The 72,089-nt window shown below is 45.0% G+C and overlaps 1 protein-coding gene across 1 annotated transcript; it reads right to left on the bottom strand.

Annotated features, from left to right (window-relative positions):
- Positions 1 to 19,301: 19,301 nt before the first annotated feature.
- On the bottom strand, positions 19,302 to 63,786 carry TRUB1 (TruB pseudouridine synthase family member 1). Its single transcript, XM_030568861.1, has 8 exons — positions 63,123 to 63,786; positions 60,884 to 60,979; positions 53,493 to 53,548; positions 31,896 to 31,977; positions 25,769 to 25,841; positions 22,350 to 22,489; positions 21,080 to 21,136; positions 19,302 to 20,121 (listed from the first exon to the last, which is right to left on the bottom strand). Exons 1-8 carry the CDS (start codon positions 63,784 to 63,786, stop codon positions 19,907 to 19,909), a joined length of 1,383 nt encoding a protein of 460 aa, XP_030424721.1. The 3' UTR covers positions 19,302 to 19,906.
- Positions 63,787 to 72,089: the final 8,303 nt, after the last annotated feature.

The raw sequence follows: 72,089 nt of genomic DNA, 5'->3' as shown, positions 1-72,089 counted from the left end.
GGACAGCTGGGGCCCAAACTAAAGAGGACCTGCTTGACCTATTCATCCTGGAGCACCTGTACGAGCAGTGCCCGTCCGACCTGAGGCTGTGGTTGATGGACCAGAAGCCGGAGAACCCACAGCACACAGGCCAGCTGGTCGACCAATTTGTGGACAGTCGGGCAGGGGATGGCAGGGAGGAGTCTCGAAGGAGCAGGCCTGCCTCAACGCGGAGAGAGAGTCATCATGGGACCTCCCAAAGGGGGCCTATGGAGAACCCACCCCAAAAAGGGAACATCCAGTGTCAGGTCCCTCCGACCCACTCAAGGGGACCCACGAGACATGGGCTGCTATCGTTATGGCCAACGAGGTCACATACGGGCACAGTGCCCCAAGCTCAGGGACAGACCAAGCAGACCCAACCCGCAGAGGGTGGACTGGGTAAAAACCCAATCGGAGGAGGGGCTACATTCCCAGGAAAGGGGGGCTGGCAACATACCACCTGTGGATGCTCCAGGCTCCGGGTTTTTGGTTTACCGGGTGGGCACGGGGCTGCCCCTCCGGAAAGAGTGCATTGTTTCCCTGGAAGTAGATGGGAGGAAGGTCACTGGGTACTGGGACACTGGCGCAAAGGTGACGCTGGCCCGGCCCGAGGTGGTGACCTCACATCGGATGGTGCCCGACACCTACCTGACCCTGATGGGTGTGGGCGGGACCCCATTCAAGGTGCCCATGGAAAGGGTACACCTGAAATGGGGGGCCAAGGAGGGCCCGAAGGATGTGGGGATACACCGATATTTGCCCATTGACGTGTTAATGGGAGGGGACCTCGAGGACTGGCCTAGTAACACCCAGAGTGCCCTGGTCGTGACTCGTAGTCAGAGTTGGCAAAGGGCACTGCACCCCGACAACGGGGAAGGTACTCGACCCGAGGTGCAGGACCCTAACCGAGAGAGCGGGGAACGCCCAGGGGCACGATTCAGAGAGGCTGCAGCCTCAGACCCAGCCAGCAAGAGAGAGCCGTTCCCCATCTCTGTCCCAGCTGCGGAGTTCCAGGCCGAGTTGCAAAAAGATCCCTCCTTGCGGAAGCACAGGGACCAGGCTGACCTTAGTGCGGTACAGACCATGAGGAGAGGTTGCAAGGAGAGGTTCCTGTGGGAGAAGGGGTTCCTGTACTGAGAATGGGCTCCCCCAGGGGAAGTAGAGTCATGGGGGATCAGGAGGCAGCTGGTGGTTCCCCAGAAGTTTCGTCACAAGCTGTTGTACCTGGCCCATGACATCCCTCTTGCAGGGCACCAGGGAATCCGGCGCACCAGGCAGACGCTGCTACAGAACTTTTACTGGCCTGGGGTCTTTACCCACATCCAACAATACTGCCAATCCTGTGACCCCTGCCAGAGGGTGGGGAAGGCCCGGGACAAGGGGAAAGTGGCTTTGAGGCCATCATAGAAGAACCTTTCCAGAAGGTGGCCATGGACATAGTGGGACCCCTCAGCAAGACGACCCGGTCAGGGAAGAAATACATCCTGGTGGTGGTGGATTTTGCCACTCGCTACTCCGAGGCGGTGGCCTTGTCCTCTATCGAAGCAGACACAGTGGCAGATGCGCTGTTGACAATTTTAAGCCCGGTGGGGTTCCCCAAGGAGGTCTTAACGGATCAGGGGTCCAACTTCATGTCGGCCCTGCTCCGGTCCTTATGGCAGAAATGTGGAGTCCAGCAAAACTGGGCCTCAGCGTATCACCCCCAGTCCAATGGGCTGGTAGAAAGGTTCAACGGGACGCTGAAGATGATGCTAAAAACATTTATGAACCAGCACCCGCAGGATTGGGACAAGTACTTACCTTACCTGCTGTTCGCGTACAGGGAGGTACCTCAGGAATCTACTGGGTTTTCACCTTTTGAACTGTTGTATGGAAGGCGGGTAAGGGGGCCCCTAGACCTGATGAGGGACGAATGGGAGGGGAAGGCAGCTCCCGAGGGAGAGTCAGTGGTGGAGTATGTCCTGACCTTCCGGGAAAGACTGGCCGAGCTCATGGGCCTGGCCAGGGAGAATCTGGCCCGAGCCCAGAGGAGGCAGAAGGTCTGGTATGACCGCACGGCACGGGCCCGTGCCTTCGCCACCGGGGATCAGGTGATGGTTCTCATCCCCGTGAGGAGAAACAAACTCCAGGCCGCCTGGGAAGGGCCCTTCAGGGTTATCAAGCAACTGAATGAGGTAAACTATGTGGTGGAACTGTCAAACCGGGCACATCACTGTCGGGTGTACCATGTGAACATGATGAAACCATACTATGACAGGGGGAATGTGGTGTTGGCCGTGTGTGGACATTGGGAGGGGCAGGGAGATGACCCCTTAGTAGATCTATTCCCTGGGACAAAAGCTGGTTCCCCCCTGGAGGCGATTCCCCTCTCTGATCAACTGACCCCGGGCCAGCATGCTGAGATCAGGGGGGTGCTGCATCTATACCGACAGCTGTTTTCCAACCAGCCTGGACGCACTAATTTGACTGTCCACCGGGTGGAGACCGGGTCACATCCCCCTATAAGATGCTCCCCTTTTCAGGTCACTGATAAAACTGCCCAGGATCTTGAAAGAGAGGTCAGGGACATGCTGGCTTTGGGAGTGATCCAGCCGTCTTCCAGCCCTTGGGCCTCGCCAGTGGTGCTGGTTCCCAAGAAGGATGGGTCAATCCGGTTCTGTGTGGACTATCGAAAGCTCAATGCCATCACCGTATCTGATGCCTACCCTATGCCCAGGCCTGACGAGCTCCTAGACAAGCTGGGAGGTGCTCGGTACCTCACCACTATGGATCTTACCAAAGGCTACTGGCAAGTGCCGCTGGACACAGATGCCAGGCTGAAATCGGCCTTTATCATCCCTCTGGGGCTCTATGAGTTTCTGACCCTGCCCTTCGGCCTCAAGGGAGCACCGGCCACCTTCCAGCGCCTGGTGGATCAGCTACTGAGGGGGATGGAGAGTTTTGCCGTGGCGTATATTGACGACATCTGCGTCTTCAGCCAGACCTGGGAGGACCACATGTCCCAGGTTAAACAAGTCCTGGACCGACTCCGAAAGGCTGGGCTAACAGTAAAGGCTGAGAAGTGCAAGGTGGGGATGGCTGAAGTATCTTACCTGGGCCATTGGGTGGGGAGCGGCTGCCTGAAGCCGGAACCAGCCAAGGTGGAGGTGATCAGAGACTGGCCTGCTCCCCAAACCAAAAAGCAGGTCCAGGCCTTTATTGGAATGGCGGGGTACTATCGAAGGTTCGTGCCCCGCTTTAGTGCTATAGCCGGCCCCATCACTGAACTGTGCAAAAAGGGGAACCCAGACAAGGTGATCTGGACTGAGCAGTGCCAGGAGGCTTTCCAGGCGCTGAAGGAGGCTCTGGTTAGTGGCCCAGTTCTGGCAAACCCAGATTTTGACAAACCCTTTATGGTGTTCATCGATGCCTCAGACACGGGACTGGGGGCGGTAATGCAGAAGGATGAAAAGGGGGAGAGACACCCCATCGTGTACCTGAGTAAGAAGCTGCTACCCCGGGAACAAAGCTAAGCGGCCATCGAGAAGGAATGCCTGGCCATGGTGTGGGCCCTTAAGAAGCTAGAGCCATATCTCTTTGGGTGACACTTCACCGTGTACACCGACCACTCTCCCCTGACCTGGCTGCACCAGATGAAAGGAGCCAATGCCAAGCTCCTGAGGTGGAGCCTGCTCCTGCAGGACTATGACATGGACATGGTCCATGTGAAGGGAAGTGCCAACCTGACAGTGGATGCATTGTCCCGGAGGGGGGGCCCTGAACTTCCCCTGGTCACTGGGCAGAGTGACCCTGCTCAGTTCAGTCTCGAAGGGGGGAGAGATGTGATGCAGTAGGGACTGTCTATGTGGGGAATGGGCTAGCAGGGGAGGATTTTCGAGGATGGACCACACCAGAGCTGTAACCTGAGCTAGGTAAGGGAGGGGAAAGGTCAACACCTTTGCCCGGGAAGGGGACAAAGAAAGGGAGTGGCAGGAGGGAAGCAGTTTGAGTTTGGACTTGGGGCTATGTGGGCGGAATTCAGGATATCCTAGCTAGGATCCAAGCACCCTGAAAGCCCAGAAGGACTCGGTGGAGGGGTCCTGACTGTGCCTGCAAGCTCTGCTGTAACCTGTGTTCCTGTTGTCCAATAAACCTTCTGTTTTACTGGCTGGCTAAGAGTCACTATGGGTCCCAGGAAGAGGGGTGCAGGACCGGACTCCCCCGCACTCCGTGACACCATGTAAGTTAGCAGGCAGTGAGGTCTTGTGGATACAGCACTGGCTTACATGCAGAGACGTAACAAGGAATTTTTGCACCTGAGGCAAGGGCTGGCTCCAGGCTCTTTGGCGGCAGGTTCCTAGGTCCCTCTCGTAGGGAAGGACCTGCCGCCGAATTGCCACTTCATTTATTCTTAGGTAGCAAATCGGCGATGGGTCCCTGAGTCCCTCTCAGAGAGAAGGACTGGCCACCGAAGAATAAATGAAGCAGCGGTGGCAATTCGGTGGTAGGTCTCAGGGACCCGCCGCCGAATTGCTGCCGAAGAAGCGGCAGCGGTAGAGCTGCCGCCAAAGCACTGCCGATAGCAGTAGACCTGCGCCCCTCTGCTTTGCACGCCTGAGGTAAGTGCCTCATTCACCTCGCCCTTGTTATGGCACTGCTTACATGTCAGGAATCCTGGGTTCTATTCCTAACTCGCCACTGACCAGCTGTGTGACCTCAGGTAAGTCACAACCTCAATGTACCTCCGTTTCCTCTTCTACCATGTCTGTCTTGCTATTTAGAATGTAAGCTCTTTGCAACAGGGATCACTTCCTACTATGTATTTGTACAGTCATCCTCTGGGGGGAATTCTGTACCAAAAATTAAAAATTCAGCGCACAATATTTTCAAGTTCTGCAAAATTCTGTACAGTGTCAAAACACAATATAACCACACCAGCTTAAATTATTTTGGTCAGCAACTATGTCTAACAATACAGACGACAAAAAAGATTCAGGAAATGTTTTTTGACAAATAGATTTCTTACTAGGCACATTAATACAGAGCTTTGAGTAACTATTCATTTCAATTACAATACAGAAATTTATTTCCTGCACCCCTAAGAAGCAGTGCAAAGACTTGAGGGAGTCAGGGGTTCTGGAGGAGCTGAAGAAGAGGGAAGTAAGTGCTGGGAATGAGCCAGGGAGTGAACCTGGAGAGTTGCTGGGTGTGGGTGGGAGAAGTATGGAACAGGGGTGGGGGTGGGTTGGGGGGAGGTGTGTAAGCGAGTTTGGGAGCCTCCCCCAAGCAGACCCTGGCTGACCCCTAGCCTTTCCCATTCAGTCAGGCACATCTGCCCTGTCCCCAGGTGTCCCTGCACCCCCACTCCTATTCAGCACCTGGTTCAATGCTGTCTCCCCACTAGCTCCCATGCTGTCATAAACAGATTGTTAAGGGTTAATGTCTCTTCTACCTGTAAAGGGTTACAAGCAGGGAACTGGACACCTGACCAGAAGACCAATCAGAAGACAAGATACTTTTAAATTTGGGTGGAGGGAAGCTTTTGTGTGTGTTCTTTGTCCGTTATGTGTTCTTCTCTCGGAGGGTCTGAGAGAGACCAGACATTACTACAGGGTCTCTAAGTTTCTTTTCAAATAGTAAGTAAAAACAGGCGGTTTAGGCTTTTTGATTGTTTTACTCTCTTTTCAATTGTAGATCTGGCTGGTTAACTCTTATATGTGTAGTTGCTGGGAATATTTTGATTTGTATTGGTACTGGGTGGAAAGTCTCTTTCTGGTGTCTGTAAGCTATAGGACCCTGTAATATTTACATCTTGAAGTTACAGACATAATTCTTTACTTTTTCCTTTCTTTTATTAAAAGATTTCTTTCAGAGAACCTGATTGATTTTTTTTCTTGTTTCCCTTGTTTTATTCCAGGGGATTGGGATAACTCACCAGGACGGGTGGGGGAGATGGGAGGGGGGAGAGAGAGAATCTCTCTCTGTTTTCCTTGAATCTGTTTGCCTCTTTGTGGAAGGGAAGGGAGATGCTTCTCTGTATGGTGAATTAAGAGGTTGGATCAGTATCTCTCAGGATAGCCCAGGGAGGGAAATTCTGGAAGGGGGAAAGGTGGGGGAATGGTTTATTTCTCCGTGTTTTAAGAACCCAAGAGATCTGGGTTCTTGGGGTCCCCAGGGAAGGTGGGGGAGGTCAGAGTGCCACAAAACACTATATTTTTGGGTGGTGGCAGTGCTATCAGATCTAAGCTGGTAATTAAGCTTAGAGGATTCAGGTGCTAGTATCTCATTTTCTGAACTCTAAGGTTCAGATCTGAGAGGGAAAGCTATGACACATGCCCCTGCCCCAATCTGTCCCCCCATTAGCCTTTCTGAACCTGTCTGTGCGACACCCCCCAGCAGCTCCATCTGTCCTCTCCATATCCCATATCTCCCTCGCCTCACCAGATCCTGTGAGCAGGACACTGTGAAGAAGACAGCCTCTCCCCTCTCCCACTCTGTGGTTGGCTGTTCTGGCCCATGAGCCTGCTTCGCTCTCTGGTGCCATCTAGTGGGGAAAAAGGTGTAATTGCAGCTTCCCTTCACCTCTCCATCAGAATCAATTATTCTGCAAGAGGGAAAAAAATCTGCAGGGGACATTAATTCTGCACTTGTACAGTGGCACAGAATTTCCCTAGGAGTAACTCACATGAGAGATGCTACTCAAGTACGCTGTGTTATACAACAATAGCCCTTTATGTCTTAGCCACCATTAGCAAAGACAAAGAGGCAGGCTGGTGGTAGGAATATGTTAAGGAATATTTTGTTCTCTTGGTAGATGGTTTTCTTTCTATTGAAGGGGTGGCGGAAAAACTTGACTGATTTTAAAATTTCTTCTGGAGTTGTAAGGAGAAACATTTTCATATCAGAAATGACACTGAGCTGGAGCACTTTAACAATACCAGTGCATTGCAATTTAAACCTTGCCATCTCTGAAAACAGACAGAGGTCAGGACTGGTTATATTAGCATAGTGGTCAATGAAGTGCAGGAATCAATGACAGAGACAGCTTTGCAAAAGACGCTATATATTTAAACCCTATCCTTTGATATGCTTTTATATGTATAAGATTTATTTAACGGGATTGCACAAAATGTATCTCTCTGAGTTTCATTGGCAACATCCACACCTGAGAATAGACTGATTTAATGTATCTCTCGCCAACAAGCTGCAGAAAATAGTCAGTCGCTAGAAAGATGGTCCTGGAGGCTCATGACTTCCTTTTTGAAGTAATTCTGAAGTGACAACTAATGGGGTACTTTCCAACATTCTGCAGCTATAACAAGGTGTAACAGGAGAACAGCCTGTCTTAAGGGAAATTCAATTTTAGCATCATTTTTTAAACTTCATTAGTGGATGTCTTTGTGATTCAAAATTCTCTGTGCCAAAATGCTGCTTTCAGTTACACCACTGTAAGTCTGAAAGAATGTCACTATACTCCGTGGAGATACTCTGAATTTACACTTATCTGAGGCCAGAATTGGCCCATGCTCATAGTTTAACTATGTGCTGCTGTTGATAAATACAAACACAAATATCACAGCTATTTTGTATTCAGTTAAATGCATAAGACAGTATGATACTCTGTAACTTGGAGGGACAACTTGCACCCCCATGTTCATCCTTATGATAGGATTGTGTGGTATCCAATGCAAAGTTTGTCATCTCGGGTATCTTCGGAAGGCTTGTGATGCATTGAGCATTGTTGTTATAGTAATGTTATAGGTTGTAATTTCATGTATATAGTTATGAGGCTGAAAATGTGTCCTCAAGGCTTAAAATAGACCCAGGCAAAAACTCTCCAGGAGCAGAAGGGAGTTCACACCTCATCAGGGCATGTATGGGACAAAAGCAACCCAGCCCAGCCTCACAGGAACAAAGGACATTGGCATAGGCAGCAACAAAGGATCTGTTGGACTCTCGAGTGAGTCACCCCCCTTCCCTTGGTCAGTTTGGGACTACGATGAGGTAATGCTCACCTGACTCTGAAGGGGTTTGGGGGGACAAAGCCAAGCGGGAAGAAAGAACACGATAAAAGGAAGCGACATTTGCCATGTGCTCTCTCGCTCTCTCTCCCACCTCCATCTACAGACACCATCACCAAGTGACTTAAACGCTGATCAAAGGGGAGAGCCTGGCTGAAGGGCAACCAGCCTGCCTGTGGTGAGAAGCATCTAAGTTTGTAAGGGCATGAAAGTGTTAAGATCAGCTTAGAATATGTTTTGGTTTCATTTCATTTGACCAAATCTGACTTCTTGTGCTTTGACCTATAATCACTTAAAACCTATCTTTTGTAGTTAATAAACTTGTTTGTTTATTCTACCTGAAGCAGTGTATTTGGTTTGCAGTGTGTCAGAGACTTCCCTTGGGATAACAAGCCTGGTACATAACAATTTCTTTGTTAAACTGACAAACTCTTATAAGCTTGCAGCATCCAGCAGCATTAACTGGACACTGCAAGATGGAGGTTCCAAGGGTTGTGTCTAGGACCAGAGATATTGGCTAGTGTCATTTGGTTGCACAATCCAAGCAACGGCTGGCCAAAAGTACTCACTCACATAGCTGAGAGCAGCTTACATGCTAGAGGCTGTGCGTGAACAGCCCAGGAGCGGGGGTTCTCTGAGCGGCGCTTGTACTCACCTGGCGGCAGTCCGCATCTTCAGTGGCATTTCAGCGGCCTGGGGCCCTTCAGTCGCTCTGTGTTTTCAGCAGCACTGAAGGGCACCCCGCCACCGAAATGCCGCCGAAGACCCGGGTTGCCACCAGGCCAAGGCTCACGGGGCCCTGTGGGGCCCAGGGCCTGGGGCAAATTGCCCCACTTGCGCCCCCCCCCCCCGGGCAGCCCTGCAATTCTCTGGCATCAGAAGGCACTTGGCTTTCAGCCTTCTCACCTCAAAGGCAAGAATTTGGTATAACTGCAACAGTTTGTGTGATATTGCTTATATATTAGGGACCACATCCAACTCCCACTGAAGTCAGTGGAAATCCTTGCCTTGTAGACTGATACTGGCAGAGGTGAAAGTAAACTGGTACGGTCCAGTATGGCGTACCAGCAAGAGCCAGCACACCATACTGGACCAGACTAGCTTCCCCAGGCTGGCGATTTAAAAGGCCCAGGGCTCCGGACGCTGCGGGGAGCTCGTCCCTTTAAAATCACTGCCGGAACCCTGCCGCCACTTCCCTGTGGTCTGGCAGCAGGGCTTGGGCAGCACTTTAAAGGGCTTGGGGCTCCCACAGGGATTTAAAGGGCATGGGGCTCTGCTGTAGTACTGGTGGCTGGAGCCTGGAAGCTCCAGGGGTTATTTAAAGGCCTTGGGGCTCCCAGCTGGAGCCGGAGTCCCTGGGCCTTTAAATCTTGATTTAAAGGGCCTGAGTATTTAAAGGGCCTGGGTATTTAAAGGCCCCGCCTCTTCCAGATGAGGCCACGCCCCTTCTCAGGACTCTGTCATACCGGTAAGTCCTGTAAGTTACTCTCACACCTGGATACAGGAGATAAGGCAGTAGAGCCCCTCGTTATTTGTGCAGGGATGTTGGATGGCAGTAAACTGGTCCCCTATGGATAAATTCCTAGCAAACTATGCAAGCTATGTGCAGTCTGAGCTTCTTGTCCCCTGCATGGGTGATCTCAGAGAAGGGGAAAATGTGGCCCAAAGTTTCTTCCATTGTAGACACATTTCAGAAACTTTGCTCACTCAAAATGAGGGATTTTGGAGCACAGGAAACTAAGAACTTTCCCTGTCTACAGCAGCTCATTACTGGTCTCTGTGGATCAGAGTAAGTTTCCACAACTAAAAAGCAAACACTCTACTTGACCTATAGATAACTTACCCTTGTCCTTACCTCAGACTAAACATTAAGGCCATTTCAAGATTTAAACATGCTGACAATAAAAGTCTTGAAATATTATTTTTGCAACAGTGCTATATTTCCTGGCTAAAGTATCCTTTTCATCTTGGGAAATTATCCTAAAGTCACAAAAACAGTCAATTTTCCTTAGAAGTCAGATCTTTTTTAAAAAAAAAAAAAACCCCAACAGTATTTCAGACAGCTCTTCTTGGCACATCACAAAACATTTTAAGTCCAGATTCTGCTATAAGATCCCCACAGTTGGCTTTTTGTACCTGCCTGCATAAAGCACGATTAAAGATAACAGGGCATTATATGGCTACAAGGGGCCGTCTGCTAGGATGTCATTGAAGGAGTAAGGACCTTGGCAAATTGCACTAAAAAATGTAAGCAGAATATTTATTTGCATACATTTGAATTTAAACTTTACTCATTTCCCACTACATTTTATTAGGAAATTGCAAACACTCAGGTTTAACCTTTAAAACAAAAAATGTAAAAAGTGCTAAGCTCGGTCAGTGTAAATAGCGAGTGAAAGCTACACAGAGCCACCATTCAGGAACTTGCTAATGTATGTATACTCAGTCCTTGATTAACACCAATAAAGGTCTGATACTCTGAGGGACCTGTGACAATATAAGGTCCAAATTTTCACAAACTACTAGGACGGAAAACAAATGCTATAAATTTCTTCTTTCTAGCCCTGTGCCACAATGTGACTGGACAGTCTTTTCAGACTGTATCATCTTTCTTGACTCACTGAGAGCTCCCAGTAATGTCCTTCTCCTGACAACTGATTGCTTCAAGCCAGTCCTTTTCAGAAGGTCAGTCAACAACGTTCCCAGATTGTAGCCTTGTTTCATAAAGTTGTTAGTCACAAACTCAATGAATTGTTTCAATGACACAGATATACATCTCATAGATTCTGAGGAGGATAGCTTGAGGAAAACATCCAGCTCCAACCTAATATAAAGCAGGAATCTCAGAAACAAGAAAATCCCCAAGCTGTCAGACTTGCAGAAAACGTTCAGAAACAAGAAAATTACTACAGAAAACTGATGAAAATCCTATGCCCAGTACCCAGACATGGGTGCTGGCAGAAGAGAATGGATTATTTGGCAGGAAACCACTGGAGCAGCTTCTTCCATCTATAATCATACAAAACTTTCAGAAACAAGAAAATTATTACATAGAACAACAAAATCCTGACTAAATAAAAGAATAAAAAACAGGTTTTTGAGAAAAGTTTGCAAAATATGTCACGAAGGATGAGAGGCCAGCAGAAGCTTCGACTTGGTCCATGCGGCAGTGAGAAGGACCAGGGAAAAGTGAAAGGGTAGAGTACTCAAAAGAACAGGGCCCTCTTGCTGGTGCTGTTAGTGATGGCCTCTCTCAGATATGCATGGAGGTCAGTGGGGACACCTAACCTATAACATGCCTGTAGGCAGTCATGGCCGTCCCTCTGTGTCCACCTCTGAGGGAGGCCATGCCTCCTCGCAGTCTGGTCTGCCAGAGGATGCTCAAAACAAAGAGAGGAGGAATTAGCAGTACTTAATAGGCCCCGGCCTTCAAGTGGGGAGGGCCGCAAACAGTGTGGGTTCTAGCCCACGGTCAGAACAGAGCAATACGAAGTTATAAACCCAGTCCTCATGCAGGTAGGGCTGGCTCCAGCGTTTTTGCCACCCCAAGCAAACATGTGTAGGGAAGTCTGAAAAAAATGAGTTTGTTTAGCCTGGAAAAAAAAAAAGACTGAAAGGGGACATGATAACAGTTTTCAAGTACATGGAAAGTAATTACAAGGAGGAGGGAGGTAAATTGTTCTCCTTAATCTCTGAGGATACAAGAAGTAATGGGCTTAAATTGCAGCAAGGGAGGTTGGACATTAGGAAAAACCATGGATGGCGGGTGGACCCGACCACCCCCTTTGGGGAGGCTAGCTCAGCAGCCCCGTCCCCTTCCACACAAGACACCCCCCCAACGCCTGAAGTCCTTAATCCACCTATTCAGCCTTCCCACAGCCAGAGGCGGCCCGGGACAGCTACAGTCCTGGGCTGACCCAAGCCGCCCAGCAGCCCCAACCCAGAGAATGGAATGGGAAACACCAGATGCCTGCCTCCCCAGCAGAAGAATGCTGATCTTTTTATATGTGCCATGCAGATTCTGGGGTGGCTGAGGAGGTAGTATCTGCTACTCAGCTTCCCGGGGTCATTGGTAAGCTCTCTGGAGTTCAGGGAAATTACTGATGAACCAAGAACACTGAATAGCAGATACCACTACCTCAGCTGCCCCAGAATCTGTGTAGCATATAATAATAAGAAACAAACAGCAACCCAGCGTAATATAGCTGTGGTACCCACCGCCCCTGGGAAAAACTGTCAGGGTGGTTAAGCACTGGAATAAACTGCCTAGCGAGGTCATGGAATCTCCATCATTGGAGATTTTTAAGAGCAGGTTAGACAACCCCAAGCAAACCCCATGTCAGGAATGGTCTAGATAATATTTAGTCCTACCGTTGAGTGCAGAGGACTGGACCAGATGACCTCTCGAGGTCCCTTCCAGTCCCACAATTCTATGATTTTACGTATTTAACCTAATTGTTTTATGTGCCCCAAAGAAAAAAAACAATTCAAAACTAGTTTTAAAAGTCTTTTACTCACTGTTTTTTCTTTGTGAAATTTAAAGGAATACGTATTTTAGAATAAGTTTATTCCTCATTAGGGAAAGTCACATAAGAAAATATAACACAAGATCCAAAACCATGTGCATGTTTTTCAACTTACTGCATAAGCTTTTTAATAATTGAAAGGGTGCCGAAAAGTTTGAGATCTCCCTAGAAACTGATGCACCTGCTGATTTTTAATTAATGAATGCACCAAGGCTTTAGAGCTGTGCTCTGGCTCTGCTCCAGCTCAAGACAAAAACCTGCAGCTCCACTGCTCTGGATCTGCTCCGCACTCCAGCTCAAGGCTCCACTCCAAAGCCCTGGAATGCAGAGTTTGCAAATCTGGCCTTCATTGCACCTGATCCTCAGAGAAATATCTGATGTGGTCCCTGTCCCAGAAAAATGGAGTAAAGATTGTGTGTCCTTTCCCTTTCCTTTTAATATGAAAGGGGCTGGAAGGAAGGGTGTGTGTACATGGTCCCATCACTTCTAGTTCTTTTCAACTTTTGCTACCAGTTCCTTCCTCTTTCTTTTAAAACCCACTTGCTCTTTCCTCTCCACTGCATCAATGGCTGTGTTTGTGTGTTTGTTTCAAGAGGATTCAAAATGGAGAAAAATTATTGACAGGATGAGGCCCTTTTATGGGAGGAATTATGTTAAATGGTTAATTGCTTCATTACTTGAACTGTTCATTCTCACTGTCATCTTTTGGAGTTAAAATCCACATATCCTTTGTCTCTTGCACATGGTATGGATGGAAGATTGTTTTCACCACCCTTCATTCCCATTGTGGAAAGCACCACCAAGAAGCGCATAGAAGCTTCTGCAGGAATGAAGGAGGACAGAGCTGTGTTCATTCAACTCATCTCCCTCTGACAACATCTGGGCAGTGGGTTTTCTCCTTCTTTTAACTAGCGGCAAGGGGGAAACAGAGGGAAAAACAAGGCCCAACATTTCTACCTCTGCAAAAAATCTTAGGGGTTCTTTAAAGTCTGAGTCTACTGCTATAAATTCGGTGATGAATCCTGGTCATGTGTCACCTGAGGCACATTGCGCATACGCTAAGAAGTTCTCCCAGTTCTTTGGGGGAGAGTATTAGAGAAGCTACAGTGCCCCAAAGGAATAAGTGGAAATTTGTCCAATATTTTTGCCACCTAATTTCACTGAACCCTTTTAGGACCTGTCTTGAATGCTGAAATTGTACAATTCTGATTATGATCTTGTTGCTCCTCCACTTCAATATAGGCGTGATTTCAACAGCTGAGCACAAACACAGCCCGACTAATGTTTCATCTCATCTCAAAGTAGAGATGCAAGCATTCAGCTGATACAGTGCACTCTGGTTATTTGGGATGCACTTAACTACTGGCACTCTGCTTCATCAGGAAGTTTCCCAGAGAACCCATTGGAAACAATGACTGCTTCTTAATAACTGCTTCAGGCTGACTGAATTCACACACTGTCCTGCATGATTTTCCTATGGCTAGTCTATACTGGAAACGTGTGCACACGCACACACACAAAACTTTCTTGACCTTGGCCAGTGAAAAGGAACTGGTATTTTAGTAACCCAGTACTGAGAATTTTGAAGTAAAGTATATTGATGAGTTGTGCAATTAAACTATCATACATTTAAAGCAAACAAAAAATTTAACTATCCAAAAATGTTGGTCCGTTATTAAAAATTTTGCTTTTATTTTTTTAACACTTTCCCCTATTATAAATAGTAACGATGTAAGTTGAGAAGAAAAAAGCTAAAGGAAAAAGAGTCTAAATACTAAACTACTGATGAAAACAATTATGGAATACATGGACACAATCCCACAGTTGATTAGGATACATAAGATGCCACTGATTACTTTAAAAAAAAAACCACACAAATCAACAATGCAACACTAGAAATAATCAAAAATGCAAAAGAATACTGGAGAATTGTTGCAGTAAGATGACTGGAGTTTAGGAAGAGAATCTCACATTTAAAAGCTGACCTTGTAAGGAAAATAGGATTCCAACTGTGCAAAAGCATGAAACAGTGATAAATTATAAAACCCTTGGCAAGTACATGGAAGAAGCTGTGGCAAAGGTGCATGCCCAATGGATACAGAGACTGACAAGGGTGGAACATTACTGTGTGCCAGAGATGCTGAGACAGAGCTCAATGTGATTGTATTCAGCTTGAAAAACAAACCACACTTTTCCAATAAGGCCTCTTCCCGGTAATGATGCCCATAAAAAGTACATAGTGCATATGTATTGCATATCATCTTTACATATGTGGCATGTTGCAGAGCCATACAATAGATTTATCATACAATTCTGACCACCTCACCTGTCCTCTGACCACTAACGCATCTCATCTGTGTTCTTGGTACTTCTTATGTCAACCTTCACAAAAATACATTTTCTTTCTTCCCAAATCATCCCTAACCAATGCTCTGGACAGTTGTGCTATTCAGCTCTGGAAAAGAGGCAGCTCTTCTAAACCTAAAGTGTTGTGAGTTTAAAGTCTGCATCCTTTAAGTGTTTAAAAGAAAACAGGAGTTACCATTGGGCAGAAAGATTCCAAGGTTCCCCATGGGACTGAGCACTCATTTCCAGCCCTGGAAAGTTCCAAGATATTGGACTTTAAGGTCATGAGAATTTTTATGTCTAGAAAAAGTTTTTAGATCCTTTTTACAGATCTCAGCAACTTCCTCTGGTCCTCATTCAGCTGGGCTCACAGTAGCTAAGGCTCTATCTGGTCTTTACAAACAGAGGGAAACAAGGAGTCAAGTATCAGGGGGTAGCCGTGTTAGTCTGTATCCACAAAAACAAGGAGTCCGGTGGCACCTTAAAGACTAACAGATTTATTTGGGCACAAGCTTTTGTGGGTAAAAAAACCTCACTTCTTCAGATGCCACCGGACTCCATGTTGTTTTTTTTAGGGATACAAGGAGTAGTCTCAAAATATTCTGAACAACTTTTTAAAGCACCCCTGAAGTAGCTATCCTGAGCTGTGACATTGACATTGTGAGCTGCACCTGTGCCAGGTGTAGCCTGCCCCCCTAAGTGTACAAGAGAAATGTGACAGTAGCAAGTCACTAGGGCTCAGGACTGCTGGGAGATAGAAGGGCAGCCTGTGTTCAAGGAGGGGAATCTCTGCAGAGAGAGTAGACCTGGAAGGGAGTGCTCCATTAAAGAACATGAGAACCACCAGTAAAGGGCCAATAAAGAGACCAAGCTGAGCACATAGGAAGAGGCACAGGGAAAGAGATAGGGTAGTCTGAGTTAGGGCCAGATAGCCCAATGTTGAGGATCAGTTCCCTCTACGCTGCCACCTTGTGAGGGGTTGTGTGGACAAGTGTTTGGAATGCTGTGCACACCTCATTCATGGCTTCACCGACTGATACAGTCCTGTCAAGCTCACTCTTTATACAAATGCCTTCTAGGTGCTGCTCCCTACTGTAGATACTGGGCACCATGCAGATATTTTAAAACAGGAACATGCGCTTTCTTCCTTCTTTCCCAGATTGGAGAGGAAACTATTAGCTTATAGCTTTTCATCTGTGGGACAGAGAGGATGAAGGAATGAGGAACTTGCTGAGGGAAAACTAAGCAGAAGAAATAAGTTTTTCATTTAGTTCTGAAAGTGAGAAAGTTTTCATTGTTGCTCTTCCCTCTGATGGGAGCAAGGCCCAGAGTTCAGGCTCCAACCCGAGAAAGTGCTGACCACTGCCCTCACAAGCCTACTCTGTGGCTTGACTGTATGTCACAAGGAAACAAAACTTTAATGGAAAGTCAGTTTGTAGAGGGATAGGCATTCTCTCAGGTAGCAGGGTCACTTTTATGCAGGGCTTGAACTGAACTCTGTGCTCCTTAGACAGCCTATGGCAAGATTCTTTGTCTACATACCGCTTTACAAACCCTCAAAGACGACTCAGGAAAATGCCTGATTAGAGAGAGAGACACACACACACACACACACTCTCTCTCTCTCTCTCTCTCTCTCTCTCTCTCTCTCTCTCTCTCTCTCTCTCGATTTTGCTTAGCACTTTGGGTCTTATCCAAAGCCCATACAAGTCAATGGAAGCCCTTCCATTGACTGTAATAGGCTTTGGAACAGACCCTTTGTTACGAAAATGATAAGTACATTGGTAATGCCTGCAGCAGATTAGACAGCACCAAACTAACTCAAAGGCAGAAGAAAATATAGGTCACTCTGCTGAACTTAATATTTAGAAGGCTTAAAAAGAATACTGAGAAAAGTGGTAAACACCAAGCAAACAGATAAGACGAATGTGAGAGACAGTTACAGCACTATGTACATATGTTACCTAACAATAGAAAAGGAGATTTTCAGTTCCATTCCTTTCCTCCGAAACAACTCCCTGTAGATATAACAACTAGACTGGCAGACTCTATTCTTGTTGGCTATTTGGGAAAAAAACCAGAAAGATATCCCCAGGATATGTGAACAAAGTGAAAGGTTACCATTCAATTCTACAGGACCACTGGGATAACACTAATTAGGCTTTTGCAAGAGCCTAGGAAGACTGGAACAGACAGTTATAAAAAAACCCAACAGGGCTTTAATCCAAGTCTTTGATCATTCAAGATATGTACACTGAAAGGTGATCATTTGCTATTTCATTTGGTTTCCTTCGGAGACAAAGAAGAAAAAATGCTAACTACCATGTGGTTGGGGTGGAAGGAGGAGGAAGAGGTGGTGCCACCTCCCTTATAAACCTATGGCCCAGTGATTAGCACTCACCTGGGATGTGGGAGACCCTGGTTCAGTTTCCTACTCTGCTAATGTGAAGCAGGAAACCCATCCCCCACAGGAGAAGGTCTGAACGGCTGGGCTGTGGGGTATTCTGTAGCAGGTCTCAATCTCTCCTGTTGAAACTGTTCCAGTTTGTATAAATACTTGAATAGTCACTGGAGCAGGGACTTGAACTTGGATCTCTCACCTCCCAAATAGGTACCATAACCACTGGGTAGCTTGGGATGGGTCTCTCTCAGTCTCCCCTGCTGAAGCTCTTTTACTTTGTATAAAATACTTGAATATTCACTGGTCCAGAAAGAGAAAGGGAGAATGACTCTATAGCTGGTGAGTAGGGTGCTCATCTGTGAGACCCATCACCGGGACAATTTTCAAAGGGAAGTGGTGAATTCATGAATCACTTAGAGTCTTTAAATCAAGGTTTAATGTGTGTCTAAAAAAAATACACTCTAATGCAGCCACAAGCTACTGGGCTTGGTACTATTCACTCGCATAGAAAGGAAGAGTAACTTCCTGCACTTCAGGAAAAACCTGATGATACTCTATGCCCTATGTTATATAGTAGGACAGAAGGGCAGACCAGAAGATCATAGTGGTACCCTTTGGCCTTAAAACAGTCGTCTCCTGTAACTGTAACAATGGCCAATCCATCCCACTTCGCTGACAGTTGCCTTCAATCATTAATCCTTCAGGCAACATGAAGCAAGAGTTTATCTTGGTGATGGCTTCCTTACTAAACTGCACATCCCCAGTACTCACAACAACAAGAGGGCTGGTGACCCTCTGCTAACTTCTTCTAAGTAGGGTCAATAATGCTCATCTTCAGGCTGTTACTGTGCTACCCCGTCTTCCAGAAGGAAAATGTGGTGGGATAGTTCTTTCCCTATCAAAAGAACTTATGATAGTAATGCTTTCCAATGGTCTCCAACAATCTTCAGGCTGTAAGTCAGTAGGGGTCTGATCTAAACACAGCTCTAATCAACTGAAATGCTCCCATTGACTTCAACAGGGTTTAGATCAGGCCCCAGCTGAGCAACTTATGTCCTTTATGGTGGGTCACTTTGTCACCAACACAACTGCTAATGGGGCCTGTAGTGGGGTCACTGCCCCACACCTCAAGAACAGGTTAAAATAGCCAAGCTAGGCTGATTGGAGTAGCAGCCACAGCTATGGCCAACTCAGTTAGGACCCAGCTGGCCCTAATAAGAGGGCTGTGGGCCAGAAGCTGGAGGAGTCTCTCCCAGCCCTGGAGGGAGAAAGGCTAGCTGCCTGAGAGGAAGAGCAGTGCTGGGGAATATGGCAAGGGAGCTCCAGCCTGGCAAACCCCCAGGCTGGAGGCTTTGATGAAGGCCTATGAAGAGGTGCTGGGGCTGCAGAGATATAGCCTGGGAATAGGCAGAGGCAGCTGGTCCTAACCCCTTGCCAGTATGAGTGGCCACTACAGACTGCAGTCTGCCCCAGTGAGCAGGGGCTAGATGATGACTGGCAGTAGCCAGTGAGGCTAGGTGGGTTTAGAGGGTTTGGGGTTCCCCTGGGAGGGGAGACCCAGAGTGTGGGGACTGCTGGGGCAGAACCCTGAGGTAAGGGGCATCGGGATCTGGGAGGGACACAGGGGCCCTAAGACAGGCGAGGCACCAGCCAGTAAGAGGCACTCTGTATTCTGGAGCACTAATTCTTGAGATGACCAGCAGGAGGCACTGCTGCTGTGAGCCTTGGCTTTGCTACAGGGCCTTACTGGTCAAAACCCAGCACTAAACTGGCCTCAGGCCTCCATCCAAGCCACTGGAGCTGATTAGGAACCTGAGGCAATACACTGGGACCACATGTGAATCCCTTCTATCCCATAAAGGTGACTATAATCTCAAATTATTTACAGACAGAAATTATGAAATATTACCAATATAAAGATATGCACATCTCTATGCAGAGAGAGAGAGTCTGACAATATTGCATTTCTTACTGTTTACATGCATAAGCAGTTCAGCTAAACTGAAATTTTCATCATGGTATTTATTATATCATAACTCATTCAGGGCAATGCTGACCAGCCCCTCAGTGAAATTCCATTGACAGACCAATCCATGTAATAAGGACTACAAGGGGATCATTTCTATTTCAAGAAATCTCATAAGAACTCAAAATAAAAGTGCCATTCCACATTTTTGCATCTTTCAAATTGGCATGGAATTCTGTTTCTATTTTCCAATATCTGAATTTGACTAACAGCTACAGAAAGAAAATGAATTATTTTCCCCTTCCAGGAACATTTCACAAAATTTAAACTTAAAAGTTTTATTTCAAATGTAGTATCAAAAATGTATCTTGCAAGGTCTTTCAAGAGTACAATGAGTAGTTTACATTAGTAGCAGACCCATTTACAATGTGCAGTGCAGAATATGAGTGAGGAAATAATAAATGCTGGACACTGCGTGCATGTGCATGTATCTTAGCACAAGAAAAAGATAGAAAAGGATCGTTTTCTTTGCCTTGCAATTTGTCATCCTCAATGCACAAGGTTGTAAATTTACACACCAAGGCAAGACAATCCTACTCCAATCTTAAAATGTCTCAATCATTCAGTCTTTTTCCTTGACCGGACATCACTTATCTTCACAATTCACAGTGGATTCTTCAGAATGTTCAGTTTTTAATTTTTTAAGAGATGGCTCTACTGCAAGAAGAGACATGCAATGCTCCAAGGATTGTGCAATTTCATCAATTGTCCATTTGTCTTCATGAAGTGCATGCTCCTCTAGTGTAAATGGTCCTTGTTTGGTTCGGGTCAGCTCTTGCACATTGGCACAGGAAGAGAGTTCTATAGCATAAAAAAGGAGAAAGCAGCCAGAAAAGGTAAATAGTCAAGTTAAAAAACTATGGATCTTATTCAAAATCCCTAGTGAGCTAATTATATATATTTTTTCATATATTTGGCAAAAAGGGGCTCCTATTCAGATTCTCCGGTCACTTACATCAAAGTAAAACTGGAACAATTTCAAATAGGTTTACTTCAAAGTAAAGGAGATCAGAATCTGACCAAAGGTCTTCAGAAGATTTTGCATATTCATATCAAAATACAAAAGGAAAATTAGTAATGCAAGTTCAAACAGATCCAGGGTAAAGTTTTCAAAAGTGACTTTGGGACTTCAGAGCTTAAGTTCCACTGATTTTTAAAGAGATTTAGGAGCCTCTATCTCTTTTAAAAATAAGGCATAGGCTTTTCTAAAATTTTAGATCACTTACTAGAACAGTATAAAATGAGGAACAATCTATGATAAATACCAATGCAGTAATTAATCACAGAGACAGATGAGATTCTGAATCCAGTTCACAAGGATACAGCACACACAGAGTTGGCCTTTGGACATAGGATGAACAGTCTCTAAAACATACTCTTAATCTCTTTAGGTGTGAGAGGATTTCAAAATGAATTTGAAATGCAATCAAGAAGAAGGAGAAATTTGGGGCAGGGACCATTCTTTGTATTTGTCCTTTAAAGGATCAAGCATACACTGATACGGTGAATAAATAAAAATCACAGGGCCTTGTATTTTTTTTTCACCTCCTCCATTTTTATTCTCTCCCTTGTGATTCCTTCACAATTATTTACCTTTTCTTTCCTTTATGCTCCAGGAGCAACTACCTTAGTACACGAAAGTGAATGATAGCACTGCAGCCCAGTACATTAGGTCTGGTGACCAGAAATATGTAAAAGGAGAATATTCTATTAGCAGAAATGTACATTCCGTATGCAGTCATGCTTTCTCCATGCCTACCTTTTCCAATGTCACTGACCAGGCTTCTCACATAAAAGCCACCTCCACATTCAACATCTGGAATGTTAACAGTGACATAGTAAATTGCCAGCCCAGTATGAAATCTACTTTACATAGAAACAGTGCTCCCAACAAATGTAAAAATGCACCAAGCAAACAATCAAGTGATAAAATATTTATAGGATACAATATAAATTATTCATCCTGAAACATATGTGCGGGTGAGATTGCAAAGCCAGAGAGGAGAGAAAGCAAACATCATGGTGACTGAACAAATGCATTATAAATTAACTATTGGCCTTGGCATTTTAATAAATACTTCAGTCTTGTTCATTTGAAAGGTTTCAAAAGGTCATAGGTTTCATCTTTCCAATGATGAAAAATAGTCATTTTAAGTGCTACTCCAAACTGATAATGAACACTTTAAAATACTGACTGTACTTAAAGTGCACAGCTGACACGAGCTGTGACATTATAAAAAACATCTTTACTATTCCTGTCTTCCTTAACTCCCCCTCTTTCCCTGCCTCCTGCAGAGATCAGCTACTTATCTCCCAACCATAAAATAACTATTTAAATAACATACACCACTGAAATATAGTGGCCATACCCACTTACAACAACACGACATGTAGTACACCTACGGGCTTCCAAGGGAACAATCGGGGTAATTCCAGAAGGCATACAACTGTCCTACCTTCACTGTCAATATTAAAGGAGGATAAGATTTTCAAAGGCTTCTCTAATCTATTGCTGTGCATCCTAATGAGTTAACAACATTTCGTTACATATGGAAGAAGGGAGTGTGGATCTCCTTTCCACAAATTGGAAATGGGGTCCTATCATTGTTCCTCCCTGACCCATTTCAGGAGGGAATGAGCCAGGGGTTGGAATGCAATTGTGGTGGGTGTGAATAATTCCCTTTCCAGCCCAGCCAAGTTCCCCATTGAATGATAATATGAAATCAGCTTATGTCAAATCAAATCGGGACACTCATATTGCGAAATGAAGCACTCATGTGCAGACTTGCACTGAAATAATCACAGAATATCAGGGTTGGAAGGGACCTCAGGAGGTCACCTAGTCCAATCCCCTGCTCAAAGCAGGACCAATCCCCAACTAAATCATCCCAGCCAGGGCTCTGTCAAGCCTTATCTTAAAAACCTCTAATAACTAACCATGTGAACAGAAATCCACTTAGTTATTTCATTTCCAGGTTGAGTGTAGACTAGCTGGGAACATCAGCCTACATCAAATCTTTGACCCTTACCCAGCGTGAACAGCGGTGGCTGGAAGTTTTGGAGAGAGAGGCTGTACACCACAACCGGTCTAGCAGGCTTTGCTTCCACTGCTTCTCCTTTCTTCATCAGAGACGACAGCCTTTGTCCATCTCTCTTCAGAGCAGAATAGCTGATGGGATAGACCGTATAAAAGTGTGTCATACAGCTGTAACGCAACAAGCCTCCTGTCCTCAAATCCTATTCACACTGCACTACAGGAGGATACATTTTAGCCTCCTAATCCTCTCCAAGTGCTCATAAGGAAAAGAGCTATTGAAGTCATTTGTACACAGGAGCCTATTTATACAAAAAACAGTTAAGCACAATAAATGTTAGTCATCTATTCAATACTTGCATTTAAAAAGGGTTCATAACTGAATTCATTGCTTCTGAAAGTGAGGAATCAGTAGTGGGTATGGTAACTGTAATCCTGCGAGGACTCACCCCTACGGCGCTTCCTGCTGGCATCCTGGGAATTAGCTCTTTCTCCAGCCTTGGAGCACCCTCTGCAGACCAGAGTCTCACCAGTCACTGCTTTGGCCCCCGTATTCCTCCCAGACCCAGTGCCCCTTCCCCAGGCAGTATTCCCACTCTGGGTCTCCCCACCTAGGGGAACCCCCACCCACTATTCCTACCTTGCCTCAGTCGTAGGCTACTGCCAGTCACCAACTAGCCCCCGCTCACTGGGGCGGACTGCAGTATAGGCCACTCATCACAGGCAAGGTTGATTTGGACCTGTTTCTCTGCCCAGCCTTGGGCTGCCCCCTACAACTCCAGTACCTGTTTGGCCTTATACTAGGCTGCAGCCCAGGTCAGAGCTCCCCAGCTCTGCTCCACTCCAGGTACCTTCTCTCAGCTCCCTGCAGCCAGGCCCATCTCCCTCTACAGCTAGAGAAGACTGTATCAGCTCCTGGCTTCCCTGGCCTTTGTAGGGCCAGCTGGGTCAGTCTGGGGCATGGCCACAGCTGAAGCTGCCTCCCCAATCAGCCCAGCCCAAGTCTCCCAGCCCCAGCCCTCTCCAAGAGCTGGCTTTTAACCCTTTCAGGCCGGGAGCGGGTGACCACCCCGCTACAGTAACTGACTCAAACACATGGCCCCACTGAAGCCTACGGGACCAACACACTACCGAATATTATGTTGGGCCCATGATCGGTAGACAGTGCAGCTGATGCTGTACAGACAGCTTCCTTCATATAGCTCTTCCTTTCACCTTGATCCTGACTCAGAATATCCCCACTGCTTCAGCCTTGAGTCTCTCAATAGAGGCAATTGCCAACTACCCAGCTTTGTTTCAATATGTCTAACTGACCACTATTGATGAAGCTAGATTCATTTAATTGGTGACAAAGGGCCTTATCCAAAGACCACTGCAGTCATCAGCCCAGGTCAATGTTAAGAGGGAAAAACTACCCAAGTTTACCAGAAGTGATTTATATGTAGCTTGCAGCAAATAGGCTTAAGTTTTCAGGAAGCTAGTATTGAAATAATTTCCGACCTTTTTTTTTTTTTTCCCCAACACAGAAGTTAAAGTACCATTCTGTTTACAGAATGAAGTGGAAGTCTCAAAATATTCTCTGCTGACTGGTAGATAATGCAACGTCCTGACAAACTCCTGCAAAAATAGTATCAGATTCCTTCTCTGTTAAAATTTTGCTGCAAAACACAGTACGATGTGACAATTTATGTCTGATGTTAAAATCAACGTCAGCTCTGAATTGGTCAAGTTAATAAACCCTACAGCTTGTGTAACCCATGTGCCTAAGAGAAGGATATCTTTTCAAGCAATCTGTAGAGAAGGGTGGGTAGGAATGACTTGTGTCTGGTTCACTGTTGTGAGGCAGATGCACAATTAACACTCCACCTCAGAAGTTTCTGAAATTGGGTATGGTAGCTTTGAGTCTGGTCAGTACCTTCTCAGTAACTGGACTCAGCCTCTATGGGGGCAGCTGCTTTACAAAAGATCATATGCAAGTGTGTGGGTTAGGAGAAGCGGAGAGACAGAAGCAGAAAGCAGGCTGTTTCCCCCTGACTCTGAAGCCTTTTGCAGCAGGTCAGTGATACTGTTAACAGGGATGCCCTGGAGGTGTTAACTGCAGAAAGAAGAAATTGGAAGGGAAAACTAATTTCTTTCATTTTAATTGAATACTTGGAAGGTTGCTTGATTTTAGCAAAACTGTTTTGGTTAAATTGTCTCAACTTGTATGATTCACCAACTTTTCTCTTATTTGAATGATGATGGGGAAAGAGTCATTTATGTTTTGCTTTTCTTAATTTTGTATTTCTTGTAACAGGTTTTTATTTTATTTTATTTTATTTAATCTATATACTTAAACTGAGCAGTTGGTTAATTAGTTAGCTGACTAGCACAGGAGGAGGAAGAGTCTGCATGGATTCCACCTGGAGATTTTTGCAAGAAAGTGGAGGGAAGATGATGTTGCAGTGCTTTTGAATCAGCACACTGTATACATTTTGGTGATCAAAGACTGTAGCTGAGACTCAGGTGAACTTAAACTACGTTTTTGGGAACTCTGAGTTACTTCTCACTGTGTTTCAGTTGAGACTCACCTGTTCATATTTTATTTGTTTTCTTTACTTATGTTTATATATAACTGTGAAGATAACGTACCGTATGCGGGTTATAAAGTAGACGTGTTTTGTTACAGAAATTAAGGTATTGCTATTATTATTGTTTCTTTATCATAATATTTTATAAAGTTGGTACTTTAGAATTAAACTCATTCCTTTTTTGACTTGATTGGGGGGTGGCTGACCCTGTGCAATCCTTGCTGAACATCCTCAAGGAGTGAATTCTGAGTCTCCACGTGCTTTTCTATGTAAGTTGTTTTTAGGTACTAGGACAGGGGTTCTCAAACTCCACTGCTCCGCGATCCCCTTCTGAAAACAAAAATTACTACAGGACCCCAGGAGGAGGGACCAAAGCCCGAGTCCAACTGAGCCTCACTGCCCCAGGTGGGGAGGGGGCCCAAAGCCTGACCACACTGCTCTAGGTGGGGAAGCCAAAGCTGAAGCCCAAGGGCTTTAGCCCCAGGCAAGGGGGCCTGTAACATGAGCCCCGCTGCCAAAGGCTGAAGCCCTTGGACTTCGTCTTTGGCCCCAAGCGGTGGGGCTTGGGTTTCAGCCCCAGGCCCCAGCAAGTCTAAGCCAGCCCTGGCGACCCCATTTTAATGGGGTTGCGACCCACTTTGAGGTCCTGACCCACAGTTTGAGAACCACTGCACTAGGATAAAGGCAGTAAAGTAAACTCGAGCCCACCCAAAGGTTGCACCTGTCTTGCCAATATCTTCTTGTCAAAAGAGAACTCTTTATTTATGGCAAAACTGGCTTCGGCTGAAAAATGCTCCAAGTGGACCAAATGCTTCTGGCAGTGCCCAAGTACTATACAACTTACAGTGGAGGAACTTGCATTATGTTCCCTGTGAACTTTTGCAGCACACGTTCAAGATCTTCTTTTGTTATCTGATCTGTCAAAGCAAACCAGATGTATGTTAGCACTGATTATTTATATAGGCCCTCGGTGCCCATGGCACTTTACAAACAAGTACAAAGAGAAGGTCCCTGCCCTTTGGATCCTATAATCTAAACTAAGAAAAGAATCTCACAGAAGATGGTGGGAGACCACAGTGGGTACAGGAGGAGGTAAGAGTGAGAGTAAACACAAGCCAAGGAGGGCAAATTGTCTGGGTTGATTTACACATTTCTTGCAGTTTAAAACATTTAGTTCAGCAGTCCTATTTTAGGCACCAATACAGAAAGATGCTCCAGGCCGCAAATATTATTGTTACCTCCTTTTTGTTGTGTGCTTGCACAGCACCTAGCACAGTGGGGGTCTGGTCCACTGTTACGGTCTTAGATACTACAGAAATACAAATAATTAAATTAAATCCCATTGAAGTCAGTGGGACTACTCGTGTGCTTAAGCATCATGTTCAACTGCAGCCTTTAAAAAAAAAAGAAAAAAAGTAAGTAAATACAGTGGGCCAGATTCTCTGATATTTTCCCTTTTCCAAAGAAAAGGGTCTGGAAACCCAGCAGACCCGGCCAGCTGGGAATTTCCCTTGAACAGGAGGATCCCTGGGGAGAGAAGACCATCAAAAGCTGCTCTGTGTCATACCACCTCACAGCTTCTGGCATAAGAGGGCAGGGAGTTGTAGTTAGGAAATCAGTTCTAAGGCCTGGTCCACACACAGTTTTTGTACCAAATTTAATTATTTCAGTTAGGGGTGCAATTTCCTACTGAAATACTTATACCATATCACCCCCTATTTGGATACAGTTACATTGGTATAGACATCTCTTATACTGGTATATTTTAGCTCCCACCATACAAGAATACTGCTATCACTGCATACAATTTGTGTACGTAGGGAAGCCCTCAAGGGAGCTTTCTTCCTTTCCCTGGATCCTCTGCTCCCCTCTCTTTTTTCCTGTCTGCATAAAGGAGTTTAACTTGGAAGGAAAGGGTGAGAGAAATAAGCCTTGCCCACATCCTACCCCAACCCCCTTTCCTTTATGTTCTTGAATTAGGTAGGGCTCCACATTCATCCCAGAACTGAATGGACATTGTGAAAGTTAATGCTCCTTCTTAGCAGATGAAACTGGTAGTCACTGGTGGGAGTTGTACCTAGGAGCTGAAAACCCCCAACATACGTGATTTTAATAATACTTTCCAATTTCCATTCAGGCCTGAGCATTCATTTTTTTTTGAAAACTATGCTGCAAGACTATGAAAACCTTCCCAGTTTTGATTTTGATAAAGGAGGGAACTGCTTGGCTAAACCAAGCAGCTTCTCTTAACAGTTAATCCAATAGCTTTAGGGGAATGATCCTACAGGACATTTGAGATGTAAAGCACACATTTTCTTTCCAGTAAGGGAAGAGAGTGGGAACAAAACATCACATTTCCCTAACTATCAAGATTCAAATATCTAACCCGTTAAAGTTCATGGAGGCATCATTATGTTTCTTTATGCATTCTAATTATTACCATTTTATTGAGCAAACACCCTTATTAGTTATCTCTCTCTAGAGAGACTGCCCCCAGCGTACTGAGTACAGTTCTGCACTATCTTTATTAGAAGGCCGACTCTTCAGTAACCAGTTTCGTTGGTTGCTTAAGAGGGGTTTCAATATGACAGTTGCCTCTTATCTGTTCAGAATGCAAACCTCAGATCTGTAATCTACATGCAAATCAATGAATGACTAGGAATTAGCTGGCCCCATTTCTCATAAAATAGATTTGGTTCATGTCACTCCAACAAAGTCAACAGAGTTCTGCTTAAAATGAAATAAAATGGATGGCATTCTCAGCCCCTTTATTAGGTTTTATTCTGCACTCTAAGTAGTTCTTCAAAGCAGATGGATCTCACAATATGCATAAGGGTTTATTCCCCAGGAACAGTCTCCTCTCGGTTGCAGCATCAGAGGAGAGCAACTTATGCCTCACTTTTGAAAACCAAACACTGCAATTTCAATAGCAGATGCTGCCATTATGCCCAGCAGCTGTCTAAAAGAAGTGTCATTAATGGTAATGCTGCAGCGATTCATAAATCAGTCAAGGATGTTGGGGAGACCAATGCACACTAGCATTGGGGAGGGGAAAGGCAGAATCTTTTATAACATAAATTCAGCGCTTCCCCTAAAGAACCTCATGTATGTTATTGTTATGCAGTCTTGCTGTTTGCTACAGCTTAGCAAGGTGTCATAGAAGAAACCATATGGCACTAAATACTATCCTTAGAGCCTCTCAGCATGTCCGCTGTGAACCCTTTTGCTCCAGCTGAAATTTGGCATGTAAATTGAGCAGGAGTGTCACTTATTTTCTTTTTCAACATTCACCCCTTGGATTGAATTGGTGGTTAGGGCACTTAATGACACAGCTGGGTTCAATTCCCACTTTGATCTCAGACTCCCCAGATTGAGAAGGGAATAGGAAAAAGCCCACTAAGATCTGGAGAAAATAATTTGTGGTACAGCTAATTTAATAATCATTTAAAAGAAAAAGCGAGGCATAATGTAGTTCAGTCATTAACAAACAACGTTGTGCAACGTCGGTTTATCAAAGTAAACGTTTTACAAATTAGCCTGTTAGACCTAGAATAAATAATGTTTGTCTTCTGCAATTTCTCAAGGTTTGAACAGGCTGGTATTAAAAATGACAATCCTGTCTGCTCCTCCTCCAGTGCCATTACAGGCTGATATGTCAGTTTGGATTTTTTTGCTTTCACTTGAAGCTGCCTTTGCTTTTGTGGGTTTACACTAGATTTGTGACTTTGCTGAAACATTGTGTAAGCTCTGTACTCACCCTGCTCGGATTAGCACATACCCATATTCTACATAGTTCAGATTTACACCAGTGGGAGGTTTGGTTTTGCTGATAATTCATCCAACAGCTACCACACAATGCCCAGCCCAAGCTTTCTCCCCAAGATTGGCTGTTCTTGAGGTTTTCCCTACCAGGTCTCTCTTTTTCCAGATCTAGTTTGTTCAGCTATAGAGAAATATACTCTACCCCTTACATTCTGGGGCGAGATAAAAGCTATAACTGCTAGTAGGTCTCAGCACAAATTACACAGTACCTTCATGCAGACTTCAAGCTGCTGATAAAAGGATGATTTAATAGAGGAGCCCCGTATTTCTGTGCAGGTTTTAAGAGTTTGCCACCTATTGCACAATGGTTTAAAACACAGCAGTCATGTCCAGTTTGTGCTTGGAATAGGCACTGCATACAATTTGCCAACGGTTTCTACACTAAACACTGAAAGAAATAATGTGACCAGTGACCTCTACACAGGCCAGATTCTGATGGAATAATCCCCAACTGCAAGTCCATCAAGATCCCAACTACTGACTGAAGAACTTCTAGTCTTACCTATACTGGTGTAAATCAAAATAACTCCTTTGACTTCTAAGACCAGAAGTTCTCAGGTCAACAGTGCACTGGGATGCTGATAAAATTACAGAAGGTAAACAGGTCAATGATTAAAACCAAGCAAAATAATATGTGCAGAACAAAATGGTACAAATTATTGCATGAGTGCTCTAGTACACACTGAAGAGTGACATTTGTTCAATGTTTGTTTGCATAAACTATTACTCAGATAAACATAAGCAGCACATAGATCACCAGTGTCAGTTTAATGGAGCTATGCCAGTATATATCAGTTTAGGATCTGGGATAAAGTCTGCTTGCAAATGATTTGCAAAGAGGAAAAAGAGGACTTTTGTTTCTCTTTTATAATTATTCAGCCAGTTCCATTAATGACATCCCTTCGCTTACGTGGTAAAGGTCCTTGCAAGTTCTGTTCTCAATGCCTGGATTTAGCCAATAAGAGGCTGGAGAGGGTCATGGATATACACCATGGATCATTATCGAAGGAGCCACAAAATGTAAACGACTCTCTCAGAAAAGCATCAGAGGAGCACTACGCAAAGTTCACAGCTACTTTCAAAGTTTATTTTCATTTTCCAGCAGGAAGGCAATAAAGTGATTCTTGCTTCCTCAAGTGGAAATTGTTTCAATCTGGCTGTACAAGGTGCTTTTCCCTCAAAATAAACAATAATATTAAAAAGTTGGGAGGGGTTAAAATCCAAGCAGACATTTTCAACACATCCTTGCAGTGTGTAACTTATATTTACAATGGTTTGTTTTCTTAACTTCTGTCTAGAGACTTTTCTATACGATTTTAGTGCTTGCTTCTGTTTCAGACAGTGGGCAGCTTTCTGTAAGTGCTCTCTACTCTAGACCCAGTGTGGTCCTTGAGGAAGAATTCTGCACATCTCGTAAGCCGCTTTCCCTCCCTCACACTTAGGATTCAGTCCTGGATTCCACGGGAATAGGGGGCCCTCGGCACCTCACAGGATTAGGACCTGAAGCTCAAAGGGAGGTTGAAATTCAGCTCCTCAGCAGTGTATAATGTACAAAAAAATCAGCAACTACGCAGGAAGCTGAAAGCAGCAGTTTGGGAGGTTGTTAAGAGATGGGAAGAGAAGGAAACAAGTCAGGGGAAGTACGAGTAAAGGAGAGCACATGGTTCTTATGCTCTCCCCTTTGGAGAATTCACAATACAATCTCGCTGGTCTGCACTAAATTTCTGAACGCAAGAAGTGTGAGGACAGCAAGCAAGGCTAATGTATCATGGAACATACCCGGTTCATCTATTCTGGCAATGGGAATTGAGTTTTAATTACTTGTGATAATACTTCATCACGGGCTGGTGAATGTGCAGTGTATTTTGTAAGCATAACAGAGTGTTAGCACACAATCATGCATTCTGCCTTTCTGAGAAGCAAGTAGAAATCACTTTGATTTGTACCTATTATAAAACTGTATGGTTTAACGACTCAGATGAGCAACTTTACAAAAGTCTAGATAGATAGAGAAGATTCTACTGTAGCCTCTGACCACTCGGTATTGAAATGGAGGCAGAGTGGGCAAGTTCTCTGAGCAGCACCAGGCAGTCAAAAAGATATTACTAGCCAGCACTGGCAATGCAGTTCAGGGTGAAACTGGTGCTTGCCTGCACTAAGAAAGAAGAAAAATTACAAGCAAGAGGGAAGAGAAAAAATTCAGCATACCTTTTTCATCACAAGATAATGAAAGGTAATTTTATTGTATTTACCTGTTCCTAGGTATCAGAAACAGAGTGGGGCCTGTAAGAGTTGCTAGGGAGACGAGCTATCTATAGCATTCTTTTTATGTTGCGAAAGAATTAATGGCAAACACTTTCAGGTGGGTTCCCAAATAGTCCTGCATTATTTCTCAGACACACCATGGTTTCTTTACCCTATCTGTGAATGCACTCCAGAACGTGTGAACTGACAAAGCAGTAAATAGAATTAGTTCAAAACTGTCAAACCTATGCACCATGGTCTCTGTTTAGGAGAGGCTCATTTATTTAGATTGCTAGGAGCCAGTCTGCAAAAGAGACAGCATGAACCAGTGAAAAGATGAGTTTATGCCAGCCCCATTTTAAAATAAAAAAGCCTGTATTTAAAGGGGCTTTTTGGAGGGGAGACTGAAATACTTCGTTCTTTCTGGGTTTGAAGGGCAAAGGCAATCCTCATAGGATTGTACACTGAAGGATGACAATTGTATTGGTGATGCCAGTATACTGAAGGCAAAAGAATACAGTTATGCCTGATTCTATTTTTCACCTTACTAGTTTGATGTCAGTTTCTTGAAAAAACTGAAATCAATCACTGTGCTGGACCCAGCTGTGAGATGTTACGCACTGAGATTAAAGCTGAAATAATCATTCAATTTATTTAGAATTTACATTTAATTCTCAGCATCATGAGATACAAAGCTCCAAAGAGCTATGTCCTCTTGTCCCCAAGAAGGTGTTTTTCTTTAAAGTATTAACCGTTGCAGCAGGTCAGTTGCTTTGCTTTCCCACAAATGCAATGCTGAAAAAATTGAAGTGTGTGAAGTCCAAAATCTCTCCTTTGCTTTGGTAAGATACAGGCCATTTATTGCACTTTAATCTATATCTATGATTTAATTAATGTAAAGTTACCATAAGGCTTTTCTTCAGTTACTTTTCCCGTAGCATCTAATGTATCGGTAGCTTTTCCCAGTTCCCCAATGGCCATGTACTTCTGTGAAGGAAAGAAGAGATTAATGTCTTTAAGAGTTTAACTGAACATCCAGCGAGAACTTCAGATGGCACTACTGAAGCTGGATCATGAATAACCAACCACACAACTCTGGGGAAAACGAAGATGGAGATATTAAGATAGGAAATTCACAAGAAATGAGACCCAGTATTACATGGACATAGCCGTTCATTGATTTAGGATTTTTTTAAAAAAAGTTACGTAATGTGGTAGCTAAGCAACATTAAAACTAAGTTGGTGTGATGTAAGAGCTTAACAATAAAAATATTTTAGTGAAATAAAAGAATGAGTAGAATATTTGCCATAATATCTTAAATACAGTAGGATCTTTCATCCCAGAGGACGGCACAGTGCTTTGCAATCTTAATACAATATGAGAGAGAGAGAGAAGATGAAGGACTTATCAATCACTCTAATGCGGCCATCTCTGAGGCAAAGCAGGACATCTGTTCAGCAGTGGAATGGAGTACCACACAATAGTTCGGATGGGAAAAGAAGAATTATCTGATTATCAATGCTATAAAATTTATTAGCACAACAAACAGAATCACACACCCCGTAGTATGGCAAAGGAGACAGTGCCAATACAGAACGTCCAGTACTCCATGCATTATTCACATCATCCCTCACACAGACCCCCAGTGCAGGCGAGTTGACTCACACATAGTCATCAAGTCAGTGTTTTCCAATGTCTCCGACAGCCTGGGTATCAACTTTTATTATGGCTTATGCTAACGCCCACTGTCATTATACATATTTAGTAATGGTTTTAGCCACATGCTTCTATACCTCAATAATATTGGGGTTCCTAACATCTATAAGTTAATTAACCATTTACCTCATAATTATTAGCATTTAAGTCAACTAGTTACTAGAGTATACCTGCAATTAGTACATATAAGTTAATTAAACTCAACATCCTCCAAACTTTCTCTAAAATCCCAAAAGCATATATCTGCGGTTCCTCATGTCACCATTTTCTGTCATGTACCACTGTAATACACACCTTGTGATATAAGGTCATCTATGAATTAGTTCCTTATGAACAGCTAGGCCTTGATTATGCTAAGCTAATTGTCATACAGGTATCAAGCGTGTATGCCCTTGCATTACAGCCACCTACACCTAAATCCAGGGTAGTGAGTTCAATCCTTGAGGGGGCCACTTAGGGATCTGGGGCAAAAATTGGTCCTGCTAGTAGTGAAGGCAGGGGGTTGGACTCGATGACCTTTAAAGGTCCCTTCCAGTTCCAGGAGATTGGTATATCTCCTATTATTATATATTATATTATCCATATGGCCTATCAGTGTCCTTGGGTGCCAGGCTACAATGATCTCCATCAAACAAACAAACAAAAACTTACTAGTTTACATCTGTGTGTGTATGTAAATAAAGCAATACAGAGAACAGTCTTCAAACTACTGTGGCACAAACAGAGAAAAAGGAAGGACTTTTGAACAATAAGATGCAAAATAAAACACTATATATTGGACAACTTTTTCAGAGGTTACAATGAGTGTGAGAACAGGTCTGAACGGTTCTATTATTACTAAACCTTTAAGGTCTTTCATTAGGTTTCAGGCTGAAAGAGGTTCCAATGGAATGAAAGTCCTGGCATCAGCTTGGCCTGCACGATGATTTTTTTAAATCTGGTTATAAGCAACTGGCTTCTGGCTGCCCATTACAATCACATTGTTAAATTTAACATTCCAGCAGTGGAGAAAAATTCTTTACACTGGATCTATATAAAAACAGGTGATAGAAACTCCACCACTGAATGATGAACACATTCCACAGCCTCACTTTCTATCTCTTTGGTTCTGTGTAAGGTCATAAACCTTTCTAATTTACAAAAAGTACATGTACCAAAGGAGACTAGATGACCTACTGAGGTCCCTTCCAACCCGGATATTCTATTCTATGATTCTATAATTGCAAAGAAAAAAATCCCAGTTTAGTTATAAACCAATAAAGTGAGGGCGCACTAATCCATACTCGGAAAAAAATCAAGCCACAAAAGGTCCAGGAAATTGAGAGCTATATTTGATTCACTATCGATCTCAACAGCACCCTTGAGTATTTGTAAACTATCTATCACAGTCGTCACTGACCATTTACAGGGGAATGGAAGTTGCAGAAGAGAGGCCAAGAGCTCAGACTGAGCCTAATGCTCCTCTTAGACCTCTCTCATTTGACTGTTTTCGAATTCAGAGTTGCCTTTCCTTGGACTTCAGCTCTCCCTGCCCTCAGAAACATCCACTGAGTCTGACTCTGGTGACCTTTTCACACCTCCACTGGCTATGTCTCTCTTCAATTTTAAAAATACACCTACGGGCACCAATCCAGCACTCTCATAAGTGTTAAATTACCACATCGACATAGAGAAACAGCCGCTCTTCAACATCATCACCTCAGCTCACACCCTCCTTAACAGAAACGGAAACAGGGTGGGCACTGCAGCAAGCTCCAAAGGGTAACAAAGATGGGCTTGTGGACCAAGTTCCAATGTTGAAAACTCCTCACAGAGACCATCCCACCAGCAGCTCCCTCTCATTTCTACTGAGCAAACTCTGGCCCAATCACCTCTGCTAATCTGCCCCTGAGACATACAGTTGAGAGTCGATCTCTCAGGTAACCAGGTCCCAAATCATTTAGGGATTCATGGGTTAAAACCAGCACCTTGAATTCCAGCCAGAAGTTTATTGGCAGCCACTGCACGTTATGGAGCACCAATCCAATGTGTAACCCTCCTTAACAAGCAGGCTGCAACATCCTGCACTAGCTTCAACTTTCAGCCCCACCTACAGCTATCTAATCTGGAGGTGACAACAGATGGATAACTGTGCAAAGCCTGTATCAGACAGAAATGGTCACACGTGCCCTGCTACTATCTAGAGAGGGAGGCGCTTGCTGCTATAGCACCTGGAGTCAAAGCCAGCATGGCAATTAGAAAGTTGTGGGAATTGACAAACCTCTCAAATGCACTGCATTACATGATACACACAACATTGGTGCTGACTCCCTGTCCTGGTGTGCTGAGAACTACAGCAGCATTTCACAGGGTAGGGACCAATGATCAGAGGAGGAAGAGAAGACCCTTCTCTAGCAGCTCAGGGCTTTCTGCCCTGTCTTCCTCTCTCCTCCCTGCAAAAAGCAGAGAGGTATCTCTGAGGGAGTGACTCCATGAACTAACAACTGTAGAGAGGGAGGAGGCAGGCTAAGCCACAACATTTTTCCACGGGAGACTGAGGGAAGGCCAGCCCTGAGCTGCTCTCAGACTAAACTGACTGGATTGTGAGGCAGACCAGGCAGCACCCACCACCTCCGTCCTTCCTCTCTAAAACTGCCTCCCCTCAGGCATTCTATGTGAGGTTCAGGTAGAAACCATCTCTCTAAGCCTCCCGGTACCCAAGCAAGCAGTGCAGGGATTTTCCCCCACCACTTCTCCACACTGTAAGAGACTGTAAAACTGGTTTATTTCATTAATACAGTGAGGAAATATCCCTAAAAACAGGTGTTAGTGTCAAAGCCCTCTGTCAATTATGATGGGATGTGGAACAAAACCCAGGTGTTCCATACTTCGATCATATGTGACATATCTCACTGGCAGATTTGCAGGTTGAGAAGTGTGGGGCAGCTTTTTTTCTGGAGTCACCACTGCAAGTGGGACCCTGGTAACCTGAGCCATTCTGTTTGGCTCTGCAGGGAAAGACTGGTGGGATTCACACACAAATGGCAAACCCCACAGGGATTATATAACAACGATGTTATATAACAATGATGTTTCTTTTGTTAAAAGAATAGTCACTCTAAATAAATGCTTCCAGTTTTAATGTCAACTGATATTTACCAGTTAAACCCTGATGGGAAGGGGAAGATACTCTCACTTAATATGTAGATTTACTGGAGCGGGGAAAAAGAAAATGTACATGGGTTCTCTGAACTTATAGCTAGGAACCTTACATTCTTTATAGTCAGTTTCACAATAGTTAGAGACCCTGGGCTGACTCCAGGGCATGTCCATACCACTAGTCAGTGAAAATGCCAGAGAGACCATGGGAACAGTACTTCTCAATTTTGTTTTATTTTATATATCAAAGTTTTATTGGGAAAAGGACCAGAGACCTGAAATCCTAAATTATAACCTGTTTTAAAAGCTTTTCTTAAAAATGGAACAGAAACTTTTAGAAGAGAGATTCAACCTCTGGGATGCAATTGTAAAACAGGGTCATTAGCAGCTTTCTTTAAAGTTGCAAGGTGGCTCCCATTGCGGGAATTTCCTGGAAAGGAAGGACTGTAGGAAGTAGGACAAATGGTTCTTAGAGTTCATTTGAGGATAAGGTGTTTTCAAATCACAGCAGCAATTCAATATGGGACTGAAGGGGGGAGAGCGGAAAGAGAGCTAAGAACCCTAGTTTGACAGACTGAGAATCATCAGAGAAATCAGATTTGACAAATAGAATATCAATATATGTATGTGCCTGACAAAAGTGAGGCACAGAAAGCCTACAGAAGTTGAAAGGACACTGGTAGCAATCAGCTGGAGCACAAAATGGGTAAGTGTGCATCAAAACTGCCATGCTGGCGCCTAACCATGTAAATGCGTGCTTTGTGCATACACTTACCATACCTGCAGATGCATCTTGGCTGCAGACTTGGGCCTCTGTACATATTGAATTGGCCCTATATGGTTATTTATAAAAGTACGTTCAATTTGTGTCCATAGATCCATAAAATTTATTACTAACTCCTGACCAAGATTAGTTATTTATGTAACTTGTTACACGTTCTTCAATAGCACCGAGAGGATTCAGGCAAAACCGGGGTTCCATTGTGCTGAACACTGTTCAAAACGAATAGCAAGAAACAGTGCCTGGCTCTAAATAGAAAAGACATCCCAAGGATAGGAGAAAAGGGATGATTATTTGAGTCCCAATTATTTTACAAAACAAAAGATCTTCCAGCAGCCATGATCAGACATATTAAAGGCAGGAGGCCCCCAAACAATTTCAAAATGTTACCAAAAGACAAAACGGAGATTACAGAAGGGACAAAAAGAATTTTGACAAAGCAAGTTCAAAATTTACAAACACCAAACGTTTTCTCTTAATGCAGAGAAACATTACAATTTCTCTCCTCTAGCATCCATTTTTCTCCTGAGTGAAAAAGCTGACTTTGTACTAAAGCTGCACTAAATTTTATTTACTGCTCGATGCTGTAATTGTTCTGTCATTGTTGAAGAACTATCTGATCTTTACCCTAAGACTAGCCGGACTGTCTGACTCATTATGTCAGCCTCTTACTTAAAATGCTCTAACACATAGGGTGACCTGATTTTCAAAGTGAAAGACTAGCACCACTCATCAGTGGGGAGCCTGTGGCCGAAAGTTCTGCCAGAGATTAGGGAGTGATGTGATAACTTGGGGGATGTATCCAGAGACTCCAGGGAATTCCAAAAACCAGAACAAAACATTGAAGTTTTGTAAAAATATTAGTGTCATCAGGTCATCCCCTAGATTTCAGTGATACATAGTCTCACAGCTAAGCATCAACAAGGGCTTACAACATGCAGACCCACTCAAGAAACCAGCTGCTTGGTAGTACTAAGTCTCTTAATTCAAAGCTTCCAGACACTTTCCCCACTGGAAACTCTCTGCGGTCACTGGAGGAAAAAAAAAAAAAAAAATCTCAACCTTGGTCTTGTATAGAGGTCGGTTTTATTCTGACACAAGCTCATTCCCTCCTTCCCACTCTCAACCTCTTTTGCCTGCACAACGGATTACACAGGGGAAACACAAACTCCCACCCCACACCCAACTTTTTGAGGAATCGGGTATTAAGGAAATTCTGGATTTTTTTCTCCCAGAAATAGAGCAGACTCTTTACAGGGGTGAGATATGCTGAGAAAAGAGATGGTTTTAGAATCATGCAATGGAGTATAACTAGGAATGTCAAAGTAAATTATGAAAATTAATATTTAGGTTGAATCCAAAGAACTTTCCTCATGCTAAGATCTAGTAAACTCCAAATGGCAGTGGTACAAAAATCTGAGTGACTAGAAAGTGCTGCTTTAGCGTGGGAACAAACAGATCTGATAACAAATCATCTGTTTCTGACTCCCATGATCTCATACTTAAAAAAAAAAAAGTTGACAGTGTGTCAGCACTGTTATTTATTATTTTGTTAAAGTGGGAAGGAAGAATTGTATATGTAGTGAATACAAATATGTAATTTACAGAAGTCAGAAGGAGGGGGTGGGTGGAGGGGAGAGAGAGAGAGAATACAGAAAAATTCTAACTGGAGAGGACTCTCCATTTTGTGAGGCAATAGTTCCCACATCATAATAAGTGCAGCCTCTTCAAAATTCTCAATACTATACCTTTTAAAAGTCTGAATATTAATAGAGCATGAAGCAGAGATATTAATAGGTTAGGCCCCTGGGGTTAACATAAAAGAGAGAGAAACTTGAGAAATACACAGCACGCAGAACCAGCTCACTAATGGTAGGGCAGTAGGCAAATTAATACCTGCACTACATAGCTGGGGCCCTTTTATAACCTATATTTTCGGAGGAAGATGCGGGAGGAAAAAGAGAGAAGGGAAGGGAAACCAAAAGAGTGTTTGAATTCAGTAGCTCCAGTACCTATGTTTTGTGTGTGTATATAGAGAGAGAAACACAAATCTTCCAGTGCAGATATAAATCACTAGAGTGGATTGTCAGAGACCTTAAGGTTGCAGAAGCATTTCATTCTAACCAGGTGCGGCTCCAGGCACCAGCGCTCCAAGTGTGTGCCTGGGGTGGCAAGCTGCAGGCAGTGGCAAGCCGCAGGGGGTGGCCTGCCAGTCCCTCCGAGGGCAGCAGCCTTCGGTGGCGCACCTGCAGGAGGTCCGCAGGTCCCGTGGATTCGGCGGCAAGTACACCGAAGCCGTGGGACCAGCGGACCTCCCGCAGGCAAGCTGACAAATCTGCGGGACCAGGGACCTCCTGCAGGCAGGCTGCTGAAGGCAGCCTGCCTGCCGTGCTTGAGGCAGGAAAAAAAACAACAACCCAAAACTAGAGCCATCCCTGATTCTAACCCCGTTTTCAGACTTTCCAAAACTATCACATTTTGCTCTGAAATCTTCCATGTGAATTTTTTTCTTAATTTAAGCAAACACAGTTGAGTTATTTTTAAGATATGAGGAGAAGGATAGTGGGGGGGGGGGGAAGAAGTGGGAGTATGGGAAGCAGCACTTTCCCCATTATACAAAGAAGATTCTGTCTCACCTTCCCTCTAATAAAGGCATCTCTAGAAAAAAGGAGCCATGATAGAAAGATCAAATTTGCCACAGGAATGGCTCCTATGGGGGAGGAGTGCCTTTAAGTATTCTAATGAAAAGTGATTTTGATTTGATCAAGATATGATCTGCTGGAAAAAACTGCAGAGTTGGTATACATAGTATGTTTTGCATTGAGTTCTCTAAATAAACTCATACAAGGATTAGCAGCTGTGCACCTTTTGCCTTGCAAAATGTCTCATTGGCACAAGTCATCTAATCAGGATCAGTTACCTAGCACTGGTCTACACTACGAGTTTAGATAGAATTTAGCAGCGTCAGCTCGATTTAACCCTGCACCCATCCACACAACAAAGCCATTTTTGTTGACTTAAAGGGGTCTTAAAATCGATTTCTGTACTCCTCCTCGATGAGGGGATTAGCGCTGAAATTGACATCACCAGGTCAAATTTGGGGGTAGTGTGGATGCAATTCAACAGTATTGGCCTCTGGGAGCTATCCCAAAGTGCTCCATTGTGACTGCTTTGGACAGCGCTCTCAACTCAGATGCACTGGCCAGGTAGACAGGAAAAGCCCCACGAACTTTTGAATTTTATTTCCTGTTTGGCCAGAGTGGCAAGCTGATCAGCACAGGTGACCATGGAGTCCCAGAATCGCAAAAGAGCTCCAGCATGGACCAAACGGGAGGTACTGGATCCGATCGCTGTATGGGGAGACGAATCCGTGCTTTCAGAACTCTGTTCCAAAAGACGAAATGCCAAAATATTAGAAAAAAATCTCCAAGGGCATGAAGGACAGAAGCTATAATAGGGACCCGCAGTAGTGCAGTGTGAAACTTAAGGAGCTCAGGCAAGCCTACCAAAAAACCAAAAAGGCAAATGGCTGCTCCAGGTCAGACTCCCAGATGTGCCACTTCTATCATGAGCTGCATGCAATTCTAGGTGGTGCCCCTACAACTACCCTACTCCTGTATGTGGACTCCTGCAAGGGAGTCTCATGCAACAGGGATGAGGATTTTGGGGACGAAGATGAGAAGGAGGAGGAGGAGGTGGTTGAAGACAGTGCACAGCAGACAAGCGGAGAAACCACTCTCCCCGACAGCCAGGTACTGTTTATTACCCTGGAGACATTACCCTCCCAACCCAGGCTCCCGGACTTCGAAGGCGGAGAAGGTCCCTCTGGTGAGTGTACCTTTGTAAATATAATACATGGTTTAAAAGCAAGCGTGTTTAATGATTAATTTTCCCTAAAGACTTGGGATGCATTCGAGGCTAATAAAGCTACTGGAATGCAGTCAAGCAACATCCCTTCTTTATCTCTCGGTGTTATCCTCAAGAGAGTGATATCATTCATGGTCACCTGGTTGAAATAGGGGAATTTTATTAAGGAGACATTCAGAGGCCGCTGTTCCTGCTGGGCTGTGTGCCTGTGGCTGAAAAAAAACCATCCCCACTCTTAGCCATGCGATGGGGAGAGGGGTGAAGCGATCATCCCAGAGAATTGGGGGGGGCTTAAGTTGGGTTTGTGCTGCACGTTAATCTGAAAAACGTAGCCCCTCCTTTCAAATGGCCAACTCATTTTAAATGGTCAACCCAACTCTACCTTTTCTCCCTCCCGCAGCTGCAAATGTTTCAAAGCTACCACTATTATCTCCATCCCAGAGGCTAGCACAGATAACAAGATGAAAAAATACGCACTCGTGATGAAATGCTCTCTGAGCTCATGCAGTCCTCCTGCTCTGAAAGAGCCCAGCAGAACGTGTGGAGGTGAACAACGTCAGAGTCCAGGAAAGCAAAAAATGAACGTGAGGACAGGAGGGACGCACAAGAGGAGAGGTGGCGGAAGCATGATGAGAGGAGGTAGAAGGCAATGCTGAGGCTATTGAAGGATCAAACTTATATGCGCTGGTGTATGGTTGAGGTGCAGGAAAGGCAGTAGGAGTACAGATCTCCACTGCAGCCCCTGTGTAACCGCCTGTCCTCCTCCTCAAGTCCCATAGCCTCCTCACCCCGACACCCAAGAACACTGGGGGGGAACACCTCCGGGCACCCAACCACTCCACCCCAGAGGACTGCCCAAGCAGCAGAAAGCTGGCATTCAATAAGTTTTGAACTGCAGTGTGGCCTTGTCCTTCCCTCCTCCTCCACCCCACCCAGTGCTTCCCTACTTCCCTGCCCCTCCCTGGCTACCTTGGCAGTTATGCCCCTATTTCTGTGACTAATAAATAAAGAATGAACGAATTTGAAACAACAATGACTTTATTGCCTCAGCAAGCGGTGATTGAAGTGGGGAGGGGAGGGCGGCTGGCTTACAGCGAAGTAGAGTGAACCAAGGGGGTGGGTTTTCATCAAAGAGAAACTAACAGAACTTTCACACCATAGTCTGTCCAGTCATGAAACTGTTTTTCAAAGCTTCTCTGATGCGCAGCATGCCCTGCTGTGCTCTTCTAACCGCCTTGGTGTCAGGCTGCACGTAATCAGCAGCCAGGCGATTTGCCTCATCCTCCCACCCCGCCATAAACGTCTCTCCCTTACTTTCACAGATATTGTGGAGCACACAGCAAGCAGTAATAACAATGGGAATACTGGTTTCGCTGAGGTTTAACCAAGTCAGTAAACTGCGCCAGCGCGCTTTCACATGTCCAATTACACATTCTACCACTATTTTGCACTTGCTCGGCCTATAGTTGAACAGCTCCTGACTACTGTCCAGGGTGCCTGTGTATGGCTTCATGAGCCATGGCATTAAGGGGTAGGCTGGGTCCCCAAGGATAACTATAGGCATTTCAACATCCCCAATCGTTATTTTCTGGTCTAGAAGTTAAGTCCCTTGCTCCAGCCGTTCAGACAGACCAGAGTTCCTGAAATGCAAGCGGCATGTACCTTTCCCAGCCATCCCACGTTGATGTTGGTGAAACGTCCCTTGTGATCCACCAATGCTTGCAGCACCACTGAAAAGTACCCCTTTCGGTTTATGTACTGGCTGGCTTGGTGCTCCAGTCCCAAGATAGGGATATGCGTTCCATCTATCGCCTCACCACAGTTAGGGAATCCCATTGCAGCAAAGCCATCCATTATGACCTGCCCTTGATAGCAGCAGTTCAGTGATCGTGTTGGCTACTTGGATCACAGCAGCTCCCACAGTAGATTTGCCCACTCCAAATTGATTCCTGACTGACTGGTAGCTGTCTGGAGTTGCAAGTTTCCAGAGGGCTATTGCCACTCACTTGTGAACTGTGAGGGCTGCTCTCATCTTGGTATTCTTGCGCTTCAGGGCAGGGGAAAGCAAGTCACAAAGTTCCCTGAAAGTGCCCTTATGCATGCAAAAGTTTCGCAGCCACTGGGAATCATCCCAGCCCTGCAACACTATGTGGTCCCACTAGTCTGTGCTTGTTTCCCGGGCCCAGAACCAGCGTTCCAGGGCAGGAATCTGCCCCATTACCACCATGATGTCCAAAGTGCCAGGGCTCGTGCTTCGAGAGAAGTCTGTGTCCATGTCCTCATCACTCTTGTCACCGCACTGCCGTCGCCTCCTCACCTGCTTTTGCAGGTTCTGGTGCTGCATATACACTGCAGGATAATGTGCAAGGTGTTTACAGTGCTCAGACACTGAGCAGGCTCCATGCTTGCCGTGGTATGGCATCAGCAGGAGAGCAGAGCGGCGGCAGATGCGTGACGATGGTTTGCAGCCCTATTGTACTGTCTGCCACCAACAGCACCCAGTACACAACAGCGGCGGCTGAGCTGAGCGGGCTGCATGCTTGCCGTGGTATGACGTCTGTGCGGAAAAAAGACAAACGATAGTCTGCCGTTGCTCTCACGGCGGGAGGGGCGACTGATGACATGTACCCAAAACCACCCGCGATAATGTTTTTGTCCCATCAGGAAGTGGGAGCTCAACCTTGAATTCCAATGGGTGGCGGAGAATGGGGGAACTGTTGGATAGCTACCCACAGTGCAACCCCCCGAAAGTCGACGTTAGCCTCGGTACGGTGGATGCACTCCGCTGACTTAATGCACTTAGTGGGGAGACACACAATCCGCTGTATAAAATCGCTTCCTAAAAAATCGACTTCTACAAATTCGACCTAAATTCGTAGCGTAGACATACCATTAATAGCCATATACAACACATTTCCTTTTCACAATATAGGGCAGCCTTGCTTAGGCACAATTCAAGGGATGAGACAGTTAGCTTCAAATATAACGTAATTGTCAAATGAAATGGCCTATATTTGCCAGCAGCATTTCACTATTACTGTGTGTTTTCACTTAATCTGTACAATACATTATGACAGCAACATTTACTGTGTGGTTACCATTTAAATGGCTGTTGCAAAATGCCTGGTATACAAGAAGATGCTATATATTGGTATCTATAATTGTTATCTACTGTCACTGACATGTTAAGACATACACATACTCCAGGCAGTGCCTCCTAGAAAAGGCAAACAGCAGAATCCTCTATAACGTGTGCTATGGACGGCAGCATGCAGATCTAATTTACCTGCTCAATGTTCAGATACCCTGGTGATGAGTGCAATAGAAAAACACTGGATTAAAACTGATATTTTATTATGTAATAATTAATAAATTAATAATAATAAAACAGACTCCCTAGGCTTCCATGCTGTCCTTCATCTGGTTCCGATTCCTATTCCTGACCCAACTTTACTGGAGCCTTGTTCTAGACACCTCAAACCTTGTCCATGCCCTTCTCTTTTGTCCAGCCCTGCATCCACCTCCTGACTGCCAGGCCCTAGGACGCACTCCAACCCTGCTTTGAACTTTGGCCTGCATCTGGACTCTCACTACGATACCGATTTGGTTTGTCTATGGACTCTGACCTCAGTTCTGACCCATGGCCTGTCCCTAGAACCAAGTTCTACCACTGCCCTCGGCCATGTCCTGATCATACATCCGGTGTTGACCACCACCCCAACCACCAGGCCTGACTACCTGGAATCTGAGCCTGTCAGAGTCAAGGTTGTGTGTGGAGCCTAACCTCTGGCATTTCCTGGCATCTGTACGCTTCACTGGGCAGGCATGACATTCTCTGAACACTCCTTTTGTACCAAACACCCCTTTGCATTTCCACAGTGCCATCCATCAAAGGGTCTCAAAGCACTTTTAAAAGCAACGAATTCAGCTTCACAATATCCCTGTTTAGTAGGCAAGTATTAGCTCCATTATTCAAGGGAGGAGGCAGGAACACTAAGACCCATACTTCAAAAGTTGCCACTGATTTGAGGTGCCCATCTTGAGACAGTTCGCATCCACAACATATATATGAATGAAAACATCAGGCCTTGTGTGTCACAGTGGGTACACAAAAATCGAAGCACTCAAAATCAACTTTTGAAAAATCTGGGTTTAGGTGATTTTCTCAAGGTTTACTCAGGAAGCCTGTGACTAGAACCCAGTTCTCTCGATTTCAGTCTCTTGTCCTAACAAGGCTATTCTTCTGCCCTGGCCACTTCCATTTACAAGAACTATGCTTGTTCTGTGTTTGTATAGCACCTACTGTATGGGTCCTGGTCCCTAACTACGGCTCCTAAGCATTACAGTACAACAAATAATAAACAGCAGCAAACTCCACCATCTATTTATATATTCTTTGAAGCAGTATTTCCTGTTACTGATAAATTTACCCGATATTAATTTCATCAGTGAATCCTTGTCCTCCACTGTGGAACAGTGTAAAAGAGAAGGACCAATCATTTCTTACTGTACCCTCCATAATCTTCAATTGTTCCGTTAAAAAAAAAAAAAAAAAAAAGGGAAACATTTGTCAAGGTCTAAAATAAGTAGTGTGGGCATGTATCATTTTTCCAGTGTGTGTGTTATATTCTTGGAAGTAGGCTGCAAATATTTGCTCAATTCACTCTTCACAGCAACAGGAGCATCTGCTTTTTACACAGCCTCACAGCTCTTTCTGTTCATCATTTCAACGACGAGACTCTGTTCTTCTTGTAAAATTCTATAACAGATGAAGGAGTCAGACCATCTGAGAAGATACAGTGCAAACACAGAGTGTATGGGAGGGGGAGTATTTGTTTTTTATTGACTCTTAAATTTAGGGAGGAGGTGGTTCTTCCCACCCAAGATTAGAAGCTTCCCAGGGAAACTGACCCTTATTTCAGCGTGTTTCATAGTGCTAATAGTACAACAGTCAAGGGATTCTTTTTCACATTTTACCTTTTTTCCCCCAAGTGCATGCTTTTAATTATTAACCCTCACCATTGATGAAAGGCCAAAAACAGATACCTTTACTCATGACGAATACATTTTAGTCCTATTAAAATCTAGAGGACTACTGAGGAGCACTTGTGGAATAAGGTGCTAGTCAATGTAAGGGCATCAAAAAATTCTAGTCCTAAAGAAAAAGTTCCCCTTCCCACCCCAAAGAGCCAGTCACATCCTCATATGTGTATATTTATAGGCAAAATAATGGCAATAATAGAAAAGACAAGTGGGGAAAAAAAAGCATAATTACCCCCATGGAATTCATTGCCACAAGATGGTGGCCAAGTATTTTGGAGGCAAAAGAGACTTAGATATCCATATGCATTATTATTATATCCACAATTATATTAGATAGTATACGAAAACTAAGGGATCTAAATTCTCACGCTTCAGGGCATAAGACAACCAGTTGTAAATTACTGCTTAGGAAATAATGTTCCCTATGAGATTTATTTCATTATAGGCTCTTGCATCTTTCTCTACAACATCTGGGACTAACTGCTGCAGAAATGATTCTGGACTAGATGGACCATGGATCTAATCATCCACTTCCTAGAATGATGCTACAATAAACTTTTAGGTCAGTAAGAAGTTCTCATACGACAAAGGAAGTTGGTCCAGTTTCTCCGGAAGAATCCTTAAGAAGCAAGCTCTGCATTTATGAGACAAAACATGGTGAAGCTGCACTTTAAAAAGACTGGATAATTGAAATGGTTTCTGTACCTCATTCGGGATCCTCAGGAGTTCAGTTTTCTAACTATAAAAAATACACACTGTTCCACACCAGGCCACTAATTCAGCATCTTCATTTTCCCCTTGATCCCTTTTTGTCTCTAGTCTTTGAGGTGATCTGGAGTTTGGGTTTTATATTATCCAGATGACATTCTGATATTGAGCCCCTCTGGAGAGGCTGCAACCTTTGAGATCAAATGCTCAATTCACCTACTCTCCACTCGAGCATTTGCAATCAATGCACGGAAGTCAATTCTAATTCTCCACAAGTCACTGGAGCTCCTGGGGCTTCAGATAAAAAAAGAATGACTAGAGATTCTACCTTCCAGAAAAGAAAAGCAGGTTTTCAACCCGTCAGTATTTGAGGAGTCAGAGCATAGAATGCTCATGATGGCCCAACTTCTGGTCTTGTTTACGTTAATATGACCCCAGTGAAGACTTGGGGTCACCCTGGTACATGTGACCCTGCTGAAGAGAATGTGAGTGAAGCCAGAGTTGTGCTCTTTACAATGCAAATAACTAAATATGAGTGAACATGGTAACTGGTGTCTGAAGTTTTGATTATCTTGTTTTATCCCACTTCAGTAAAGGCGGTCTGTGCTAGAGACATCCCTCCCCCACACTCTCCCCTGCACTGGGAATTATTAGAATAATACAATATCTCATTGCCAGCTGTTTAGGCTGCCAAGCCTCCTACCTCCCTGATGAGCCCACAACTTCTTTTTGCATAGCTACATTATTACAGCACATCTTAGTGGGGAAGAGATTTTTCTAAAGCAATGATCTCCTTTAAACTTTCCGCTGTTAGCAAGAGGTCTCTAAATTATCTGCCCACAAACATCTCCACATTGTCTCAGTCTTAGGAATAGAGTTACTCTGACCACCAACTACCTCACGACTTTCAGAGGAAGCACAGAATGCCAGTCTTTGAGTCATAAGAGTAGCCCATTCACATGCTGTAATTTATTCCACAATTTTGCAGGAACATTTGAAATAAAAAAAACCAAAAGGGACACATCTATTTCTGGAAAAATATTAAGGAACTTGATAAGAAACTTGGAGCTTTGAGAAACTTGGCTGGACATTTCTATTTCTCTGACTAGTCCTTAAGAAGGTCACACACTTAATTGCAGAACTGATAAAGCATGATAATCCTTACAGAGGCGGTATGAATTACAGATCAGGGAAACATGTTGATGGCAGCCAAATCAGCTTAAGTTTGACAGGACGTTTGGAAAAATTCTGATATTCATATTTTTGGCAGAGCTGCCATATAGAGTTCACAGCAACAATGTAAGTTTTGGGCCATTAGTGTAATTATGCTGCCAATGTTGATAGCCTTGATCTAATGTCTCTAGAAGCTAGTTTTAACGTAATTAAAAAGAAAATCCCCAGCAGAAACGCATACTAAATGTAGTGGAATCGAAGAAAAAAAGGAGCAAATCAGAGCAAAAGTAACAATTATTTCACCAAACATATGTTTGATGAAGTAAGAGACACTCCAATCCTAGTGGACGGCATGACACCTAAAAGGCAGAAATTTTTTCAACAACTTTAGAATAAAGAATAGTCATGGCTAACTACTATTAGTCCTGAGACCGCTGTAGCCACCTAGTTAATTCTACGAGTCTATCTACAGAGATTTGCAAACTGGTTTAGCTCTCACTTAAAAATAATTTTAACTTGTGGTAATAAATTACCAAATTAAACTAACCCAGTTGGATTTAAGAGCTACACTAAAGGATTTGTACTAGTTTAGCTAGAACTATTTAAAGCTGATTTAGCTAATATGACAAAGCTTTTCTGTAATGGATAAGGCATTGAAAAGGGGATGTCAGACTATAAACAGTTGAAGTCTCAAGTAACAGGGACTCAACCTCAAGAACTATAGTAAATTACATGAGTATAATTGGCCTAATCCAAAGCCCGCCAAGGTCAATTGGGAGACCTCAATTAGGTGTCAGAGGTTAGAGTCAGAGGTTAAGGCCAGAAGGAATACCAGATCACCTAGTCCAGTGGTGGGCAAACTATGGCCCGAGGGCCACATCCAGCCCTCCAGATGTTTTAATCCAGCCCTCGAGCTCCCATCAGGAAGTGGGGTCCAGGGCTTACCCCGCTCTGGTGCTCCAGCCAGGGAGAGGGGTCGTGGTCTTGCCCCACTCTGCATGGCTCCCGGAAGCAGTGGCATGTCCCTTCTCCAGCTCCTACACTTAGGGGCAGCCAGGGCTCAACATGTTGCTCCCACCCCAAGTGCTGCCCCCGCAGCTCCCACTAGCTGGGAACCGCAAACGATGGGAGCTGCAGGGGCGGCACCTGCGGACAGGGTAGCGTGCAGAGCTGCCTGGCCGCATCTCTGCATAGGAGCCAGAGGGGGGACATGCCGCTGTTTCTGGGAGTTGCTTGAGGTAAGCACTGCCCAGAGCCTGCCCCCCTGAACCCCTTCCATGCCCCAAACCCCTGCCCCTGATCCCCCTCCTGCACCCCAACCCCTCATGGCCAGCCCCACCTCAGAGCCCGCATTCCCAGCCAGAGCCCTCCCACCGTCCAATCCCCAATTTCGTGAGCATTCATGACCCGCCACACAATTTCCATACCCAGATGCAGTCCTTGCGCTAAAAAGTTTGCCCACCCTGACCAAGTCCAACCTCCTGTATATCAGAAGCCACTAACACAACCCAGCACCTTCACACTAAACCCAACAACCAAAACCAGGCGAAATTAGTAAAAACTGCAGGAGACTAGATGGTTACATGCCACAGTGAGAGAATAAGAGGGAGTGAGATGTACCAACGCCAAGGCCCCTGCGAGGTCAGGGAAATGATTGAGAGATATAACTGGATGATCCTTGCCAGTGACTCACACTCAGACACTGCAGTGGAAGGCAAAAGCCCCCAAGGTCGCTGCCAATCTGACCTGGGGGAATACCCCTGAGCTTGTGAGCAAGAACCAGCCAGCCAAGCACCTGAGAGAGAGACTGCTTGGTACTACCTCAGAGCCCTAGCCCATCCTTTCCAATATCTCATCTCCGGCTGTGGCCTTCTACGATGCATCAGAGGAAGGAGACCTAAAAAAATCCAAAATACACTGGGAAGAGGGAGTAACAGAATCCATTCCTGACCCCCTCCTGGTGGCCAGGTGAAGCCCTGAAACGTGAGCTTTTAGGAACATATGACAAAGTGGAAGTAAACTCCAGGGCTGCTGTCCCCTGCTAGCACAAGCAACCCCACCACACAACCGAACTCATAAATTTGCCCAGCTCTAAAGAGAGAGAGGTTCTTTGCCCCCACAACTGTTATTGGGAGGCTGTTCCAGAACCTCACTCCTCTGACAGTGAGAAACCTTCTTTCCAGCCTGGCCAGTTTGTTCCTGTGGCAACATTGTCTTTTATCTTAAATAGGTCTTCCCCCTCTTTGGTTTTTATCCTCCCTGATGTATGTATAGAGAGCAATGCCTTCTCTCTCTGCCTTCTTTCTGCTAGGCTAAACAAACCAAGCTCTTTCCATATCTTCTCTTAAGATAGGCCCTCCACTCCCCTCATCATCCTTGTAGTTCTTCTCTACACCTGTTCCACGTTGTATTCATCTTTCTTGAACATGGGAGACCGGAACTAGATGAGGTCTTATCAGTACCTTCTGCAATGGCATTAATACTTCTCTATCACTACTGGAAATGACTCACTTGATATAGCCTCGGATCACATTTGCCTTTTTCACGGCCACATCACTTTGGTGCCTCCATCATCTTGCGATCAACCCATGCACCCAGGTCTCTTCCCCCGTTATGTCCAAATGATGAGCCCCCAGCTTGCAGCAGAAATTCTTATTGTTAGACACTTAGACTGTGCACTCGGTACTGTTGTATTTCATCACATTTCTGCCACTCCAGTCTTCAAGGTCATCCAGATCATTAGCACACACCTACTTTTTGTGACAAGCTTATTAATAAAAATAGTGAATAAGATTGATTCCAAGACCAATACTTAAGGAACTCCACTAGTAACCTCCTTCCAGTCCAACAGTTAACCTTTCAACAAAACCCACTGCCTTCTCCCCTTTAGCCAATTCTTTATCTACTTTACAGTGCTTGTACTAATCCCAAAGTCTCTAATTTACATAATAATATCCCATGTAGTACTGTACCAAATGCTTTATTAAGTCCATGTATGTTAGATCTATTGCATTCCCCTTAGTGAAAAAAAATTAATTAATTTCCACAGAAAGAAATCAGGTTAGTCTGGCATGATCTACCTTTGGAAAATCATGTTGAATTATATCCCCTTTACTGTTTGTCTGCATGAACTTAATTATCCTTTCCTTCACCATCTGTTCTAAGGCAGAGGTTCTCAAACGTTATTGCACCGTGACCCCCTTCTGACAACTAAGTTACTACATGACCCTGGGTGGGGGGGGCGGAGCCTGAGCCCCACCACCCTGGGGAGGGGAGAGGGAACCACAACCCAAGCCCCATCGCCCCAGGTGTGGTAGAGAGGGGGCCACATCCTGACTTCTACCGCCCCAGTGGGGCTGGAGCTAGGGCTTCAGCTTCAGCCTTGGGTCCCAGCAAGTCTAATGCTGGCCCTGGCAACCCCATTAAAATCAGGTCATGACCCACAGTTTGAGAACCACAGTTCTTAGGCACCCTACTGAGGGCAGACTAACAGGTCTTCAATTGCCAAGATCACTGTTTTCTCCTTTTCTTAAATATAGTTACAATGTTAGCTATACTCCAGTCATATGGCACTAGCCCCAAATAGATAAGATTTATTAAAAATCCTTGCTCCTAAGCTAGCAATCTTGTGCACCAGTTCTTTCAGTATTCTGGGATGGAAATTATCTGGTCCCTCCTGATTTGATCACATTAAGATCTTCACATTTTTCTCCCACCTCAGATGTGGTCATTTCCATACACTCATTTCCATCCGCCATCCTGCCTTCATACCCGTATTCCATATTATCATCCTTACTGAAAACCAAGGCAAAATATTCATTTAGTTTTTGGGCCATATCTCTTCAACCTCCTTGCCATCCACACCGAACAGCGCCCAACCTCATCCTTTCTTATTCTTTTTTTTTTTAAGAACACTATAAATCCCAAGCCTCTTCCACATTTAAGTCTTCAAGTGCTTCAATCCAGCTGATGTCTTTAACAAATTCCCTTAATTTCCCAAAGTCTTTCCTTTTGAAACCAAAATCCATAGCTGATTGCTTGGTTTTGATTATCCTTCCATTTCATTTAAACTAAATAAACACATGATCACTTGAGCCAAAGTTATTTCCTATGACTAGCTCTTCTATGACATCCTCATTACTTACCAAAATCATATCTAAAACTGCATCGCAATTGACTGCAAGGGACTTTGAATCAGGCCCTATTGCCACAAATGATTTTCTGTCTTTTATTTCTTCTTAAACCTGGGTGGCTATCAGTCAGGCTCTAATTCAAATCATCACCACCACAGCATCTATAAATAGTTTATTGGCATGGATCAGATGTGAAAAAAAGGAAGAAAAATAGTCAGCATGAAATGCATTAGAGGAGCTGTCAATTGACTTGAAAAAGTCAATTATTTTTAAGTCATTATTGACTTTCCTAAAGTAACAAAATCTGGAGATCTCTTGACTGCTGAATTGATTTCTCCATCTCCTATTCTTGCCCATTTTAAAAGTATTCTCTAAAACAACAGGACTTTACATTTTCAGCTTTCAAGATAGTGTGCAAAACCTCTAACACCCAGGGCTGGAACCAACCCTGCTGGATTAACTGGAGTAGGTCCACGTATCCACTTACTCAACATCTGCCTCCCGGAAATGTAAACACACAAGCCAAGGTTTTGATGCGACTAGCTAGAAAGTACAAGCAGAGGTGAGTCAAGCTCCCATCTGTTAACTATGCAGAATGAGAGCTCTCCAAATCCACTTCTTGTCACTTGTGCTTGTCACTTTGCATACTAATATCTCAATCCTGCAAATACTTATGCACAGAATTTATTCATGCGAGTAGCCCAATTGATGATAAAGGAATTCCTCACAGGACTAATGCTACTTAGGTAGGTAAATGTTTGCAGGATCAGTCCTTAAGCTGGTAATACATGATGCTTTTCTATTTTGTGTGATTGTACACTCTGTTGGTTAACTTTACTAACTCTATTACTTCATATATTATGATAGCTCCCAAAATCCCCATTCAAGACTGGAGTTCCACCATGCTGAATGCTGTACAAACCCAGGAAAGAGAGAGACCATCTGTGCTCTGAAGGGTTTATAATCTAAATGGGTGTATGTTCCCCTGATCAAAGAGTCCTTAAAATCAGAGTCTAGGAGCACATAATGTCCCAAGTGCACAGTGTGTTTTGAATAAGAAAACATTAACAGAAAGTTGTTTATTAGCCTTGCAGGTCTGTTTGACAGTCACTCCTAGAACCATCTATGCACTGTATGTCATGCTGCCTTCGATACATGGAACTCCCCAATGGAATTAAACCAGAACACCAGTACCCACTCCTCCTCCAATTCCTTCCTTTTCACCAACTTTTGCTGTGATACCTACAAGGAAGTCAACCAACTAATGATCTGGTTATACATCCATGGGAAACTGCTGTTCATTTGCTTTTTTAAAATCTAAGATGATTTGGAAACATCAGGAACCACATATATAAGTTTGTGTGATTTTATAGATTACTTTTGTCACCTTTATCCTCCCTTCTTAATTTTGGTCACACTTGTTTGTAACATTTTGTGTCAAATGTTTTGGGGCTGGGACTATGCACAATGGAGCCCCCATCCCCGCTTGCATCTAGCCATTATAGAAATAATGATAAAGATTTAAAAAAAAACAACACGAGGGTTTCATCTTTTAAGACTGCATGAAATTTTTTAAAAAAGCAGATGTGAAGAACAAATGTAATTTCGTAACAGCTTGTGATGGAAGAATCATAGCATTACTCTTATATCTACTTGAAGAAAGGATAGGGAGGATGGGATTTAAAAGTTTTGATTTAAAAACAGAAAAATATTTACAGGACATCTCATATTATTTAAAATCTACAAGGAACTGAACATTGAAAAAATCTTCCTACTCTCTGGGACATCATCAGAGAAACAAGGGTTTCCGACAGACAGTTTAGTATGCTTGTAATAGCAACACTTTGGGTCCTTGCTTAATGCTGAGTGTTTTAGTTGCCTGTATTATGATTCACCTTGACAATGAAAAAAATATTAAGACCAATAACTTAGTGTGCCGTACCTTGGAACCTGCCAAAATACTGCTCAGCATTTTAGTTCCTTTTCCAATACCGACCACTGCAAAGACAGAAAGAGAAATATCACATCATTCTATTCCAATAACTAGATTCACAACCTCCCTCTCCTCACTGTCATACATCACGCTAGTCAGAAATAACACATTTCCTGCACTGCTTGCATATAAATGGCCTCAATTATCATGATCAGCTGAATGAGTCTTTTAAGAGGAGGATACCAAAAGATAAAGATATTGCCTAAGAGAAAATACCTCTGATGTTCTATCTGCTGCGGCTGAGGAAAGGACAAGAAGCAGAAGACAGATAAGCTTTGCCTATTGTTAAAATGCTTTAATTCTACGCTGTGATTGGATTTATTTTGCTGTACTTTCAGTCATCAGTAAAGAAAGACATAGCACAAACTATGGCTCTCTGTCTGGCCTGTTAAAGTCTTTGGCAAGGTTCATTATTAGTAAGCCAAAGCCATCGCTGTAACTAATGGACCATTTAAAGGTTATTAGCGACCTGTAGTAATGCAGCTAAGGTAGCAGAAAATAACATAATAGAATTACTTTGGCACAGATAGGACCAGGGCAAGAAAGTAAAATAATCATGAAGTCCCCGAGTCTCTTGCTAGGATCACTTATAAATCAAACAGGCAGGTTCATGTGTTTGTGTGGCCCACTGTTTTTTTCAATTTTAAACTACACTTTGACATGTCAAAGCGATTAACAATCAGATTTTCAAAGTAAACGGGTAGAAAAATCTCTTTACTGTGTTAGGATCCACATTAAAACTTCCTACAGTAACATGTTTTTCTTTACTAACTTTTTCCATTGGTTTTCTGCACAGTGTTCAGAAATAGTAGATAGAACAGGAACAGGAAAACAAGAAAACCAGATACATTATAACCACGCATTTGTAAAACTGTCATCGCCATACAAAGAGTATATGGTAGGATTCTCCAGTACTACTTTGTGTACGGGATACACCTCAATATTGCTGCAAAATGGTTATTAATAAATTATTGTAATTCTCTTTTATATTGTTAATTAGTATAATCTTGCCTTTACTCAATTTTAGGACATACAATTATTTCCACACACAATACTCGAAGAATATGATAGCTCACGGGCTTAAGTTTTTAATTGCTAATTAATGAAATCAAATGCTAAGGGAATCCATAGGAAGTCTTTGCTTTCCATCAACCAGTAACCGGCACCAAAAGTGTCAAAGAGGAGGACACCTCCGTAGCCATAAAATCAAATATATTACCTCCAAGTGCGTTTATACATGCTCTGGAATGCAGCTTCACAACTTCTGTTTTGCTTTAACGGTCTATATATTTTTTTACATACATCTTTCAAAATAGCATAAAAGTGTTAGTCTATACAAGGGACAAATCACAATAACTATTTGATAGAAGTTAATTACAAGCTGTAAATGTAGGAACCATTTGGTCAAAAGACAAGCAAACAACAAGAGTGTCTCGTTAAAGAACAGGAGACTAGTTTGGTATAGACACGATCTTTATCTCAAGAAAATAAAACTTCTTAAAATACTTGTGTTTTAGAAAGAGATAGTTGTGTATTCAGGATATTCCAAAGGGGGGTGATGTTTACGATGCATTATCAGAGCTAGAAACGAAGTAATAAAAGAGGCCCTCTTTATCCCTCCCCCTTGCAAAGGGAAAAAAACCAAAGACTTCTAGAATTATCTTTATTGAAACTGATTTATTTTACAATTACTCTAAAGTCTTCAAATGGTAGAAAAACATTTATGGTTGGACAGCGTTTAATGGATGATAGTTATGTCTAACTATGTTTCCTTTTGAAGCTGAAAACCTTGGTTGTCCCTTAAATGCTCTGAAATGTGTATTTGCAAATGTAATAACTGCCTCAATACCACTATTATGTGAACAGTGGATGTTTTATGTAAAAAATGGAATCAAATGACCTTGTTATAACAGATTGCTAATATAAGAAGCCATCAGAGTATAAAATCATTCATATTAATTGGAAACTTAATTAGTTACCTAGCAATGGTTAACCAATTCCTTACCATACTCAGGAAGGCAAGAAAAACCTCCGTAGATTGGTAAGAAATAAGACATAATCTCGCTGCATAACTCTTTAAGTTGAAAGACTTTATTTAAGAATCATTTCAGTTTAAAATGACTTCTAAGAGTTTAAATACTTTTATATGCAACATTGGAGTGTTTGGACTCATTTGAAATAAAATTTCCACTTCTATTAAACCTTGATGGAACTAAAGGGATATCTCAGAAAACTGACTGAATAAAAGAAAAAGTTAAAGCTCTAACTTAAAAATGTTCTGAGAGTTTCCCCAACACAAAGACAAAAGCAATTTAGCCAGTTGAAGAATTATTTTGCTTGTCTTTAAATCATAGTGCCTCCTCAGGCATGGCAAGAACTCCATGTAGCTGAAATAATGGGACTCATATCCCTGAACTGGCATTAAGATTGGACCTACCATTTCCCTGTGTCATTAAACTATATGATTTTTAGCAATTTTGTGATAGCTATCTCTGAGCCTGTCTTCCCTGCCAGCCTGGGACTCCAGAACCCTGCCTTGTTGTGGCAGACACGCAAGTCTGCTGCAACACAGATCCAGGGTCTGAACCACGACCCCAAAGCTGCAGACTTTAACCAAAACAGCTCAGCAGGTTTCCCATCTCCAGCATCCAGACACCCAGCTCCCAATGGGATCCAAACCTCAAATAAATCTGTTTTACTCTGTATAAAGTTTATGCTGGGTAAACTCATAAATTGCCTGCCCTCTATAACACTGATACAGAGATATGCACAGCTGCTTGTTCCTCCAGATATTAATCACTTACTCTGGGTTAATTAATAAACAAAAGTGATTTTATTAAGTAGGATTTAAGTGGTTTCAAGTAATAACAGACAGAACAAAGTAAGTTACCAGGCAAAATAAAACAAAACATGGAAATCTAAGCCTCATACATTAAGAAACTGAATACAGGTAAATCTCACCCTCAGAGATGTTCCAATCAGCTTCTTTCACAGACTAGACTCCTTCCTAGTCTGGGCCCAATCCTTTCCCCAGTACAATTCTTGTTAGTTCCAGATCAGGTGACAACTAGGAGACTTTCATAACCGGCAACCCTCCTTGTTCTGCTCCACCCACTTTTATAGCTTTGGCCCAAGGTGGGAATCCTTTGTCACTCTGGGTTCCCACCTCTCCTTCTAAATGGAAAAGCACCAGTTTTAATATGGATTCCAGTATCAGGTGACATGGTCACATGTCACTATAAGACCTCACTCTTCATTATCCACAGGCTGGTCCCCACGTCCACAGGAAGGCTTGTAGGTAAATAAACCATTTACAACCAACTGTCCTAATCAATGGGAGCCATCAAGATTCTGAACCACCACTAATAGTCCACACTTTGCATAATTACAATAGGACCCCAGAGTTATATTTTATGTTCCTACTTTCAGATACAAGAATGATACATTCATACAAATAGGATGAACACACTCAGTAGATTATAAGTTTTGTAATGATACCTTACAAGAGACCTTTTGCATAAAGTATATTCCAGTTACATTACATTTACACTCAAGCATATTTCCATAAACGTATGGAGTGCAACATCACAACATCTACACTGCAATAACAAACCCGCAGCATCGAGTCGCAGAGCCTGGGTCAGCTGACTCGGGTTTGTGGGGCTCGGGCTGCGGGACTAAAAATAGCAGTATAAATCTTTGAGGTTGGACTGGAGCTTGAGCTCCAAGACCTACCCCCCTCACTGGGTCTTCAGCCCAATCCCTAATGACTACCCTACAATTGTATAACCCCGTAGGTGAGCCCCACAAGCCCAGGTCAGCTATCGTCATTCTGCAGGTCTTTTATTGCCAATATAGATTAGGATATCTCCATTAATTATCTCCTAGAACTGGAAGGGACCTTGAAAGGTCATCAAGTCCAGCCCCCTGCCTCCACTAGCAGGACCAAGTACTGATTTTTGCCCCAGATCCCTAGGTGGCCCCCTCAAGGATTGAACTCTCAACCCTGGGTTTAGCAGGCCAATGCTCAAACCACTGAGCTAACCCTGCTAGCCAGGTTGCTCCTTAATAAAAACCCCAAACTGAACTGTATTAGGCCTCGCTCAAGAGATACCTTCAGAGCAAGTGGACAGGGCCACAACCACTTAGAGTATTTAGAACCAGACTGGACAAAACACTGTTAGCGTGCACCATAGAGAACCATCCTGTAGCAGCTGGGAGACCGACTCAATAGCTCTTTTCCACGTCCATTTGTTTTACCACCATAATTCATGGGATACAACAACATACTATGGATACATCTATGCTGCAAAGAAAAAAAAAACCATAGCTATGAGTCTCAGAACCTGGGTCAACTGACTTGGGCTTGCACTATGGAGTTAAAAATAGTAGTGTAAACGTGCTCAGACCCACCTCCTTCTGGGTTTCAGAGCCCAGGCTCTAGCCTGAGCCCAGACTTCTACACTACTATTTTTAGCCCCATAGTGTGAGCCCCTGGCACCTGAGTGAGTGGACCCAGGCTTTAAGACTTGGTACCAAGGGTTTTTTATTGCAATGTAAACATGCGCTATGAAGTCATTAACTTCTAGGTCACCGATTCAAATACAGCTTAGGTAAACAGCGATTGAAAGTGGTCATAATCTGATAGTCTGTGATCTATACCAAATGCGACACTGGTTGCAGAACGTATGCCAGGTTCAGAAGAGAAGTTGAAGCTCATACGAACATGCAGACTGAACTGCTCTCACCTCTAAAGGGCAGGCACTACAGGTCAGGGTAGAAGCACACCGGCAGAGTAGCAGGGGGGTGGGGGAAGCTTTTAGGGCTGCTGCTGACACTTTGAACATATTTCATGGCTAACTAGTGAACATCAGCCACTACCCAAGTGGGTGTCTCTTATCTCAGAAGACTTCCATGCACCAACCATTCCCCAGCCTACACTCAATTCTGAGAGGATAAATGGTGACTTCTGCCTTGTCAAGACGGTGATTGAACTGATTTTCACATCAAAGTGCTTGTACAATTTTCTGCTTTCTCTTACCTTCCATCATGCAACCACCACACTTCACGTAACTACAGTCTGTTCAACTCCTATTCTGGGGCAGACCTCTACCCACTGAGGGAGACGATCAGAAACGTTTGGTCTAAAGTTTTCCAAAGGTTTTACATTAGAGCCAGGCTGCTCCTTAATAAAAACCCCAAACTGAACTGTATTAGGCCTTGCTCAAGCATTGTCTAGTGCAGGGGTCAGCAACCTTTCAGAAGTGGTGTGCCGAGTCTTCATTTATTCACTCTAATTTAAGGTTCCATGTGCCAGTAATACATTTTAACATTTTTAGAAGGTCTCTTTCTATGAGGGTATGGCTACACTTGAAATTTCAAAGCGCTGCCGCGGCAGCGCTTTGAAGTGTGAGTGTCGTCGGAGCGCCAGCGCTGGGAGAGAGCATTCCCAGCGCTGCACGTAAACCACATCCTCTACTGGTGTAGCTTGCAGCACTCCCAGCGCTGCGGCACTGATTACACTGAGGCTTTACAGCGCTGTATCTTGCAGCGCTCAGGGGAGTGTTTTTTCACACCCCTGAGCGTGAAAGTTGCAGCGCTGTAAAGTGCCAGTGTAGCCAAGGCCTAAGTCTATAATATAAAACTAAACTATTGTTGTATGTAAAGTAAATAAGGTTTTTAAAATGTTTAAGAAGCTTCATTTAAAATTAAATTAAAATGCAGAGCCCCCCAGACCGGTGGCCAGGACCCGGGCAGCGTGAGTGCTGCTGAAAATCAGCTTGCATGCCACCTTCAGCACTCGTGCCAAAGGTTGCCTACCCCTGGTCTAGTGATCTCTCAAATGCTCGAACGTCAGTGGCGAGAGTGCTTTCACCCAGCTGTTACAAATAGGCAGAAAGGTCTGATATCAAGCAGAGAGAAAGAATCAGAGCACAGATCTTGAAATTTGAGGCCACAGATGCACAGATCAAGAGATGTTTAGTAGCCTCAAAGACTTCTTGTGATGCTGGTTTGTAGGTGGAAGAAAGCTTTCCCCACCACCACCAATACGCCGGAGACAACAGAGAACAGCTAACTGAACTTTTAGAAAAAATAACAAAAAAATTCTCTCTCTTTTATTTCTTCCCTTCCCCCAACTATTTCTTCTCACATCTTTAGAAATTTTAAAGCATTCACTCCCACCCACCTACCAATTCTGTCCTTTTCTATTTGGCCTGCATTGATTTTTCTTTGTCACTAGAAGAAAACATCCTTTGCCCTTGTGAACATCGATCGGAAACATATTAAGGTGATGCACTCTTCTGTCTTTACCAGACGTACACTGAGCTTGAATAAATTCTGTCATGCCCCAGATGCAAGCTCTGGAGCCCACTGGCTGCCAGAAAACAGTAGTAGAAGCAATTAAAAAGCCTCAATAATTTTTTTGTGTGTGTTTTGTTTTCTGGATCAATGCTGATGACTTCCCACAACAAGAAATAATGTGCTCAATGGGAACTTCTGTGCAAGAAAAAGAACCTTCCGCTTCAGAACCGGACACAATGTTCTTCATCAAATGGCAACCGAGTAAACAGGAAATTGGAACAAGCAGAGCTAAAGTTTACTTCTAGTCTGTGGGAGTTATATTTTACAATGCACGCAGGCCACAGAGAGACAATTACCAACACACTGGCAGCCATTAGGAACAGACTGTCTCCCTGAAGCACAGTTCTACTTTGAGAAGTGACTATGTCAAAACTCAATGGATCTGTTCCCTATGTATATTCACAGTCACACCCGTTGAATTTAATTACAAAACAGAATTTTTACTGTTTTTATTCCTTTAAGCCCTGCAGAGCAACACAGCTAAGATTATGGAAGCTGCAGATTCTGTTCTATGTTGTTCTTCGACAAAATTATTGATGATGTTGTGCAAATTGGGATTCATCCATCTTGACTCTTGGACTCAAGGCTGAGTTTACACAGCTGGCAATTATCATTCCAATACCAGTAAATTGAACACACTTGCTATAGAAATCACTGAGAGATAATAAGAGTAGAAACTTCATTGATGCCTTTGTTATTAGATGGGTTATTTTTCACTTCCTATCCGGAACTACTGTTTTGCTGCACTTCATAACTGAATTGAATCCTACACATCTCTAGTTTCTAAAGAACTTTGGGATCTTCTGAGATAAAGACACAGAAATATAAAGCATTATTATAACAACAAACACTACAGAAAATTACAGCAGCTACAAAATACCAGCTTAGCCAAACAGAAGTATCTGTTTCTCAGGCTATTAGAAGTATAATTGATTAAATAAAAACAGAGATATTGCAGATATGCATATTTTACTTACCCAGAACTCCTGCAGCTGCGCTATCTAGAGTCCCACCATGTCCAATCTTCAAAATCTGTTTTTTCCTTTTTCTTGCACACTTTTGTATACCAGCTTCTGCAAAAATAAATTGACAAAATGCATTACAGAACAACCTCAGAACATGGCAACATGCAATACATTAAAAAAGAAAACATTCAATGGAAATGTTTCTCCATGCTCTGATGAAATCATGAATTATATACATACCCACACACACAATTAGCTATCAGCTAATTATAAATAATCTTATGCACCATTATACACCAAAGTGTTAAAGGCATATACAAGAAACACCAGAGTGGACAGGTTACTTGATTTGTTTCATTAATGAAACATGTAACACTATCACCGGCTGAACACACTCACAGAAAGCATCACTGCGCCTTCTTGTTTATTTGATTGCACTTAATGGGCCACATACCACTCAGCTCCATGAATGGTTTCAATAGGGATGTCTATATGCAACTGAGTGGAATTTGCTCTTTGTTGCCCATCTGCTGTTATGGCATATAATAAATAGTCTCGTGTGGCGTAATGTGACTGGCCTGTTACAATCCCATCTAGGAATTCCACAGCCTTGATCATTCCCTGAAAAAAGAAACATTAAGCAGACTCTCTGGACCATTATAAACTTGAAAGCAAGTCAACTGAATATACCCATGCCCCCAAGTCCCCTTTCCAATTTTCTATAGCTTTATAACAACTTTCCTATTATTTCAAGTGTTTTTCTCTCTCTTTTGTTACAGTGAGAGTCCCATACAAAGAAGAACTTTGAAACTAGCTGTCAACAAAGTGCTACAACTGTAATTATGCTACACAGACATAAATCCAGCACTGGGACTCTCATGGGCAGACCCCTGTGCCTGCATGGAGCCCCACTCAATAGGTGTCTACTGCAGTTTTCCATGCAGGATTGGGGCCTTATACTGCAGGAGGTTCTGTAATCTCCAGTCAGGATCAGGGCTTCATCATGCTATGTGCTGTATACAAGATAACATGGTCCTTGCCCCTTAAGGAGGTTACAATCTTAAACCCCAACCCTGCAATTCACTATGGAGAGGTAGAGTAAGGAATGGCATGGAGCCCACCTGAAGTCAGTGGGGATTGGTTCTGTAGTGTTCCAACCCAGTTATTCACAATCCTTAAATTCTGTTCCACTCAGACAGACTCATGGGCCTCTGGGTGTGACTAAAATTATTTCAGTGGGACTTGATGGAGGCATAAGAATCCACCACCATGGACCATACTGCAAGAGCAGGACCCACCAGAGTAAACAATCTGAAAAACTAAGGAGAAAATACACTTTTTCTGGCTCTCTCTTTCCATGACAGACAACAGTGATATGAACTTTGAAAAGGAAAAGGTAATATGTTCCTAGGAGTTATGATTTAGATATTGCCTGTGTTTGCTGGGATACTAAAATCACAAAGAGGAAGCTCAAATACATACCAGAAGCTTGAGAAAGCCTAAGTAGGTGAACACAAATGGATAACATGTTTGTGAAATCAGACACCTGAATGAGAGTGGCACTTTCATTTTGGATTTAATGTTAGGACAGTTTTTAGTGTCTCCTTCTTGTGACTAAGGATTTTTGTCTATATGTATTTTAACAGACATTTTACAAGTCTCACTTCCCTTTAACCAAAGTATCCCTCAATTAGACTTTTCCAGCTTTGCGGCCCTGGAAAATCCAGATTTTTAAACTTGCTTTGAAACTCCCAGGTTCACCTTTGGTATCAGAATTTGTATGTCAAGTAAACTCACAATTACCTCCATGCACAGATGAAGGAGCGGCCACAAATTAGGTGTGGATTCAAACTATGCTGATTAGGGGATATGAAGGGGTGAAGGTAGAAATTGCACAGCAAGGAAGCTACACACAGGCAATAATTTGCACACACAAAACCCTTACTTGGGCCTGGGGTAACTGGAATGGGACAATTACACAGGCAAGGGGTCCCCAGCCACCTGCAAAGGGGAAACTGATGGTGCAGCAATTGGATTTGCAGACATACATTTAGAGGGCAAAGTACTGTGTGCAGACTGATACTCTCAGCACTAATGGTGTGTGGGGTTTCTAGAGCAGGAAGCTCCCAGCATGTGTCATCCAGACCTGCCCCCTCCCAACGCACCCGCAGTCCCAGCTTGAAACACCCGCCGTGCCCTCCCCCACCCAGCCCGGGGGCGACATCCTGCCCCTTCCCCATCCCTGCAGTACCTGCCAGCAGCTTCTCCTTCAGCTGGTTGAGCACATCAGCTGAAGTGGGCCCTTTGGGTTTATACACAGCAAACAGCCCGCTCAGAGAGAGCAGTTTAGCTGCTGCTGGGTTGGCCATAACATGCCCCAGCTTCCCGTGCACCTTCTCAGCCACGCTCCGGGCCGGGCTGGCCCAGACTAAAGATGCACCGTGGAGGCCAAGGGACGGCGGCTCCGGCCCGGCTTTCTGGAGCCGTGCGTCCCCTCTACCCACGTGGGGCCCGGGCCGCAGCAAGGCCGAGCCCGGTGCCCCGGCCAGGCGCAGGCTCGCGCTGCAGGCGGTGCTGGGAGATGTAGTATGCGCCCGGCGCGGCAGGGCAGGGCTGGGCGGAGGCTTTGGCCGGGCGCGAGCGGAGAGGGTTAGAGACGCCGCAGCCTGCAGCTCGGCTGGGCTCTGCTGCCGCGGGTTGAGCGGTGTCAGGGCGGCCCAGGGGTGGGGGGCCGTGGCCCCCGGGCGGGGCCAGGATTCCGTTCCCGCGCGGGGCACAGGCTGCAGCGTGTGCACAGCCTTGTGCAGAGGGTGAGCCGCTTTCCAGAGAAACGCCTGGTCGAGGGAGGGGGTCACAGGGATGGCACCGCGCAGCTTGGCTGGAGGCGCATGGGGGGGTGGGGTTCTCTTGTGCATCACGCGGGGGGGTGGGAGAGGGCAGAAAACTGCCCCGTTCTCCTCTCGGCTCTATTCTCCATGAGTTGTTTTGCTCGTCCCTGTCACACGCACTTTGCATTTTTTATTGCCCTGGCTCACTTTGTCTTTCTTCAGAGTCCTCACAGTTTGTATTGAATGCGTTAGAACCAGTGGGGAGCGTGGGGGAAACAATTACAGCTGATGACCCAGGATGATTAAACTCCCAATTAAGCTGAAGACTCTTGAACAGCTGAGCTGACAGAGGAGCAGCAGGGGACAAAACTTGGTGGTGGTGGTTCCAGTTATCACACGTTGGTTTTTAAAGTGCTGAAGGCTTGAACATTGCACTGACTAAATTAGAAACACAGGTTCTTCTTTGAGTGCTTGCTCATATCCATTCCAATTAGGTGTGCGCGCGCGCCGCGTGCACGTTTGTCGGAGACTTTTTACCCTAGCAACACTCGGTGGGCCGCAGGTCACCCCCTGGAGTGGCGCCGGTATGGTGCCTGGTATATACCCCTGCTGGCCCATCCGCTCCTCAGTTCCTTCTTACCGCCCGTGTCGGTCATTGGAACTGTGGAGCACGGCTAGCTGTTCTCCACCTCTCTAGCATTTCACTCTCCTGTATAGTATCGTGTATATAGTTCTTTTATTGTAGTTCTAGTTAGTATTTAAAGTTAGTTTTTTATAGTTCTGTATATAGTTAAAGAGGATCTGGGGTTCGCCCCTTCTCCTCCCCCGGTACCGGGGCCCATGCCCAGTTCTCCAGGCTTCAAGCCTTGTGCGACCTGTCATCGGCCAATGCCCGTAGGAGATCCGCACGACTCCTGTCTGAGGTGCCTAGGCAAGTCCCACCTTGCGGACAATTGCCGGATCTGCAAGGCGTTTAAACCCCGGGCAAAGAAGGAACGGGACAGTTGCTTAAAACAGCTATTGATGGAGGCAGCTTTGACTCCTCCATCTTCGGCACCGACTCCGGCACCGGGACCAAGTCTCTCTTCTGCTCCAGACCGCCCGGCACCGACAAGGGCTTCGCTCCCCCACCCTTCACCAGTCCAACACTCCAGCCGGCACCGCTCCCTCTCATCGAGGAGCAAGAAGCACAAGGCTCCTGCGGCACCTACAACTACGCCTCAGTCGGAGCGTACTTCTAAACCCGACTGCCTGGCACCGTCATCTGCCGCGTCACCGAGTATCTCCGCACCGTCGATTCCAGCTTCTCAGGAGCCGTTGAGTCCGGTGCCTCTCAGCTCCCCAGCATGCGCTGTGGTTGAGCTCGTCGCGCCATCAACACTGGAGACCTTCTCCGTGGCGCGCGACCTCATCGCTCTTACAGAGCCCGAATTGCCCCAACCCCCGGCACTGCTGGTGCGGGTTATTCAGTCACTGGGCAAGCCCACCATGGTGCAACCACATTCACCGGGCACCACTGAGCACCGTCGGTCCCGCTCCAGATCTAGAGACCACTCTCGGCCTCGTCATCGCTCAAGATCCTGGCGCAGCTCGCAGTCCCGGTACTGTTCCCCATGGCACCGGTCGTACTCGCGGCACCGCTCGAGATCCCGGTCGCCGTCGTTCTACTCTCGGCACCAGTCCAGATCGCGGCACCAACGCTCTTACTGCAGCCGATCCCAGCACGACGACACACGCCACTGGTCGACCTCCCGGCACCGAGCTGGTAGCAGGTCCCGGTCCCGATCGAGATACCGCCACGGCTCCCGGTACCGCTCACCGGCACCGCGTAGAGGCGAGCTCTATGGGCGCAGAGGCCTGGCCCAGTCAACATCAGCTCCTCCGTGGCCATCACGTCACCCGTCCGCCTCCCCACACACGGACAGTGCCTCCTACGGGGGTTCGGATGCACGGGCCCACCCAGACCATGGACCACTGCAATGGTCCTTTTGGATGCCTTGGGCCTATCACCAAGCCCAGGGTGAGCCAGTGAGCCCAGCACACTCCAGCCATTCGGAGCACCGTGCACCAGAGGCCACAGTCAGCCGGCCTCCCTCCTCGGGTACGGAGGAAGACCCTGCGCATCCCCTTGCACGGCAGGATGTCCCAGAGATGGAGGTCCCTCAGGACGACGCTTCCGTTCAAGAATCACTCATCCCTGGGTTGTCTTCCTCCTCTTCCCCAGATGAGGCGGTAGCGGGCACATCATCATCGGGGCCCCCGCCAATTGATCTTCGGGCACATCAGGACCTTCTATGGCGCGTTGCCCAAAATATAAACCTTCCTGTAGAGGAAGTTCCTGAAGTGGAGGACCCGGTGGTCAGCATACTATCAGCAGAAGCACCGACCAGGGTGGCCCTCCCCTTCATCAAATCCATCCAAGCCAAGGCAGACACCATATGGCAGTCCCCGGCCTCCATTCCACCCACAGGCCGAGGCGTGGAACGAAAATACATGGTGCCGTCCAAGGGGTATGAGTACCTCTACGTGCACCCTGCCCCCTGCTCGTTGGTGGTACAATCAGTCAACGAACGGGAGCGCCATGGCCAGCAAGCTCCTGCACCAAAATCCAGAGAAGCCAGACGCATGGACTTGCTGGGCCGCAAAATTTACTCTGCAGGAGGCCTTCAGCTCCGTGTGGCGAACCAGCAGGCCCTCTTGAGCCGATACAGCTACAACACCTGGGAGGCTGTCGGCAAGTTCACTGAATTAGTTCCCCAGGACTCACGCCAGGAGTTTTCAGCTCTCCTAGAGGAGGGGAAGAGGGTCACCAGGACCACACTTCAAGCATCCTTAGACGCCGCAGATTCGGCAGCCAGAAGGCTTGCATCTGGTGTAGCCATGCGTCGCATATCGTGGCTGCAGGCTTCCGGCCTACCTCCCGAGTTACAGTATACAATCCAAGACCTGCCATTCGACGGGCAGGGTCTTTTCTCACAAAAGACAGATCCCAGACTACAGAGTCTGAAGGACAATGGGGTTATCATGCGTTCACTGGGAATGCACACACCCCAGACTCAGAGATGGTCCTTCCGCCCACAACCCCAACGCCCTTACCCCCCGCCTCGACCGAGACAGGATCTTGCCCGGCGACGACGACGCCCGAACCGCAAACGTCAGTCGGGACCTCAAGGTGGTGACAATTCTGGGTCCGCCAAACCACCACAGGGACCTAAAACAAACTTTTGAGGGTGCGCCCGAGAGCAGTATACCAATCCCCTCCCTGGATCCTCTTCATTTTTTCAACCGCCTCTACCTGTTCCTTCCGGCGTGGTCCCAGCTGACCTCAGACCGTTGGGTCCTACGCACGGTGGAGTTTGGATACCGTCTTCAGTTTATTTCTCCACCCCCCTCCCATCCTCCCTCCTCGTCCCTCTTCAGGGACCCCCCTCACGAGCAACTTATCATCCAGGAGGTTCGCAAGCTCCTCTTCATCAGAGCTATAGAGGAGGTGCCGGAGGAGTTATGGGGCAAGGGGTTTTATTCCCGGTATTTCTTAATCCCCAAGTCAAAAGGGGGCCTCCGACCCATCCTGGATCTGCGAGGACTGAACAAATTCATCAAAAAGTTCAAGTTCCGCATGGTATCCTTAGGAACCATCATTCCTTCCCTGGATCCCGGAGACTGGTACGCCGCTCTTGACATGAAGGACGCATATTTCCATGTTGCAATTTATCCTCCGCACAGGAGGTATCTGCGCTTTGTGGTAAATCAGGATCACTACCAGTTTACTGTCCTTCCCTTTGGTCTCTCCTCGGCCCCTCGGGTCTTCACCAAATGTATGGCGGTCATCGCTGCTTCCCTGCGCCATCATCGTATTCACGTCTTCCCTTACCTCGACGACTGTTATTCGAGGCACTTCGGAGGCGCAGGTGCTCGGCCATGTTGCCATCATCGGGGAGCTGTTTGTGAGTCTAGGCTTGACCATCAACCCTGACAAGTTCACTCTGGTGCCTACACAGAGGATAGAGTTTATCGGGGCTATGCTGGACTCCAACCTTGCAACAGCCAGTTTACCCCTGCACTGGTTCCAAGCCATAGTCTCCCTGGTCAAAAGTCTGCAAGCCTTTCCAACCACTTCTGCTTGTACTTGCCTCGCTCTCCTGGGGCACATGGCGGCATGCACCTTCGTCACGAGGCATGCAAGACTGCGCATGCGCCCGCTGCAGACCTGGCTCGCGTCAGTCTATCGGCCAGGCAGGGACGCCATAGACACAATCCTAACGATTCCACCAGATGTTCTAGGCTTCCTCGGCTGATGGACGACGTCATCCCAAGTGTGTGCGGGCCTGCCGTTTCACACCCCCGCCCAGCCTTCTGTGTCCCTGACAACGGACGCATCCTCGCTGGGCTGGGGTGCCCACCTGGGGCTTCTGCGCGCACAAGGCCTCTGGTAGCCACGGGAACTGACGCTCCACATCAATGTGCGTGAGCTGCGAGTGGTCCGATTGGCATGTCAAGCGTTTCAGCACCATTTACACGGCATTGTGTTGCGGTGTTCACAGACAACACAACGGCCATGTATTACATCAACAAGCAGGGCTGGACCTGGTCCTCCCCGCTGTGTCAGGAAGCAATACGCCTATGGGACTTTTGTATAGCCCACTCTATACATCTAGTGGCCTCCTTTCTCCCGGGAGTACGGAACACCCTCACGGATCACCTGAGCAGATCCTTTCTATCCCACAAATGGTCCATCCGTCTGGACGTCCTTTATTCGATTTTCCGGAGGTGGGGATTTCCCCACATAGACCTGTTTGCTTCCAGAATGAACAGGAAATGCCAGGTGTTCTGCTCTCTACAGGGTCGCTCCCCGGGCTCCCTGTCGGACACGTTCCTGATCCCGTGGATGGGATGTCTTTGTTATGCCTTTCCACCCTTCCCTCTCATCCACCGAGTCCTGATCAAACTCCGGAGAGACAGAGCTCGACTCATCCTGATCACTCCGGCTTGGCCAAGGCAGCCCTGGTACACCATGCTGCTCGACCTGTCCCTGGCAGACCCAATTCCTCTGCCTCTTTGGCCGGATCTGATCACGCAAGACTTCGGCAGGATGCACCATCCGGACCTGCAGTCCCTCCATCTGACTGCATGGCTCCTGGCTGGTTAAACCAGTCGGAGTTGCGCTGTTCCGCCACAGTACAGCAAGTGTGGCTGGGTAGCAGGAAGCCTTCCACGCACTCGACCTACCTCGCGAAATGGAAGCGCTTCTGCCACTGGTGCAACCAGCACAGCCTTTCTCCACATTCCGTATTAGTCCCCACTATTCTGGACTACGTGTGGTCTCTCAAACAGCAGGGATTGGCGATCTCCTCTCTACAAGTACACCTAGCGGCTATATCCACCTTCCATCCGGGCGAGGCTGGCAAGTCAGTTTTTTCCCACCCTATGGTGTCAAGATTCCTCAAGGGCTTGGAGCGACTATACCCATAGGTCAAATGGCCTACCCCTACCTGGGACCTGAACCTTGTCTTAACCAGGCTCATGGGGCCCCCTTTCGAACCTTTAGCCACATGCTCGCTGCTGTACCTATCCTGGAAAGTGGCCTTCCTAGTCACTATCACCTTGGCTAGACGAGTCTCGGAGCTTCGGGCACTGACTGTGGACCCTCCATATACTGTGTTTCATAAGGACAAGGTACAGCTGCGACCACACCCGGCATTCCTCCCTAAGGTCGTCTCCGCCTTTCATGTTAACCAGGACATCTTCCTGCCAGTCTTTTGCCCAAAGCCGCATTCCGCGAGACGAGAGCAACAGCTCCATTCGTTAGATGTCTGAAGGGCTCTCGCCTTCTACACTGAGAGGACCAAGCCCTTCTGCCATTCACCTCAATTATTTGTGGCAGTGGCGGAACTCATGAAGGGCATGGCAATCTCCTCCCGGCGTATTGCATCCTGGGTGACATCCTGCATTCGGGCATGTTACGACTTGGCTCATGTTCTGACGGGTCCTCTTACCACCCATTCTACTCGGCTCAAGCCTCATCTGCCGCGTTTTTGGCCTATGTTCCCATACAGGAAATCTGCCACGCGGCCACCTGGTCTTCCGTACACACCTTTGCATCACACTGTGAACTGGTCCAGCAGGCTAGAGACGATGCTGCCTTCGGTGCAGTGGTTTTACATTCCGCAACGTCTCGCTCCGACCCCACCGCCTAGGTAAGGCTTGGGAATCACCTAATTCGAATGGATATGAGCAAGCACTCGAAGAAGAAAAGACGGTTACTCACCTTTGTAACTGTTGTTCTTCGAGATGTGTTGCTCATATCATTCCACACCCGCCCTCCTTCCCCACTGTTGGAGTAGCCGGCAAGAAGGAACTGAGGAGCGGATGGGCCAGCGGGGGTATATATCAGGCGCCATACCGGCGCCACTCCAGGGGGCGACCTGCCGGCCCACCGAGTGTTGCTAGGGTAAAAAGTCTCAGACGAACGTGCACGTGGCACGCGCACACCTAATTGGAATGGATATGAGCAAGCACTCGAAGAGGAAAAGACGGTTACTCACCTTTGTAACTGTTGTTCTTTGAGATGTGTTGCTCATAACTGTCTTTTCTGATTCTCAACTGGATTGCACTGGTGTAAATGAGATTTAACTTCAGCAACGTGAACAGAGTTACATCAGCATGAGGGAATCAATCCTTGTCTTTTTGAAGTCAATTGTAAAAAATCTCAGTGATATCAATGAGAGCAGGATTAGTACATAAAGAACATCAGCCAACAGCGAAAACACTGCTAGACCCCTATCTTCACAAACTGGGTTATTTCTAGTCAGAATTTGTCTACACATTTTTAACAATGAGGTTAATTAGCCACTGAAACCACTGTACCTTGGAATAAATTGGATTTTTCATCACTCGAAATTTTTAAATCAAATTTAGATGTCTTTCTAAAAGATTTAAAAGCTCAGCCAGAAATTGCAGGTTTACGAGGAATTACTGGCTGAACTCCTATGGCTGTGTCACACACAAGGTGAAACTGGATGATCATAATGGTCCCTTCTGGTTTATAATCTATGACTCCATGATCATCCAAGCATATGCATAAGTATTTGCATGATCCAGGCCTAAATTTTGGATAAATGTATTGGAATATTATATGGTGACTGGCACTAATTAATTAGAAAATAAATGTACCATTCTTCAGTGAATGGGATGGAACTCCTTCAGTTTCTGTTAGTATAGAACAGGGGTCGGCAACCTTTCAGAATTGCTGTGCCGAGTCTTCATTTAGTCACTCTAATTTAAGGTTTCGCATGCCAGTAATACATTTTAACATTTTTAGAAGGTCTTTTTCTATAAGTCTATAATATATAACTAAACTATGGATGTATATAAAGTAAACAAGGTTTTTAAAATGTTTAAGAAGCTTCATTTAAAATTAAAATGCAGAGCCCCCTGGACTGGTGGCCATGACCTGGCCAGTGTGAGTGCTACTGAAAATTGGTGCACGTGCCATAGGTTGCCTACCCCTGGGATAGAAAGAAGGTGCTATAAATCGTTCCCTATCATGCAGGGTCAGATCAGTCATTTCCCAGGCAACTTGATTTCATGAATATCACATTTAGATGTGATATTTATACATTTTGTGCTCACCATAAATATGCAAGTAGTTCAGACTCTATCATGCAGCAGATATGGGTGTGAGGTGATGCTTTTTAGAGACACTACATCATTCTGCAGCAAAGTACACGACTTTCTGATTAATTGGTTTGGAAAGCAGCTCTCCTTCTCGCCCATCACACTGTTAGTCATTGTATCTTTGTTACATGACTTTAAATAATTATATTCCACTGAGTAGGTATTAAGGCTATTAATCTTCCTGCTTCTGTAGAATCTTGGAAGAAAGTATTACTAGGACAGGAATTTTCTAGATTTCTAAGCCATTCAGTTTAGCCACCATAGGAAGTGCAGCACTCAGATTTAACTTTTCAGGCCTGATTCCTGCACACTCATTACTCTGAAAAAACTCCGATGGGTGCTAATGAATTTGTGCTAGAGCAAGGAATATTGGGGCCCTAGTTTTCCCAGAGACAAGACAGGTTGCTTAGTTTGCAATGAACATAAACCTAGCAGATAAAACAAAGTTACACTTTCAGCAAAAAATATGCATATGCTTAGACAGCAATGGCTATCCCCTGTGGGGCACGCAGCTTCACAGGGGCAAAATTTTACCTGGGGCCCACCCTACTTAAGTCAGCAAGCAGGACTCCATCTGCATGGAACTCAGTGCTGGATCAGGGCCTATATCTTATCTATGTACTCCTGTGGCCTATGGTAGATTAATTGATTTGCTCAAGGATGGGAATTGAATACAGATCTTCTGAATCCTACACCCATGGCCTAGCCACTAG

Source organism: Gopherus evgoodei, chromosome 7 (genome assembly GCF_007399415.2).
Source record: "Gopherus evgoodei ecotype Sinaloan lineage chromosome 7, rGopEvg1_v1.p, whole genome shotgun sequence".
NCBI classification, from domain to species: domain Eukaryota; kingdom Metazoa; phylum Chordata; order Testudines; family Testudinidae; genus Gopherus; species Gopherus evgoodei.
The sequence above is the reverse complement of the archived record's forward strand: the minus strand, read 5'-3'. Positions and strand labels throughout refer to the sequence as shown.

What these genes read in the sequence shown, in the direction of transcription:
- TRUB1 (XM_030568861.1), bottom strand. Translation starts at nt 63,786, where the DNA reads ATGCACAAGAGAACCCCACCCCCCCATGCGCCTCCAGCCAAGCTGCGC. An exon ending in GCCACCGCTGTTCACGCTGG is followed by an intron (nt 21,137 to 22,349) that starts GTAAGGGTCAAA and finishes TTAACATTCCAG; the next exon opens with ATGTTGAATGTGGAGGTGGC. An exon ending in GGTCAGTGACATTGGAAAAG is followed by an intron (nt 20,122 to 21,079) that starts GTAGGCATGGAG and finishes TTTATGCTATAG; the next exon opens with AACTCTCTTCCTGTGCCAAT.